General features: G+C 34.6%; 6 protein-coding genes across 8 annotated transcripts; 4 read left to right on the top strand and 2 right to left on the bottom strand.

Annotated features, from left to right (window-relative positions):
* Positions 1-202: 202 nt before the first annotated feature.
* Positions 203-4,460, top strand: LOC120075858 (monogalactosyldiacylglycerol synthase, chloroplastic). 2 transcript variants are annotated; one of them, XM_039029567.1, is made up of 8 exons: positions 203-1,140; positions 1,334-1,506; positions 1,637-1,798; positions 1,875-2,016; positions 2,389-2,613; positions 3,386-3,448; positions 3,524-3,598; positions 3,839-4,169. In XM_039029567.1, the coding sequence occupies exons 1-8, from the start codon at positions 634-636 to the stop codon at positions 4,019-4,021; spliced, it is 1,530 nt and encodes a 509-aa protein (XP_038885495.1). In that variant the 5' UTR covers positions 203-633; the 3' UTR covers positions 4,022-4,169. The 2 variants fall into 2 exon arrangements, with proteins under 2 accessions (XP_038885495.1, XP_038885494.1); XM_039029566.1 differs by having other exon boundaries at positions 207-1,140; positions 3,952-4,460.
* A 9,631-nt stretch (positions 4,461-14,091) lies between these two features.
* Positions 14,092-14,539, top strand: LOC120076508 (probable steroid-binding protein 3). The gene has a single exon (XM_039030356.1). It carries the CDS (start codon positions 14,156-14,158, stop codon positions 14,453-14,455), a length of 300 nt encoding a protein of 99 aa, XP_038886284.1. The 5' UTR covers positions 14,092-14,155; the 3' UTR covers positions 14,456-14,539.
* Positions 14,540-16,089: 1,550 nt separating this feature from the next.
* LOC120075577 (probable steroid-binding protein 3) lies at positions 16,090-16,810 on the top strand. Its single transcript, XM_039029105.1, has one exon. The coding sequence runs from the start codon at positions 16,207-16,209 to the stop codon at positions 16,507-16,509; it is 303 nt and encodes a 100-aa protein (XP_038885033.1). The 5' UTR covers positions 16,090-16,206; the 3' UTR covers positions 16,510-16,810.
* A 3,665-nt stretch (positions 16,811-20,475) lies between these two features.
* On the top strand, positions 20,476-24,280 carry LOC120075576 (probable folate-biopterin transporter 2). Its single transcript, XM_039029103.1, has 5 exons — positions 20,476-21,582; positions 22,435-22,694; positions 22,796-22,891; positions 22,974-23,144; positions 23,382-24,280. The coding sequence occupies exons 1-5, from the start codon at positions 21,219-21,221 to the stop codon at positions 24,000-24,002; spliced, it is 1,512 nt and encodes a 503-aa protein (XP_038885031.1). The 5' UTR covers positions 20,476-21,218; the 3' UTR covers positions 24,003-24,280.
* Positions 24,281-26,470: 2,190 nt separating this feature from the next.
* Positions 26,471-43,062, bottom strand: LOC120075348 (protein RRC1-like). 2 transcript variants are annotated; one of them, XM_039028651.1, is made up of 18 exons: positions 42,841-43,062; positions 42,168-42,256; positions 41,940-42,075; positions 41,729-41,774; positions 33,016-33,076; positions 32,773-32,922; positions 32,328-32,447; positions 32,080-32,245; positions 31,301-31,413; positions 31,147-31,218; positions 30,262-30,483; positions 30,106-30,164; positions 29,910-29,994; positions 29,641-29,778; positions 28,780-29,004; positions 27,889-28,685; positions 27,495-27,661; positions 26,471-27,053 (listed from the first exon to the last, which is right to left on the bottom strand). In XM_039028651.1, the coding sequence occupies exons 2-18, from the start codon at positions 42,240-42,242 to the stop codon at positions 26,809-26,811; spliced, it is 2,877 nt and encodes a 958-aa protein (XP_038884579.1). In that variant the 5' UTR covers positions 42,243-42,256; positions 42,841-43,062; the 3' UTR covers positions 26,471-26,808. The 2 variants fall into 2 exon arrangements, with proteins under 2 accessions (XP_038884579.1, XP_038884580.1); XM_039028652.1 differs by lacking the exons at positions 41,729-41,774; positions 42,168-42,256; positions 42,841-43,062 and having other exon boundaries at positions 41,940-42,072.
* Positions 43,063-45,313: 2,251 nt separating this feature from the next.
* LOC120074963 (enhancer of rudimentary homolog) lies at positions 45,314-50,547 on the bottom strand. Its single transcript, XM_039028075.1, has 4 exons — positions 50,367-50,547; positions 48,318-48,411; positions 46,325-46,445; positions 45,314-45,711 (listed from the first exon to the last, which is right to left on the bottom strand). The coding sequence occupies exons 1-4, from the start codon at positions 50,367-50,369 to the stop codon at positions 45,621-45,623; spliced, it is 309 nt and encodes a 102-aa protein (XP_038884003.1). The 5' UTR covers positions 50,370-50,547; the 3' UTR covers positions 45,314-45,620.
* Positions 50,548-72,089: the final 21,542 nt, after the last annotated feature.

Here is a 72,089-nt window from a genome sequence, read left to right as displayed (position 1 = left end):
CACTAAATTTGTAATTAGAAGGGGGAAAAAACTATTCTTTTACTCGTCAAATTCAAATGCTGTCCATATTCTTTATTAATGACTAGATTTTAGATGGAAAAAATAAAAATGAAAACTTGGATTAATTTGACTGTCGGGTAAAATGGGGTATTTGGAGAAATCATGAAAACCCCAAAGAAAGTTCTTTCATTTCGTTGATTTTCCAAAGAGAATTGCGATGGACGGTGGACTAGGAGACGACTAGTGTAAACCTATTACAGTTGGAGGGTCCTATCCGATAGTGTATAGGTATCAATTTCCATTGTCAATGGAATATGCGCTTCAATTCTGGGCTATGGAGCTGTGAAAACTAAGCGCGGAGAAAAAAAAAAGGCATAAAAGGACACATCCACAAGCGCCATATTTCACTAGATCCTCTCTTTGTGGCTGTGGAACAAGCAGTTCTCGAAAGCTGAAGGTCCCTCTCATTCAACTTCAACATCCCTCTTTTTTATTTCTTCATTCTAATTCTGAATCTTAATCTCCCGCAAAATCTCTCTCCCGCCTTCTTTTTTCTCCTGGAATCGTTCAATTTTTGGTTTTACAGAACACCCATTTCGTTGATCTCCATGTATCTTACTTAGCTGCAAAAACATGCGTAATCCGTCGGCTATTGTCCAAGAAAATGGTTCTGTTTTCGATTTCGTTTCTCAATTGGGTTATTTTGCGTTTAGTTCAAGGTTTCTTAACTTGAATTCTGATGGGTGTTCTGGGTCCTCGTCAAACTCTCTTTACTTGAACCGGTTTGAGGATTATCGTTGTGTCAAAAGGCCACCCAGGTCTGGTGTTTCGTTGAGTTTGAGTTCAAGAGGTAGCTCGAGCTTAAGGAGATTTGTGAACGAGTTCAATAGTGTGATAAAGTTCCATTGTAATAAACCCCCACTTGGGTTTGCTTCGTTAGGTGGTGTTTCAGATGAGACCAATGGGATTAGAGACGGTGGATTTGGTGTTTCGCAGGATGGGGCACTGCCATTGAATGGAGTTGAGGCTGAGAACCCCAAACGAGTTCTTATTTTGATGAGTGACACCGGTGGGGGTCATCGGGCTTCTGCTGAAGCGATCAAGGCAGCCTTTAATGAAGAATTTGGAAACGATTATCAGGTTAGTTTTGCTGGGTCGATGCTTAGGATTCTTTTATTGGACCCAAAATGCTGGTTTAGGATCTCATACATGTGACATTCAATTTCTCAATAATTCATTCGAGGTTTAAGGAAAGCATATTGTATCTTAGCTTTATGTGGTTCTGTGACAACGTTGACATTGCTTCATCTGGATCTAATGTGAATGATTGCAGGTGTTTATAACTGATTTGTGGACAGACCACACTCCTTGGCCGTTCAATCAATTACCAAGAAGCTACAACTTCTTGGTGAAACATGGCACATTGTGGAAGATGACTTACTATGTGACCGCTCCTAAAGTGATTCACCAGTCAAATTTTGCTGCAACTTCAACATTCATAGCTCGGTGAGTTTTTCCGCCCCTCCCACTAGAAGTTGCCTTAAGATTTTCAATGACTATTTTCCTTGATTGGCATTTTGGTTCTTTTGAGTTGTTCAATTTCATGAAAATTTTCTTATTCATCATCGTCTCCCAGAGAAGTGGCAAAAGGACTGATGAAATATCGGCCAGATATTATTATCAGTGTTCATCCTCTGATGCAGCATGTTCCCCTTCGTATCTTGAGGTCAAAGGGCCTCTTGAATAAGATTGTTTTCACCACGGTGGTCACAGATTTGAGCACCTGCCACCCTACATGGTTAGTCATTCTTTTTGTTATGTCTATTGACCCCTTATTCACTGCATAGTTTTCATCATATTAATATTCTGTTCAGGTTTCATAAGCTTGTAACGAGATGCTACTGCCCATCAAAGGAGGTAGCAAAGAGGGCTTTGAAAGCTGGACTCCAGCCTTCCAAACTAAAGGTTTATGGCCTTCCCGTGCGGCCTTCCTTTGTTAAGCCTATTCGTCCAAAGGTAGACTACTGATTTAAGAATTGTCTTTTTGCCTTCACTACCATGCAGTCTTACTTGTCTCGTCTATTCTTCCAGTTTTAGGACTTTAAGAATTGTTTTCGATTGACGATGCTTTTTTTCTCTCCACGATTTCCTAACTGTACACTTAAGTGTTTAACTCTTTAGATCCTCAAGTTATGTAGAATAGGAACCTTATATAATTTTTTTCTGAAAACACAAGTGGAATGGTCTCTGGGAATTTGCAATAACCTTTTTCCTTGAGAAATATTTCATTCACCATGACATAAAATCTTTGAAGTTGTTATTTAATATTGAATGGAATTCTGGTCTAATTTTTTGAATTAAAGCCTGCTTCTTCTATAATGATTACAGATTGAGTTAAGAAAAGACTTGGGCATGGATGAAAATCTTCCTGCTGTGTTACTCATGGGAGGGGGAGAAGGTATGGGTCCCATTGAGGCTACTGCAAAGGCACTAAGTAAGGCATTATTTGACGAAAATCATGGAGAGCCAATAGGCCAAGTTCTTGTGATTTGTGGCCACAACAAAAAGCTAGCTGGCAGGTTACGTTCAATTGATTGGAAGGTTCCTGTTCAGGTATTCAACTGTCTGAAATCCTCACTTATGCTTTGATAGCAGTTTGGACTATTGCCCGTTATCAAATTTTTTTAAATTCTCATATTGGTTTTATAGACAAACAGAATTTGTCAAAAAGTCAAAAATGCCGTCTTTTATCTTTACTGAAGATGTGTTTCCTGCAAATGGTTAAAATATGAAACTATGGAAGCTATGAAATTCTTCACTGATGGAATCCATAATACCTACTCAACTTCTATGTGAGTTTGACCCACTTTTTGACTTTGCTTGCTTTTGACTCCCTATAACCGGTTTGACGATCTTGCTTCCTCAAAGTATTGGTAGGACATGGGGACCTGAACTCATGCATTAATTTACCAATATCACCTATACTGCCCTGCTTGCAATGATAAAAAAGGCTAAGAGCTTTTACTTGAACAAAAGGCCCTTTGTATATTACTTGAAGCATCAAGTAGGTGACCCTGAAAAGAAAACTTAGCAACTTTATAGGAGCTGGTTTCGACCATCTCTTTCTATGTTTAGTGAACTGTTGATGAGCTAGGAAATTGACGTGCTAACGCCTTTGCACCTCGACTTTAGTGCTCCAATGAGGGCATATAGGCTTTGATTGGTCAAAGTCAGCTGCATGTTATATGCTTTATCATTTATGACGCATACCAAGTTTCAACAAGTTTGTCATTGGCTAGCTATAGTTACTACCTAGATGCTTGGTCGAAAAGACATCCATTCCTAAATTCATGGACATCCACCAAAAGTTTCTCTAATGTTGTAGGTGAAGGGGTTTGTCACAAAAATGGAGGAATGCATGGGAGCTTGTGATTGCATTATAACAAAGGTAATTTCTGAATGGATATTATGATTTGATTTTCACGGTGAATGTGGCTATCAACTAACGAGTTTACCTCTGCAGGCGGGCCCTGGAACGATCGCTGAAGCCATGATAAGAGGTCTTCCTATAATTCTGAATGACTACATTGCTGGACAGGTAATTTTCTTATTGAATTCTTCAAAGTTCTGTACATTGGCAGGTCATTCATAAATTTCTTTCATGTATAGGCAAAGTCGATACAGACATTTCTCGTGACCTTGAGGTTATCATACAATGAAAGAAACACTTCCCAAGCTAGTTTCTACGTATTAGGACCATCAAATCTATAGGACGCATGCAAATTGATATTCTACAAGTTTAAATTAATGAATTGTGATTTGGTTGCTCTATTCACAGATTGGTCACACATCATATATGTTTATAGAACTGGATGGAGCTGTCAAAAATTTCAGGTTACTTTTCCCATCACAGTCATATTCGTTACCAAAATACTTCTTTTTTGCTTTTAGGAAGCTGGGAATGTGCCATATGTCGTTGAAAACGGATGCGGGAAGTTTTCAAAATCTCCTAAAGAGATAGCCAACATTGTAGCAAAATGGTTTGGGCCAAAAGCAGATGAGTTGTTGATCATGTCACAGAATGCCTTGAGGCTTGCCAGACCCGATGCTGTATTTAAGATTGTTCATGATCTCCATGAGCTTGTTAGACAAAGAAGTCTTGTGCCACAGTATTCCTGCTGATGCATCATGCAACCTTAAAACTTTGGTGGGAGCCTTATACTTAGGATGCAATGTAGTGTCATTCAGAACAACAAAGGAATTCTTGTGCCTCCTGAATGAAATGCATATCATAAGTGTTGCTTTTGTTGCAATTGCTTGATTTTATGAGGGGAATATATTAGATTTAGCATTGCTTAGCAAGCATTTTGTTGACACCGATTCTTCAGAATTAATATTGAAAATTGAAGTTTGCCTGTCTATTCCTTACAAATGTTATGTGCAGATGATCTTTGCGTCTATCTGTTGGCTCTTTTCTTCGAGAGGAGGCTCCTATGATATATATATACACATATATATATTAGGACTTTATTATTATTTTTGTAAGGATGTTTCCGTTGCTTTTTACAATTGTTTTTATACCAGATCGGAGGTGGGAATTAAACCTTTACCTCTTTTATCTATTGAACTATACATGATTTGTTTGTGCTTTTAACTAATAAAAAAATTACATTATTATCTTTCTTGGTGTTGTTAATATATTTAAGCTGATTATTTTTGAATGAAAAAGTGTTTGTTTAATCCTTTAAGATATCACTCCAGTTTCTGGTAATTTTTTCAATGGGTGAATTTTTAAAAATAGAAAAATAAGATAAATTATTTACACTATATAACAAAATTTAATATTCTTTGATAGAAACTGATAGAGATTGATAAAAGTCTATCAGTGTCTATTAATGATAGAAATTGATAGAAATTTATCATTGATATTATGTGATAGATGTTGATAGAAGTTTTATTGAGGATATTTTTACTATTTTTATAAATAGTCTGACATTTTTTCTATCCATAAAAATTTCTCATTTTTTTTCTTCCTTTGGAAATATGAAGGGAGAAGATCTCTAGAATATTGGAAGATATGGGTCATATGGCATCACTTGAGACAGGATAGAAGTTTAAGATTCTGTTTTCCCCTTTTCTTTTCCGTCTAGATCACTTTCTTTTAATAAAAAAATCTCTAAACACAATTGTGACACTAAAGTTTCATTGGCTAACTATTTTATTTTTTATTTTTAGTTTTTTAAAATCAAGTTTATTTTCTACCAATTTCTTATAATGATTTGCATCTTTCTAAATTATTATGTTTGAATTGTTAGTCAAATTTCAAAAACAAAAACAAGTTTTTAAAAACTATTTTTTTTTTTAGTTTTCAAAATTTGGCTTCTTTTTTAAACCATATTGAAAAGTAGATAATAAATGAAGAAATTTGAAGGTAGAATTAATGTCTATAGGTTTAATTTTTTAAAAAAACCAAAACCCAAATAGTTTTCAAATTCAACTTATTTTTTTAGAAAATAAATGGTAGCTTGCGTATGAAATGCTATGGAAAGATGTGCAAGAAGATTCTATTGTAAGGATGAGGGGAGGGAGGGGAGGGAGGGGAGGGCTTTTCTAGAATTTGTATGGATGAATGGGTGTTTCTTTTAAATGGTTAAATTACTATTTTGGTACTTGTAGTTTGATGATTATTTTCTTATAGTCCATATTCTCTCTAAATTATTCTTATGCTTTCAATAAATATAGAAAACGAAAAAACTCACTCCTCTAGCTCTCTCAAACCTATATTTCTCCCTTACACGTTTCTTAAGAAAGTTCCTAACATACCAACATAAGTTCTTCCAATACGTTTTTTTTCTTACTTGCATGTTTATTAAGAAAATCACGAGGAGGTCACCAAACCTAAGATTACTCTAAGCCAAATACGCTTAAATTTTGAGTTCTTATGATTATCCATTGAAAAAGGTATCAATTCAAGTTTATTTTAACCATTCTTACATGACCTGATAAGTACCCCCTCTCATTCAGATGAATGTAGTTTTGGTTCATTCATATACTCTTCCTCTAATTGAGGCTTGAGCAACACATTCCACCAACTTCTATCTTGATTCATCTCGAACTGTATCGTACTAGGATAATTTCCTCCATTATACTAATCGTAATGCCCCAACCTAGAATTTAAACTAGGATATCGATTTTGGATTTTGAATCTTGGTCCATGGAGACTTTACCAACTAATGGTGGAAGATTATTTTTAAGATGCATTTAAAGTATATTGATCAAATTTTCACACTTTCAAATACAATCATATAGACCAAAACAGTATTTTTACCTATATTTTACTTAAATTTAAAGTTAAATTATAATTTTTATTATTTCCATATTTTGTTTTGAGTTTCAATTATTTAACTTCAAAAGTTTTATTTTAGTTGTAGAATGGTCAAAATTTCTCAAATCATTGTTGAAGTTACAAAATCGTCTCTAGTATTTGTGCTACATTTTTTTTTTGAATAATTCTTAGAAATAGCACTACTTAAAGTTTTAGAGGATTTTCAAAAATAGAAAAATAAGAGAAATTATTTACCTAAGATAACAAAATTTTAATCTTCTTTGATAGAGGCTAATAGATATAATAGAAGTCTATCAATGTCTATCAGTAAGAGAAACTGATTACAAAAAAAAAAAAAAAAAAACACTCGTATCAATGTCTACCAGTGTTTTTTTTTTCTTTTTGCTATTTCTATAAATAGCTTGGCATTTTTTCTATCTTTGAAAATTTTTCCAAAGTTTTCCACATTTCAACAATAACATCTTTCTTGGCCAATTATTCTAATGACTCATCCTTGGTGCATCTCGATCATGATCGACACATGAGACCAAAAAAAAACTAATGGCACATTTGAAACACAAATTTTTTAAATTTTCGTGATGGAATTCTAATCATACGAAAAATTGTAAATTTGACTATGCAGCCCAAGATGCACCGAAGTATAGATGTTTCCAGTGTGAATAATTACTTCCATTGGTATGAAGCTTTTGGGGTAAAACCAAAAACAAAACCATGAGGGTTTATACCCAAAATGGACAATATCGTGGAGATAGTTGGAGGGTCGTTGTCCTTAACAATTGATATCAAAGTATTGGTCTAGGTCCAACTGTGTGGGTTGAATCCTAAGATTCTGAACAAAGAAATTTGGTGAGCCTTGTCCGTGTTTTATCTAGATGATAAGAGTAAGTGTGATCCGTGCTCATGCTCGGATGAGCAAGTGATCCAAGATGAACGGGAGGTGCCTTGGGATTTAGAACAAGCTCTCATGGGTGGGAGTGAAACAGATTTGTTCGAGGGGAGGTTCAAAGTGTATTTTGTTTGAGGGGAGGTTTGTTAAGTGCAAACAAAATCCCACATTGGGTTAGAGAAATGAATGATCATGAGTATATAAGAAGAATTATCTCCGAAGCCTTTTGGGTGGTACCAAAAGTAAAGGCATGTGGTTTATGCCCAAAGTAGATAATATCATACCATTTTGTTTTAATTATATATATTATTTTATTATAAAATATAAAAAAAATATAATAATACTTTATAATGTGTACTAACGAGAACTTTTTGTAAGTCTGATGATTGGGGTTCGATACTACCAAAAGGTGGTTTTTTTTTCATCTTTATATTGACTAATTCTTATATAACTTTGTTTATATTATAAATATGTTAAATTATGTGTAATGTACCATTATTAGTATCCATTAGCCATGTGTCTCAAAATTATATATTATTAGTGTCCATGTGTTCCACCTCCTACTAGCCAAATTGTCTATAAATATTGGCATTTTGTAGATTTTGAAAGATACACATATTGGTGATTAATCTAAAAATATTAGAGAAAGTGGAGAAATCCATTTTTTGTTATTTTATTTATTTTATTATATATTATTATTATATTATATTTTCTCCATATCCGTGTTCTCGTTGCATGTAGTTGTGCTCCTCAAATTCACAACATATTACCAACACAAGCTTCTATCGTTTTCTTTGCTAAAGGTAGGTCCTAAAGGTATGTCGATTTTTTCCTCTTCGTTATAATTAATAAATTTAACGTTATTTTGCATATTTAATATCTATTAAATTTATGATATAAATACAATATTTTATGATAGTACTGCCATGATATAGCTCACAAAATTAGAATTTTTCACCCTTGATATTTACAACAGCAATTATTTGTCATGGGTACCTGATGCAGAAATCCACCTAGATGCTATGAATCTTGGAAAGAGGATAAAGAAAAAGCTATGATTTTTCTTCGGCATCATCTTCACGAGGGATTAAAAATGGAGTATCTTACAATAAAAAATCCTCATATATTGTGAAAAAATTTGAAAGAGATGTATGATCATAAAAAAAAAAAAAATTATTCTTCCTAAAGCTCGTTATTAGTGGATGCACTTAAGGCTACAAGATTTCAAATCAGTAAGTGATTACAACTCCGTATTATTTAAAATCAGTTCGAAACTATTGTTATGTGGAGAAAAAATTACTTAAGCTAATATGTTAGAGAAGATATTTTCTACATTTCATGTCATCTCGAAGATGCTCCTACAACAATGATATTGAGAGAAATGTTTTAAACAATATTGTGAACTAATTTCATGTCTTTTCTTGGTCGTACAAAATAATGAGTTATTAATGAAAAATCATGAATATCGACCAACTGAGATGACACCATTTCCTGAAGTGAATATTGTAAATTTTAATAATAATCATGGTCAAGGTCGTAGTTGTGGCCGAGGTCGTGACTATGGTAGAGGAAGAAATAATTATTATTTTCATGGTGGTCATTCTTATCATTCAAATTTCAAAAGAATCATATAAAATGATGATCACAAAGGAAAAGCTCTACAAGATAAGAGTTCAAAGAGTGTTAAAAATACATGTTCCGATGTGAAATGATTGGGCATCGGTCACGTACCTGTCATACGTCAAAACACATAGTTGATCTCTCTCAAGCATCCCGGAAAGAAAAAAAGAAAAATGTGAAAACAAATTTTGCATATCAGGATAATGACATATTTGACCCATCCCATATAACAAATTTGGATGGGGCAAACTTTTTTGAATCTTCTAAGAGAAAATTAGCAGTATTGATGGAGCATCAAGTGTTTCCTTTGACTTTGAAAAATCTACACTTAATGTTGGTTTTTATTGATCTCCATGTTTTTTTTTCTCTTAGTAGATTTTAATATTTGTATATTCCAAATGTCGTTTTTCTTATTGTAATTATTTTCTTTTGATGAAGAAACCTAGATCATTTTCATATGTTGGGTGACTAAAAAATGAGTAAAAAAGATCTATATCTGGCGAACAATGCAACTACATATATAATACTTACAAGTAAAAAATATCTTTCCAAACAGACAATATTGGAAGCAAAAGTCAATATAATATCAGGTTCTACAAACCTAATTGAAGGTTTGGAGAAACGAATCTTATTTTGCCTAGAGGATAAAATTTATAATTAACAATACATTGTTCTCTAGTCAATAAAAAAGAAATCTACTTAATTTTAAAGATATACATTGCAACGGTTACATACTGAGACTGATAGAAAGAATAATATGAAACATCTTTATATCATACCTACTGTGTCATAAGAAAAACGTATATTGGAAGAATTGTCTACTTTATCTTCTAGATTATATTACTCATATAGGAACAATTGAAACATATGCAACAATGAACCTGAAGTTCATGAATCCATACACATTTACAATTTGGCATGACAGATTAGGTCATCCAGAGATTATAATGATGAGAATAATGATTAAGAATTCAAATGGATATCCATTGAAAAGCCAGAAGATTCTTCAATCTAAGGAATTATCATGTGATGCTTGCTTTCAAGGCAAATTAATCATTAGACCATCACCAGTTAAAGTGGGGACTGAATCACCTACATTTTTAGAATGAATTCATGGTGATATATGTGAACCTATTAACCCCCAAGTGGACCATTTAAATATTTTATGGTATTAATAGATGCATTCACCGGATGGTCATATGTATGCTTATCAAGTCGAAATCTTGCATTTGCAAGATTACTTGCTCAAATAATTAAGTTAAGGGCACAATTTTCTGATTATACAATTAAGATCATTCGTCTTGATGAAGCTTGTGAATTTAAATCCAAAGCTTTTGATAATTATTGTATGTCAATTGGGATAAGTGTTGAGCATCCTGTAGCTCATGTTCATACATAAAAATGGTTTAGCAAAATCATTCATAAAACGTTTGTAGTTAATTGCTAGGCAATTTCTTATGAGAGTTAAGCTTCCTATACTGTATGGGGACATGCTATTTTGTATGCAACATCACTTGTATGCATTAGGCCAGTAGCTTATCATAAGTACTCGCCATTACAATTAGCTTATGGTCATGAGCCAAATATTTCTCATCTAAGAATTTTTGGATGTGTAGTATATGTTCCAATTGCTCCACCACAACGTACTAAGATGAGTTCTCAAAGGAGGTCAGGAATATATATTTGATATGAAAATTTGTTGATTGTCATTTTAATGAGACAAATTTTCCAACATTAGGGGGAGGAATTAAGAACTTGGAAAAAGAAATTACATAGAATGTATCGTTATTCTCTCATTTAAATCCCCGTACAGATCAATGTGAACTTAAAGTTCATAAGATAATTTATTTGCAAAGTATAACAAATGAGTTACCAGATGCATTTATAGATGCAAAGAAAGTAACTAAATCTCGTATACCAATTGCAAATGTTCCATCGAAAATTAATATCCCAATACAGCAAGTTATCACTAATGAGTCTGGAATACGTTAGACCAGTGGGTTCCAAAGATAAAAATCTTTGAAAAAGAAAACTAATTAATAGTAAAAAAGACTTGGTTGAGGATGTAAATATCCATGAAGAAATCCTTGACATAACTAGTGAGGAAGGTGAAATACCGAAAGACAATAATGAGATTTCAATAAACTAAGTCATGACAGGAAAAAGATGAAATCGAACTCATGTAGTTATTGACAACATTTTTGCATATAATATTGCTCTTTATATTATATCTGAAAATGTGGATTTTGAACCAAAATCTATAAGAATGTTGATATAGAAAAACCAAAATCTATAAGAATGTTGATATAGAAAAGATTGGCTCCAGTGGAAAGAAGCAATCAAGGCAGAATTAAACTCACTTTCAAAATGTCAGGTTTTTGGACCAATAGTCTGAATACCAGAAGAAGTTAAACCTGTGGGATAAAATAAGTATTTGTGAGGAAAATAAATGAAAATAATGAGGTCACAAGATATAAAGCAATACCAGTTGCACAAGGTTTTTCACAAAGACCTGGTATTGATTATGAGGAGACGTATTCTTCGCTGGTGGATGCAATTACACTAAGATATTTAATTGGTCTGACTATGTATAAAAGTTTGGATATGCATTTTATGGATATAATCACAATATATTTTTATGGATCTCTTGATAATGATATTTATATGAGAATTCCAGAAGGATTTAAGGTGCCTAAAACATATAAATCAAATTCTTGAGAATTGTTTCAATAAAGTTACAAAGATCGCTATATAGATTGAAACAATCAGGACTAATGTAATACAATCGCCTGAGTGGATATTTGTTGAAAAAAGTGTATCAAAACAATCAAATATGTCCATGTGTTTTTATAAAGAAGTCACTGTCAGAATTTGCTATTATAACTGTATATGTTGATAGCTTAAATATAATTAGGACCCCTAATGAGCTTTCAAAGGTAATAGAATATCTTAAGAAAGAATTTGAGATGAAAGATCTCAGGAAAATAAATTTTTTCCTTGGCCTGCAAATTGAGTATTTAGAAGATGAGATATTTGTTCATTAGTCAACTTATATAGGAAAATTTTTGAAAAGATTTTATATGGACAAAGCACAGCTATTGAACATTCCAATGGAAGTTCGTTTCACTATGTGAAGAAAGATATATTTCGACCTCAAGATGATAATGAAGAAGTTCTTTGTCCTGAAGTACCATAACTTAGTGCAATTGGTGCATTTATGTATCTAGCTAATAACATAAGACCATATATTGCATTTTCAGTAAATTTATTAGCAAGATAGAAGCATATACTTTGTTATCTTCGAGGAATGATCGACATATATTTGTTGTAGTCAAATAAATAAAATTTTGATTTAGTTGGTTATGCAGATTCTGGATATTTATCCGATCCATACAATGCTAGATCTCAAATAAGTTATCTGTTCACATGTGGGAGAACTGCTATATCATGGCGATCGGTGAGAGAGACCATAACAACCACTTTCTCAAAATATGCTAAGATTCTTGCAATTCACGAAGCTATTCGAAAATGTGTATGGCTAAAATCAATGACTCAACACATTCATGGAACATGTGGTTTGTCTTCTGGTAAAAATCTTCTAACAATATTATACGAAGACAATACAATATGCATATCCCAAATCAAAGGAGGATATATTAAAGGGAAATATATTTCACCGAAGCTTTTCTACACTCATGATCTTGAAGAAAATGACGACGTCATTGTACAACAAATTTATTTGAAAGATAACCTAGCAGACTTATTTACAAAGACATTACCTACTGCAACCTTTGAAAAACTGGTGCACAACATTGGAATGCGGCGACTCAGAGATTTCAAGTAATATTTCCATGAGGAAGAGTAAATATACATTTTAAGAGTATCAGATTATATGAATATGTACTCATTTTCCTTCACTAGGATTTTTTTCCCAGTGAGTTTTTTCCTAGTAAGATATTTTAACGAGACATATTTCATATATAATGAGCATTTAAGGGAGAGTATTATAAATATGTTAAATTAGGTGTAATGTAAATGTCCATTATTAGTGTCCATCGGCCATATGTCACCTATCCATTCCCCGATGTATTGTCTATGTGTCTCAAGATTACACACTATTAGTGTCCATAGCCAAATTTCCTATAAATAGTGTCATTTAGTGGGTTTTTAAAGATATAAACATATTGTTGATCAATCCAAAAAGATGGGAGAAAGTGGATAAATCCATTCTTTGTTATTTTATTTACTTTTTATTAGTTATTTATTTTATTATGTATTATTATTATATTATGTTTTCTCCATAACCATGTTTTCATTGTACATTGTTATGCTTCTCAAATTCACAACAATTTAAGATTAATTATATGCATATAATATTAATACTAGAATAACTTAATTTCATTTTTATTTTTTCTCGCATATGTATAGAAATATTAGGCCCCTTTGGTAATTATTTGGTTATTGGTTTTTAGTTTTTGAAAATTAAAGTATATATACCATTTGCACAAATAATTTTTTTTGCTTGGTTATTTACTTTACCATTATTTTAAAATTAAAATCAAGTTAGTATAATTTTAATCCTTAGTTTTTAAAATTACAACCAATAAATATCTAAACTTTCAAACTCTAATATGTTTCTAAAAAATGTAAAGATATGTAAACTTTTAATTTAATATCTAAAAATCTCATAAACTATTAAAAGTGCTTAAAAATTAATCGTTGTATTAGACAAAAAAAAATTGTTTTTAATTAAACCTCAAATTTTCAATTTTGTAGTCAATAGTTACATTGTTTTGTTTTTTTTTTAATTTTATTTTCAAAGTATGGTATTACGAATTAGACACAAAAATCAAGATGTCAATGATCTAATGATATATTTCAAAGTCCAAGCATTATAAATTATTACAAATTTAGAAATTAATGGGCTAAGACTTTATAAAGTTTGTGCTCGTCTAACATGAAATTTTGGATCTACAACTATTTGTATGCTAGTTAATTATACTAGATGTGACGATATTATATGATTTGAATATTTATTTCGGTGCATCTAAAATTATATTTATATAAAGTTGTACCCTCTTATATAAAATTCTGGATTCGTTATTGGTGAGGTCTGGTTATCCTTATCAAGTTGCATATTAATGGTGGTTAGTGAGTCAAATTATTCCAAATGGGACATGTCCAAAATCTTTTACTTTTTTTTTCTCTTCACTTTCGATTGAAGATGAATATAAAAAGTGGTTGAATTCACCACTTCAACTGAAGCTACGGTTCTTCATTCTGATAAAATTTCCCCTGAGCTAATGGAGCTTACACCTCGGCAACTGATGGCATACAATGGCACCGACCGATCAAAGCCCATCTATGTGGCTTTGAAGGGCTGCATCTACGACGTCACAGCAGGCGCTTCCTTCTACGGTCCCGGTGGCCCCTACGCCATGTTCGCCGGGAAGGACGCGAGCAGAGCTCTGGCCAAGATGAGCAAGAACGAGGCGGACATCAGCTTTTCGCTTGAAGGACTCTCTGAGAAAGAAATGGGTGTTCTCAATGACTGGGAGAAGAAATTTCAAGCCAAGTACCCTATTGTTGGCCGTGTTGTTTAATTATTTGTTTCGCTTTGTGGTCTCTGTTGTAATTTCGTATTGCTCAGAAGTCTTAACGTAATGAATAACCTAGCTCAATTGCTACACTGTTTCTTTGTATTGGAGAAGTTGAATACTTACCCATATTTGTAAAAAAGGACCAAATAGGTTCCTTTTGACGTGTTATTTACCATCGATATTTTCAAAACCAACCCATGTTTTTTAAAACTAAAAAAGAACTCGTTTGATAATTTTGTAGGTTACATTTAGTATTTATTTCATTTATTGTTTTGCTTTTTTTTTTTTTTTTTCTAAATTAAGTTATTTCTTTCAAATTTTTTATTGAATTCTTAATTAAATTTTTAAAATAAAAATAAAATTTTAAAAACTTTCAAATTTTGGCTTGATATTTTAACCTATTGATAAAAGGTAGATAACAAAAAAAAGAAATAGATGAGAGAGTAGTGCCTATAGACTTAATTTTAAAAAATAAAAAATATTACAAAATAAGATTTAGTTTTTTATTTTTTAAAATGAAATTTATTTCCTCTTTATTTCTTATAATGATTTGCAATGGTTGAATTTTTAGCCAAATTCTAATATATATATATAGTTTTCAAATTTTTTTTAATATTAATGAAAATTCAAAAATAAAACAAGAAATTTAAAGGTGAAATTTGTGGTTGTAAGCTTAAATTTTAAAAATAAAAACTCAAATAGTTACCAAGACAATGGTTTTTAAAAGACGTTTTTGTTTTGGGGATTTGAAATTTAGATTCAACTTCAATAGTTTTAGTTAGGAAAAATGAAAACCTTAGTAATAAATTGAGAGATAAAAAATACAATTTTAAAAAACGAAAATTTTAAAACCAAATGGTTCCAAACATATGAATGAATTAATAATGAGGAAATGTTATAGTATAAACACAACAACTGAGTTTTAGTTTAAGAATAGTCCAATTGATAAACACCAATTAACTTTCTAAAGATTGATGAATTTTATAAATATTGAATATTGTACCTAAGTTTAAAGTTTCAAAGTTGGATAAAATATTAAATATTACATGAAAATTTAAAGTCTCATAGTTTTACAATTGAACTTGAATTGATGCTCGAATAAAAATACGACTTTTAGCAAATATTGTGCTATAGTTAAAATTCTACGTAGAATTCATAAAATTTAAAATTGTAGATAGATAGAGGACAAAAAAGAAAAAACAAATTGATATTGACCTAACACAATCACCAACACCGAAATTTATGATTTAAAAATTGAAGAGATAAATTTTAAAGAAAATACAATAGAGTCGTGATGTTATTCATATTTCCAAAACTTATAAAAACGACCATGCTTGTATATTTGATCAAATCCTTTAACATTGAGATACTATAACACCATTTCAACGTTGTCACCTCAAATTTTTTAAAACTTTAATTTTCGTGACTTGATTGCAATTTAGGTTCGATTAACTTCAATTCGATCATGATTCTTGTAAAGCACTCCAAAACGAACTCAAATTACTCGATCTAAAAAAAATAATAATAAATATAATCTAGCCTAAATAAGTAACATGAAATAGCACATTCAAGTTGCTATCAGATCCCTATTAATTTTGGGTCAGTCACTGGAATTATTTGGACTGGGACCTTTCCAAAATCTTTTGTTATTCGTTCTCTTTTCTTCGATTGAAGATAAAATAAAAAGTGGTTGAAGAATTCTCCACTTCAATTGAAGCTACCGTTCCTCATTCTGATCAAATCCCCCCAAGCTAATGGAGCTAACACCTGGGCAACTGTTGGCCTACAATGGCACCAACCCATCAAAGCCCATCTATGTTGCTTTGAAGGGCCAAATCTACGACGTCGCAGCAGGCGTTTCTTTCTACGGCCCCGGTGGCCCCTACGCCATGTTCGCCGGCAAGGACGCCAGCAGAGCTCTGGCCAAGATGACCAAGAACGAGGAGGATATCACCTCTTCGCTCGAAGGCCTCTCTGAGAAAGAGATCGGTGTTCTCAACGACTGGGAGAAAAAATTTCAAGCTAAGTACCCTATTGTTGGCCGTGTTGTTTCTTAAACATGTAAGATTATGTGGGACAAGTTTATGTGTTTCGCTGCGTGGTGTTTGTTGTAATTTTGGGTTATTTCCGAGCATCCTGAGGCATCGTAGTGCTCAGAACTATTAAATGAATAATTGTTCAACTCTGAAGATGGGATTTGTTAAAATGACTGTAAGTTTGTTGTGCTTGGTCGAATAAGGGTCTTAATGGCGGATTGGTGCCAGTCTGAACGGCTAGGTGAAATAAGAACTTATTTCAGCTTTGTTTATTATCAATTATCATGTGATTTCTTATGGTTTGGAGTCGTTGATTCTTGAATTTACCCACTTCTTCGTTTTTATTAACAGAATATACTGGTGATGGGATGGATTTCTGTGCATGCTCTTACTGTTCTTGATTGTTTCTGATTATTTGTCTGGTTTCCTTTTGTTTCAAAATTCAAAACTATGTTTGTCTGCCTATACCCAGGGCTTTAGTTCGTATCCAATTTTATTTTTTAAAGGAAAAAAAAAAAAATTAAAACCTGGGTTTGGTTTTTGGGAAGGTATAAGATTCAATCTAAACTCTGAAGTGACAGTTTCTTCAAAGTCTATATGTACCTTACAAAGTCATGGATTCCACAGCGTTTTTCGCCCCTCTTTTCTTTTGATGAGAAACAAAAATTCAATTTCATTAGCCTTTGCCCAGGGAGCGAGATTGAGGAAGAAGACTAGGGAAAACTTTAGGAAGTGCACTCCAATTATTCAAGAACTGAAGAAAACAGATTCTTTGCCAATCTTCCTATTCCTACCATGTCAAATATATAAGAGGACAGCCAAGAAAGCAGAAATCTAGAAAACCTGGGTTTGATTTCGAAGGGGTGTTCACATAACATTCATAGAATGAAGTCTTTAAGATACTTGGGGAAAACCACCAAGCTTCTTCCAACATGGAAATAGGTCCCAGTGGATAAATTATGGGCATCCTCCAGGGTATAAATTTACAACTATGTCCACTACCCCACCCAGAGTCAAGTAGATATGTAGATTCCTGTAATAGGGTTATATGATTTGGATTTTAGGATTAGTCATAAAAGGGAGTTCCATTTCCATAGGGAACAAATGTACTTCATTGTGGGTCATGGGAAAGGTCTGGAGGATAGGTAAATGCACAGGCTAATATTGAGATTTTTCAGTATGGTTATTTTTTTTATATGTTGCTACATGATCATAGATTCTTTTTGTGTTTATTGGGGATAAGAAACAAAATTCATTAAAAAAAAAGGACATTCAGCCTAGGGCAGGGGGAAAAGAACCTACCCACCAATCAAACAACATAAATTACAAAAAAAATATGGTGTAGAGTTCTCCAAATCACCCCTAAAAAAAGGGAAAATTTGTTCGTTGCTGTTCATCAATGAAGCCTTTAGTTTCTTTTTATTCTTATAGACTATAAAAGGAATCTAGTAGCACATCTTCATGAGCATAACACACACTTTTCAAGGAGCTCTGAAAGGCAATTTGTAATATTATTTACAGAGCACCATGACAAGCCAACCCTTAGACGCAAAATCAAATTGGATAAATTAGTGGTATGAAACATACATAACAAACTTGAGGAGAGATGATCAAATGAGGATTCCTTCCTTGTTCCCACAGGTCTTGGGCATTTAAACTTCAATATCTAAGAGACCAAAGGAAAAACTTCAGTTTCCGTAGCTCTTGTCCTTCTCAAACCAGCTTAATCATTGGCAAAGATGATCTTGGGGCTCTATTATTCAGCTTGAGGTAGGTGGACTTGTTTGAAAGGAACCCAGAAGCTTCCACATTTCAAGGTCTTACTATATCAATTTTATTCTTCAGGCGAATCCAACTTTCAACCTCTCTAACAAACAAGTTTCTTCTGTCCTAAATCCCACCTTTGACTGCCAGAGTTCCAGCAAGTCTTAATCAAAGAAGCTTTTTTAGTAGACCAATAAGAGGGGAAGGAAGGGAAGGGAAGCCCACTCCCAACTAGCTAGAGATGGGTTGTAACTTGAAAACCGAAGTCTATGTTTCTTCTCTTCTTCATTTTTGTTTAGTAGTAGCCATTACTCTGTCAACATAGCTCCAAAGATTGTGTTGGGGTTACCTCAAAGAAGAATGCCAAGAAACGAAATAGGCTGGGAATTGTTTTATTTAATGTAGTTGCCACCGTGAGTGATTGGATTGAATTAATACTTCTTATCTTGAATCTGCACCTATATGGTCATATCCCTAAACATATGAGAATTCACCTTCCTACTGTAGAATGCATTTAAAGAGAAAAGTGAACAAAGAAAATGGTTATTGAACAAGCTTGGATCCCTCTCTATCTTCAATTAGCAGCCAATGTTGTTTTCTAGTTGCTCTTTTTATGACCTTTAAAATGGAAGGGCCCGAAGTGTATGTTGTTTTTGATAGCCAAAAAAACACTCATTTTCGTGGTCATTTAAAATATTGATTGAGTTGCAGATTCTTTTCTCCCCCTTTTGTTGTAGAGTATCACTTCACACAGATAAGAACGGGAGAATTCAAACTTCTTTGATGAAGTAAAGTTTTTTTATTCTTTATGTTGGTCAAATTGGTTGTTAAATGTCTTTAAAGATCATCAGATATAGTTATTGTCCATAAACCAGCCTGCACCAAGGGCTAGTTTCCTCCATCAATCTTTTGAGCCAGTGTTGATGTCCAATAAAGAGCAATTCGTTTAAGTGGACTGCTCTCTAATAGCATATTTGGAATGATTCTAAAATAGTTAAAATCGTTTTTGTCATTTTAAAAAAATTTAATAATTCAAAATCCATTTTAACAATTAACAGTATGAAAATTGCTTTTAGAAGTGTAATAATTAAACGTTGAATTAATTTTGAGTGATTAAAAGGTAGGTTTTGAAGGAAATTTAAATATGACAAGAGTGATTTTAACAATTTCAAAATCAATTCCAAACATACACTAAATTTGTTCATATAGTTAAGAATTGTTGATAATATTCTCCGATTTACCACAGAGCTCCAAATTTAAGACCATAGCTACCGGAAGGAACAACATTCACCAATACATGCGACCATCCAGATTTAATGTTCAGATTTTTTTTTTCTTTTTTGTAAGGATACTTCTGGATTTTTTTAAAAGGTAACCTTTTCAAAATAGAGTTATTTTTTAAATGAAAGTATAATTTAGCCTTGCCAGTATGAAATCTAATTATTACCTACCCAATCAAAGACATTATGTCAATTTTTTTGTTGAATGATTAATGCTTAAATAATAGCAATAAACACTCTTTTATATTATATAACCATCGTTGAGGATAGAAGATCTTGTATGTTAATTACCATTAAATTATATTCATTTTGACATGATAGATTTTATTTTCATTGGAACAACAATTCAATGATTGAGCTTTATTATGCAATGCATATATATATAATAAAAACTTTATTATTTAACAATTTAATCTTTATAGTTTAAAATTTGTAATAAGGAATAAATTTTAGAATTCAAAGTAAAAATGAAGACCTAGTTGGTAATTATTTGATTTTTTATTTTTGAAAATTGTGTGTTTTTTTACAACTTCTTTATCAGGATTTTCATATTATTTAACTAAACATATGAATTCTTAGTGAAATGCAAAAATAATAATAATAATAATAACTATTATTTTTAAGGTAGTGAATTTAAACTTAATTTTTAAAAATAAAATAAATATTTTCAAATTCTAAAAACATCATCGAAACTTATTCAAAGCTTGAGGTATTTTGTAGAATTTAATTGAACTATATAACCATTGGTTTGGTGGGCGGAAAAAGATTAGTTTGAGACACGTGGCATATATTATTATTAAACAATTGGGCGTGAGATTTGCTTGGGACAAAGAGCCAACTAATCTTTAAACACTGCATTTAGATACACACAAAAAAAAAAAAAAAAAAAAACAAAACAAAACAAAAAAAACAAAACCAAATACTATCTCCCCGCCATTAAAAAAGTATCATTGCCTTGTCCCCACTTCCACGGAGCCATTAAGATCCTGCCACCTGTCCCTTTTTCCAAAACCCCTCCATCTTTGAGGTCTATTGTATTCTATTCTTTGAGCTCATATTCAATCTCTGGCCCCAAAGAGCCCTCGATGCTTCAATTGACTAAAGTTCTGTTTTTTTAAGTTATTTGACAGCTTCCTTGTGATTCTTGTCTTGTAATGTAGTTACCCTTTCTTTTTTTTCTTTATTTGAATAGGAAAATTTATAGCAGTAAAAAAGCTAGATCTGAAAATGGGGTTTTCCCCCTTTTATTCAAGTTTTGGTTGGTCAAACCACCTCTAGGAAGAAGATGTCTCAGCTTCTTCAATTTGAAGTTTGAACACATTTTTCCTCATCTAGTTTGAAGTTGTATATTGTTTCTTCTTTTACCCAGATCGGATTCTTGAGATTGATTGAGTATGCTAACTGTTGATTGAAGCAACTCGTTGGTTTTTGTGTTAATTTTTGGAGCTACTGAGTTTTCATCAATGGTGGATAATTTTGAGATGAGCCCAGTTGGGGCATTTCGAATTTGGTAGAAGGGTTTCTTCATCTGTTTGATTTTGAAGCCGTAGAAGGGTTTTCCCCCCTTTCTTTCTAGGAACTGGGTGCTGAAATCATTTGTTGTCTCAGAACTGTTTCGTTAGTTTGATTTTAATAGTTCAGGAAAGTCTGATTATACGTTTGCCTGTTCAACTCTAGCCTAGACTGATGGTGGAGGAAGAGAAGCTTAAAGTCTCTGTTGAAGATTTGGAAGAAGATGATCCCCAGAAAGAGTCTGGTGTCTCTATTGGGAGGGCCCTTTATTGGTTCAAATTACTTGTTTCTGAAATGCATTGGAGTTTTGTGTTTGGAGTAGTGATTGTTTATGGAATTAGTCAAGGCTTGGGTGGAGCGCTTAACCGTGTCTCCACTAAGTACTATATGAAGGATGTTCAGAAAGTGCAGCCATCTGAAGCACAGGTTTATTCAGGCATTACCTCAATTCCATGGATGGTTAAGCCTGTCTGGGGTCTTTTAACTGATTTAGTCCCCATTCTTGGATACCATAGACGGCCTTACTTTGTTTTTGCAGGTAAAGTCATCTGCCGTGTCTTGTTGCTGCCCCTCGAATTTCTATCTGGTTCAATAAAATGCTAAATGTGAAGCTAAGAATAAACAAAGTGGAATTTGTCGTTTGGAAGAGTGTTTTGAATTTTTGCAACTTTTGGATCATTAAACCTCTTAACATTGAGAATTTTTCATGATAGTATGCTTAGTTTCTATGTTATTATAGGTTCTTCACTATGGTATAAATTGTTTCATATCAAATCTCTGAGATTAATTGCTAACATAAATGGTCTGCAGGGGTTTCCATGCTTAGCCTTAGAGTAGTTTCTTTGAACGCTTTGAATAGGCATAAACAAAGTGGGATTTTTCGTTTGGAAGAGTGTTTTGAATTTTTGCAATAAACCTCTTAACATTGAGAACTTTTCATGATAGTATGCTTAGTTTCTATGTTATCATAGGTTCTTCACTATGGTATAAATTGTTTCACATCAAATCTCTGAGATTAATTGCTAACATAAATGGTCTGCAGAGGTTTCCATGCTTAGCCTTAGAGTAGTTTCTTTGAATGCTTTGAATAGGCTGCTCGTTCTTACAAACTCTTATTCTATTTTTAATCTGCTCATTTGGAATAAAATTTTTCTTCTATAAGAAATCCTGTAACTACAGCCATTAGTTATTCCTTGTCTGCAATGGAGCTGCATATGAAGTTGCAGATATGATGAACATCAGTGAAACCTTTTCTCCTCATGGTCATAAAAGTCTGCTCAGTTCCCATTTTCTCCCACTTTAATAGTTTCCATCACTTGTTATATCATTTCTAAGTCGATCAAATGGTGAAATGTCTGTAATTTCCCTACATGTTTCTTCTCTGTTCCAGGTCTTCTTGGTGTGATCTCCTTGCTTTCATTAGCCTTGCACGAGAAACTGCATCTTCTACTCGCAATTTTGTTGTTAACAGCAGGAAGTGCCAGTGTAGCCATAGCAGATGTCACCATAGATGCATGTGTAGCACAGAACAGTAACATTCATCCAACCCTTGCAGCTGATTTGCAAAGCTTATGCGCCTTGAGTTCTTCGGTCGGAGCATTACTTGGATTCTCTATTAGCGGTATCCTTGTTCATCTGATAGGCTCTAAGGTTCTCTGTTATTTAAAATTTTTGCTGCTTCATGCTTTTAATATCAAGGCTTGATTCTTTCATTGCTTGGGAGATCTACTTACTTTTCCTTTCTCTGTTAGGGAGTGTATGGTTTGTTAGCAATACCTGGAGGGCTTGTATTTTTGGTTGGAATTCTACTTAATGAACCCCATATGCCAGACTTCAATTACAGACAGGTATTCTATAGCATCTGTTATGTGAAATGTCTTCCCTTGCTCTGGTTCTTAACTTCCTACTTCGTCTTCCGGAATCAATCAGGTAAACGAAAAGTTTGTCGGCGCTGGGAAGGCTATGTGGACCACGTTAAAGATCCCGAATGTCTGGAGGCCATGCCTATATATGTATCTATCTCTTGCATTGTGCCTCGACATAAATGAAGGCCTGTTTTATTGGTACACAGACTCAAAAAATGGTCCAAAGTTCTCTCAGGTAGTTTTCCATGATTGAACTTCTTTGGACATTGTCAAAACTCTTTGTATTTCGAATCCCTAACATCTAGGATATTAACACCTTGAATCTTGGTTATGCAAATCAACTTGTGATCAAATATTAAGTCTGAGAAACTTTAACCTGGCTGAAGTGAAGTTAATAATCAAGATGTGAAGTATGCATATATGCTTCATGTCTTTTCAGCCATATTCACTTCATCTTTTGACTTTAATGCAGGAAAATGTTGGTTTCATATTCTCAATTGGTTCAGTTGGGTCCCTTTTAGGAGCTTTACTGTATCAGTATGTCTTCAAGGACCATCAGTTCCGAGACTTGCTTTTCTGGACTCAATTGATATTCAGTTTATCTGGGATGCTAGATTTCTTGCTGGTTTTGCGTTTGAACTTGAAATTTGGAATACCAGATTACTTCTTCATTGTGATTGATGAGAGTGTACATCAGCTTGTTAACAGGCTAAAATGGATGCCTCTTCTAGTCCTCAGCTCCAAGCTTTGCCCAAGAGGCATTGAGGGCACTTTCTTTGCTCTGCTTATGTCGATAGATAACGTTGGACTTCTCTCAGCATCATGGGGAGGCGGTTTCCTTCTCCATATCCTTAAAGTTACTCGAACAAAGTTCGCTAATTTATGGCTAGCCATTTTGATTAGGAACTTACTGAGACTCATTCCTCTCTTCATGTTGTTTTTGGTGCCCAGAGGTGATCCGAATTCTTCAATTCTTCTAACCGAGCTGCCAAGCTCAGAAGTCGATAACGAGACTTCTGAAGAAGCCGACAACATTGAACTGGTTTCCCTTGTGAATGGCATGAACATAGATAACCAGAAAGAAGTTTTCTGATACTGAGGCTAAAATGGGGTGAAGCTGTTTGTAGATATGATATGAAGCAAGCAGGCAAGCAAACAGGAGGTAGATTTAAAGTAAGAATATCTATTTATATGCTGAATGCCCCTTGCATTTTCCCACTTCTGTTGCATCAAAATTTTGTAAACTTTTAAATTACAGAATGTATTAATGCTTCACAAGTAAGATTCAAAGATGAGAAAGTACTCAAATTCTTGGATTATTTTCTTACATAACAATGAAATATCAACTTATTCTTCTTCTTCTCCTTCTCAGTTTGGTTCAGCACAAAATATCTTTTTCGAGGTTGGAAATGTGCAAAATTTTGTTGGTGTCATTTTATGGATGAAGTTGCAAATGTCAACTTTGAGCACTCCATATATATATATACACTTTGAATTCTAGACCTAGAGGTTCCATTTTTCTCATTTGACTTCTTATATTTTGTGTAATTGTTTCCACTTTATTACTGAAATGTTGTTTCCTAACCATAAAAAAATAATTAGGCTATATCATACTTGGGAAATGTTAGTCTAAAAATGCCATGGTAAAAGATGTTTGCCAATAATGGTTTCATATGAAGGACAAATGAAAATGGCAGTTTATACCTGATAATTGATACATGAGGAACCATTTGATAACATTTTAATATTTGTTTTTCGTTTTTTGAAAAACTTAAATATATTATTTCACAATTTTTATAGGGCTATTTTTAAATATAGAAAAATAAATCAAAATATTTACAAATATATCAAAATTTCATTGTGCATCTACGATAAACCGTGATAGACTACTATTTGTGACATGATAGACATAAATAGAAGTTTATTGCGGTCTATCGCAGATAGGCTGCGATACTTTACTATTATTTCTAAATATTTTCAACAATTTTATCACTTAAAATAATTTTTCATTTTTTTATAATATTATTTTCCAGCTATTTGTTATTAACTTAAAATATCCATATTAGAAAATTTTAGAAACTACATAATAGAACCACTATCCTTAAACTTGAAGAGTATTTTCATGTATAGAATTGTTTCAAATTTTCTGTATCTTCTCCTTCAAGGTTAGGAGATTTGCCATTTTCTTTAGGCCGAACATAAATGTCTTTTCTTTCACCAAAGAAAAAAAAAAAAGAAAGAAAGGAAAAGGAAAAGGAAAACAAAAAAGAATGTCTTTAAGATTCTTAATTATCATATCCTAAAGGATCGTTTGGATTAAGAAAATGGAGATATGAATTGAATAGAGGAATACAAGGATTGAAAGATGAGACATAAAAATAAGTCATTTATATGCCTTTCTTTATATTTGATGTATAACAATATTTGATATCCATCCAAAAGACTTCAATACATCTATTTTTACTTTACTCTCTCTTTTAGGGGGTGTTTATTTCAAGGTCAGGATTGAATGGGTTAGGCATCCTAAGCCCAATCCTTATTTGGAACATAGATTTAGGAAACATCCTTTTTCCATGGGTTTGAATAGTAAACACTATTTAAACTCACGAGTTGCCCTTTTTTTTTCCTAATTTAATCTGGAAAGTACGTCGACCAACCTCTAGATACCATCGTCGATCCACTCCGGCCGCTACCTCTGGCGACCGCCCTCTGCCAACTCTGACCACCAATTCAGCCAACTCCAGCCACCACCTCGGCGACCACTGTCGGCCCAACTTCAATCGCCACCTCAATGACCGTCGCCGGCCAACCTCCGGCTGCCATCGACCAACTTCTGACAACTCTTCTTTCAAAAACCTACACTTCAAACACAGCTTTCTTAAACTCATGTTACCTAAACTAAGCTAATCCTCTAGACTTAACATTTCCAGGTTTAAGATTCCAAATCCAAACGTCCCCTTAAGTGCAACAAATGTGAGAGTATAGAGATCTAAACCTTTGACTTCGAGGAAATGAGTGTATGGTCAATTAATGATAATTTATACTTCTGTTAGCTTTGTTCTACCCCCACTTGATTATTTCCCTAAATTTTATGTATTTAACTCATCAAACAAATAGAAAACACCATTTATTCCATAGAAATATAGTAACATTTTCATATAAAATCAAACATATTTCTCTATGATTCACAACAATATTATTTTTAAACATCTTATTCTCACGAGCGTCCAAGAAACATTGACAAATGACCTTAGTTTGTAGTAATGTAATGAAATGCCAACATCAAATATACTAGACAAGTTTTTTGGACGACCACAATAAAATCTTTACACAACCATATGACAGATTTTTATTATTTTTCAAAGTCGTAAGGACTGATTACAACTTGAGGATAGTTCAAGTAAACAGCAGATATATTATTAGAATAAAATAGAGATGAATAATCTTTTCGAGTTAGCCATCAGCATCGCAGTTGAAGCAAGCATAGGCTGGGGAAGATGCGAAGAAAAATTGTAGGGGATAAAGAATATTTTAAACTCTTGGAAATTAGAAGCGTACAGGTGAAGGAAATTTAGAACTTTTATACCAAACGGCTCTTCAAGTGGGGATATGGGGGAATGGTAAAGAAAATGTTCTGATATAAATGTAACATATTTAGTACAAACATGATCATGGGAATTTTCATTTCAATGGGGAACACATTAACTTCCTATCAATTAACATCTTTACCATACACAACATTTCCCTTTCTCTCCACAACATTCATACCTTGTTTTTCTTAAAACATCAACTGGCAACAAAATTAGATACGTTTTTCTCTGACACTCGACCTGGCTAAAACTCTCACATCCCTTCATTGCGAGAACACTTTGCTTGGCAGAATCTGATCGAAAGAATTCTTATTTTCCTCGTTTTCTCCTATCCCTATCTCTTTCTTTACCTCTATCTCGTTCGTGATCATCCCTTTCTCTGCTACCACTCTTTTCGCGGTCTCTGTCTCGTGATCTGTCTCGCTCCCTGTCCATGTCATTTTCCCTGTCTCTGTCTCGATTCAATAACTTTCGTACTGGGCTATCACTATGGCTCTGGCTACGGTGCAGCTTCCTTGATGAATCATGGCTATCATCGGGTCTATCCCTCCTCTCTGAACAGGTACACAGAGGAAAGGGATTTTTGAGTATACATGCCAACAAGAAACTCAAACTATAGTAATTAATCTATTGCAACTTCAAGAGAGAACATTGGACAAGTATTTACTATAAAATCATATTATGTAATCCCATAAAATTTCCCAAATGCATCATTTCAGGAGCGGAAAAACATGAATATAATCACAGGCACAAAAATGACAGATCTTATCCTGACTCTAGGACCAACTGATTCCAGAGAGAGTAAAAAGGAGCAGTTTTTCCACACTATGACAATGGCTACCGATAAGAAACTTAAGTAGATGAACATGTAATAAACTAAATACTAGAAGGTAACTAATTTTACTTAACAATAAAGTAACCAAAAGATCAGATCATAAATAAACTTCAAACAAATCTGGAATCATCTGTCTAAAAGGTGATGAAGTGACACTTACTCTTCCTTGATGCAGTCTCATTGGAATCTGTCAGTCCGTATTCAGATTCTAGTTGTTTCCGATATATCAAAACTTTTCTCTCAATTTCCTCTGCACTTTTGATGCCCCGTTCTTCCAAGGACTCACGATATTCAATCAAAGCCACTTCTACACGTCTTAACTTTTGTCTGTCATAATAAATTCATTTGAACATGCAGCAAAATCCAATAAGATTTGTTAGATCTATTTTAGATGTGCTTAAAATTAAAAAGTTTCAATATAATGACACACACTTATCAGAACGCATGCATGGATCAATAACCAGCAGGGCCAATAAGCCACCAGTTTTGAATCTAAAAAAAAAATAAAAAATAAAAAAAGAAGAAATTGTAAGTTTTAGAAGTTGACTATGTACCTCTGCTCTTCATTCAACCCACTATCAGGTTGCATGAGGACACTTGCCTCCGTAGTAATCTCCATCTCATCAGCTTTACTAGGACCATCACCTGCATTTTCACTTCCAGAAGATGAATAACTCAAACCGAGACCCCTAGCACCTCCTTTTTGCTCATTGTCACTTTCATCATCCTCCCTAGCCCATTTAGAGGCAGGCAAAACAGGATCATTCTTCCCAGACTTAGTGAAGCCTTTTAGTTCAGGTTGTGGAATGGAAAGAGTTTGAGCCATAGGCACAGAACCCATTCTTTGGAAATCTGCCTCGTTATCCCCAAAACGGTTCCAACCAGAAATTTCTGCTGGATCTCGTTCAGCTTTAGTCTCTCTTGAGCTACTTGAATATCTTCCAGAATGAGAATTACTATATTTTAAGTCTTCATCAAGTTCATATCCACTCTGTTTTTCTGCCTCTTCAAGACTTAGCAAACGAGCAACCATCATTTCTCTACCACCAACAAGAGACAACCCATTATGCCTGCATCTTCTTTCCAATTCTCCAAAGGGAAGATTCATCAACTCCTTCATGGCTCCTCCTTTGCCCATTGCCAATTCAGCATCTTGATTGATTTTACTCCCATCTCCTAAATCATCACAATTGGCCTTCCGTTCAATCTCAGGGGCATCACCACATAATGAATGAAAAGGGATCACACCAGAGTTTCCCAACCGAAGGAACGTGGCTCGCAATCCATTCACATAAGCATCTGAGAATAGAAACCAATCGGACCAAACTTGCAATAATTTCAGTACTCGTTCCTACATAATCAGAGACATGTATAATCTTAGCACATACAGCAAAAGTAATAAGTTGGTCTCCAACGGCTATAGGTGAAATACTAAATGATCCTACCTTGAGGGCCTCTGCCGTAATTCTCCCTGTTATGCTGCGATATAGATCATTGAAGCTCTCAATGATGTCAGGTAATGTTGCTTCAAATTTCGTGCGGTATGCAGATGCATTCTTTACAGGAGCACTACTGTTATGAAGGATATCAGACACAAGCATCAACCTTGCAACCTTGGTTGGAATAGGAGTTTCTCTAAGCGTTAAAGATTCTGTTAGAACTTCAACTATCTGCAATTTAAAAAATTAAATAGATCAACGAAGTGAACAACTTCCTATCAAACTTAATACAGAAAAAATGCAGACATTCCACGGATCATGAAAAAGTGGAATGAGCTTTTTTTTTCTCAAGAAAACACAATTTTTTCAGGGATGAAATAACATAATAGCATGCTTTTCAAGGGGACAAATATGTATATATATATATATATATATATATATATCTTTTTTTGACAAACATAGAAGCATTGCTTTCAAAAGGCAATCATTCTCACCCAGAAAAAAAACAAATGGATCTTATGTTGGGTACATCAGTTAGAGAGTGTAAACTGTACAAGATCACAAAAATATAGGCTATGGGAAGTATTCTTATATGATAAAACTCTAGAATTATACAGAAAGAGGAATAATGAAAATGATAAAACTGAGAACCATAAATAAATGACCCTTAACAAACAGATGAAACGGTTGTAAATAACGATCTAAGAAGCAGAAGAAAAAGCATACGCATATAAACAAGCTGGTATGCTTTAACATCTTTAGTGTAGTATTAGTAATATTAGTTTCAAAAAGGATAAAAAAAAGCCTATCCATATTTGTTCACAAACAGACTACACAGTTCGACAATTGCCTTAATATCATATCTACCTCTCCAGCTGCATCAGCATTATCCAATGCAAACCCCATTGCTTCCTTTATCTGACTCCTTTCTAGTGTCAATGCCCGAAGCATGTCCTCAAACTCATCCCTTTGCGAATCAGTTAATGTTCTTTCAAGCTCCACGCGCTATAGATGAACCCCCAAAAAAGAGAAATAACGATAGAAAGAGAACAAAGGAAAAAAAGAACAGTCAGTTCAGTAAAATGCAAAATGCAGTAATGATAGAAATAGGATAAAAAAATTAAAGTGACAATTACTCTGCTTCTTCCAGCAGCATAAGTGGGACCAGACTCCTTTTCAAGCTCTGGGCTTTTAGCAGTTGGAAGAGGCGGTGGAACCCATCTGCAGATTCAACATAATTAACATTTATGGCATTGATCGAGGGTCTGACTCATGTTGCCACTATAAATTAGAACCGAAACCACCCCTGCAAATAGTTTCAAACTAACATACCTCCCACTACCAGTTATCATGATAAAAGGTTCAGTTCTCCACCTTTGAAGAGTATCCCCCTAAATTCAAGTAGAAATAGAAGGCACATGTAGACTATAAAGCAGATATACTTGATCTCTGAATGATCATTTGGATAAGTACATATAAGTTATTTACCTGAGCAAATGAATAAAGTCGCCAAACATAATAAGTATGTTCTTTTGAACCAAGCTCAAACAAGAAGTTGAAGAGAGGATTTCCCCGACCCCTCTCCATAATAGCTTGTTCAAAGACACAACCTCCATCCAGAACATAAAGAGCCATAGTGTCAATGACATGGTGGAGATGATCATCCTCAGGTGGTTCAACGGTAATATCAGGAATGTTGGGTGTCAGAACCTAGCAATGCCAGTTAAAACATCAGTAAGAAAAATAGAATAATTGAATCTATTTCCAGATGGAGAAAATAAAGGGATAGACTAAGATCCAAATACGACGAGCAGGGAAGGGACCATATTCAATCGAGACAATGCAAGCCTCAAAAGTTAAGGCACCATGAGCTAAAATATCTCGAGATAAACAAGTAAATAATATTGCTCCCCACGGTAACTCCTTAAACATGGAAACAGTACTATTATGCTTTCTAATCTCAAATCTATTTCAAAGAGACTTAAATATGCAAAATGAGTAAGTCTAAAACAACACAAGCAGCATAAATTATACTTTAGCTATGGCAAGCCATTACTTAGACATACAAGAATTGCATTAACGCTCAACTCCTAATTACACCCAATTCAATAATAAATAGCCACCCAAAACATGACAGATGAAGAGGTCCTGACAGTAAAAATTAAAGATAAACTTCAATGATTTATGATTAATGATAAGGTTGTACAACTTAGCTACTAAAAAGGTCCATAGATTGACGAGGACCTCATAATAATTAAAATAAGAACAGATAGTTTATGCAATAATATTATGCAAACATAACATTTTGATAACAAATCGCAATAATAAAGCATAGAAAATAATGAGTTAAGGAAGAAACTAAAGGTATCCAACCAGTTCAGAATTTTGATTTGGGACAGAAGTGACTGGCGGTCCTGATGAGCCAGATAAGATAACAGTCCCACCCTGTCAATCAGAGAAGGCGAAATCAAAAGATGTTGAATTGCTCTAATTTACTTCAAATGTAAATCCAGTAGAAACAACGAACCTCCTTACTTCTAATGGCCATATGACCTGGAGGAGGTGCAGGTAATGCTTGGGATGGAAGAGCAACAGACTTTCCCCATCCAATTTTCAGTTCATATCCATAAACAACAACTCCTGCACATAAATACTTTAACCAATTTATACTTTTCTTCTCCAGATACGTTTAAAGGTATTACACAAATTCTTCATGATTAAAGTCGATTCCCTAAACAGCAATGATCTTACGAAAACATAATACTCAAGAATAAAAATTGGGAATCTTGAGTCATTTTCTGATTTAATAATTCAATTATCTATATATAGAATCATATTGCAGGAATGAAATGAGTCAATTTATTATTGAATTGCTGGGTAAGCTCATCAAAGGTATTTCTTTTGCAGCAAGATTCAGAGCACTCTTCCCCGACACTGCTGAACTGTTGGTTAGAGGTATTCTATTCCAGGTTTTGGGTTCAAACTTCTAGAGGAATGCTTAATTAGAGAAAATACTTTATGTCATTAAAATAGGATTAAGGCATAAAGATTTCTCAATGGAGTAGGACGTGTGTGGAGCCCAAGCCAGAACTAGGATATAGAAACGTGAGTGAAGTATCTAAAGAATCAAAGCTATTGCATAAGACGATGAAACTACGAAAACAATTGATAACGTAAAAGCAAATTTCATTAGATAATTATTGATAATTAAAAGAAATACCATAGTAAAACATAAATATTCACAATAGTTAACAAGAATTATGAGGCAGTAACTCTAGAATATAAACAAAAGAAAACAGAACAAACCCTGCATTTCATCCTTTGCAGCTTGGCCATCAGCTCTATTCATGAAAGCTACAAATCCACAATTTCTTTGTCGTCTTCGTTCCTCCTCTGTCCTTGGCCACATTATCTTTACACTAGCAATTGGTCCAAATCTTCCAAAAGTTCGAAGAAGAAAATTCTCATCAACCTAAAAAGGTTAAGATAAAAATGAGATGGGATATTTTTCTGTACTAAGACACAAGATACAGAAGAGTAGAGAAAAAATGTACCTGTGGAGATAAATTTCCTACATAAAGGTTAGTCGTTTGAGGATCTCCATCATCAAATGATCCAGGGAACTTTCCACTAGGATCAAAGTCATCAGGCAGTTCATCAAATCGACTAGATGGCTAGATATTGAAAAACAGAAATCAGTGCATTGCATGTGTAAGAAAATTGACGATGAAAAACAAGTTAAACCTAACATAAGATAGTATAATAAAATAATAATAAATATACGACCCAGACAAACAAATATGAGAGCATGCATGTATTACCTAATGGAATACACAAAAGAGAAACATTATAGTGCACAAGTTGTTATATTAACATAGTTAAAATAGAAGAAAACACCTCAAGAAACGTATTATCTGATTTAGAATTAAAAGACAACAGCTATAAGAAGAGGAAAAAAGAAAAATGAACTAGCAGAAACTTTGGTCTCTTGGCACTTACTGTTGAGATTTCTCCATGGCGTCCCTCCCGCCAATGTTCACGATCTTGATTTCGTCTTTCCCTCAGCTCTTGCTCATGCTTCAGCTCCTCCATAAAATGATCGATGTTCCTAGACTTCCCCTTTTCTTTCTCCTTTGGCTTTTCCAGCTCCTACACAATGTAAAATATTTCAGTCTTCAAAACAAAATATTATTCCTACGGACTTCATCTAAAATCATCCAGACACATGAAAAGTAGAGTTACCTTCTTGTCAGATTCTTTTCCCTTGGATGCCAATGGAGGTGGAATGAAAGATGGCACATATCTGCAAACAAGTATCAAAGAAGAACCTCCAACTCAGTATAGATTGCTCCAGGGAAGGGAGGGAGTAAAGGCAGCAAACAATTTTGGCCATTCTGTTCCAGCACAGTTCTCGAAAGTAGCTCATGTTAGACCTTCTTTAGGCAATCCCACACCCACTTAAAGCAAAATAAACACTAAAGGCTATCTTATAAATGACCTAATAGAATGAACTAAATTGATTTGGCTTAAGCACAAGTTAACGTAAGTGCAAAAACCATCTATGATCAAATTTCCCTTCGAACATAACATCAATTCAAGGATACAGTACCAATTTCCACCTTTGATCAATAAAAGCTATCTTGTACATTTAGCACACAAAAACCCTGATAAAAATACATTGAAAGAATCACAGCCAACCCTATACTTTTTTTTTAATAAGAAACCAAACTTTATGGAAACAGAGAGACAACCTATGGATGGGGGAAGTGAAATCCCCTCCCAAAACTTGTCATTAGAGACTCCTAATCATTAATAATCGTTGTAAAGCTAAAATTACAAAGAAATCCTTTTTATTGGAACACCACCAGGAAGCTAAATGTTGCACACTATAACAAAAATAATCCACAATATTTTTCTAGTATTAAAAAATTTTATAGTTTCTCTCCTTCTAAATTAACTACAAAATTATAATAAATCATCATAGGATTTGTTTATTATTAATACAGCTCAACCTACACGCCCACTAATTCCACAGGTACAAATCATTATAGGATTATCAACTAAATATATAAACAAAGAATGGAACTTGGAATATTTACCAAATATGTTTTAGAATGGAGTTTGGTTTTTTATATAAATTAATCTTTCTAAAATAATTTACCAAAGTTTAAAAAATACTGTGTGTGTGTGTACATGCAAGATTATAATATAACTGTTTTCATTTTTAGAATAGAAACAGATTTCATTGATGAATGAAATAGGGAGCAGCCCCAAAGCACCTATAGGTAGATTACATGATTGTTCATCAATTTGAAATCAAAGAAGACAGGCTGCAATTGTTAAAAAGGTGTTTATATTTAAACCAATATAAAGCATGGAAAAGAATTAAATCCAAAATAAGATGAAAGGTGGGGAAGTGTCCCTGAAGATTCAACCATCCCTTTTGCCCCATTGAAGAAGAAAAGGAGGGAAAAAAACTCTAGTGAAAGCGAGCCACCATAACAACTCCAATAGATCTTTGCCCTTCTCTAGAGGCTTTGGTTTGAACGAAACTCTGAAGATCTTTCATGGTCATGAACTAGATAGGGATGTTTTTTGGGATCTTGTCACTCTTTTAGCTTCTACTTGGTCTTCTACCTTTAAATTATTTTGTAATTATAGCCAAACTCATATTTACACCAGTTAGGCTTCTTTTTTGTAACATGGTGGTGTGTGGGGATATCTCATCTCCCCCTCGTTGGTATTCTCCTTTTAATAATGAAAGTTATGTTTCTTAAAAAAAAAATGAAACAACAACAGCAACAACAACAGAAAACAAACAAACTTTGAGGCACCATGAAATAGGGTGCCCCTACCAAAACAAATGCCAGAAGATCAAAATTGCAGTTTGGCAAGGCCAAAGACCAACCAAAGGCATCCAGAAATTAGTTGCAAAAATAGGAAGCGAAATTAATTGCAAAATTTCAAAGTGAATTTTTTTGGATAAAAAAGTCAGGAAGTGAAATTTAAATTGATGTAAACCAATTCTTGGAAGAAACTCAATATAATTCAATGTGTCAAATACATGGGAGAGGCCTCTATTTATAATGGATAGTAAAAGATGATAAATTAAGGAATTACCCTAATTAACCTTATTCTCCCTACATCATAAATGTAGATTGGGTTGCAATGATGGGTTTCAAACCTTAGCCCCAATAAAAATTTGAAGCACCGCTTATGCCCTCCATGTCAACAAACCAATGGTTGGTTACCCTTCTTTCTATCACTTTTTATCGGTTGGTTCATCCGAGAAGGGATTTTTGGGTTTAGGTCACTACCATCCAAGAGTTTCTCTTGTAGATCTCGTTTCCATATCCTTTGCTCTTGTCCTCCATCTCAGGGTGCCTCAACTTTCTTCTCTCTATAAAGTGAAAATCCAAGTTAACTTCTTTGCTTAGCAAGTTTTGTACGAAAGTAAACACCCAGGACTGTCCCAAAGACATTCTTCTTTTAAATTGTGCCCACAATCGTATGCAGTCGAAGGAGGATCTTGACCATTTATTGTGGGGTTGCTAGTTTATTTATTTCGTTTGGAAGCTGTGCTTTAAGTCATCTCAGATTGCTCCGTCTCCTAACCAAACTTTGTTCAATGATCAAAAAAGGTGCTCCTGAACTCTCCCATTCGAGATAAGGGAGGAATTTTGTGGCTTTTTTTTAAGGACTAATCAAGGAATTATCCTAACGAACCTTATTCTCCCTACATAAGGAATAGAATATCTGGAGGGGCTAATAAACCTTCTAAAGCAGTTTGGAAAGTTGTTAGGTTTAACACTTCTTTTTTGGGTGTTTGTTAATCAAGCTTTTTCTAATTAGCAGTTTAATCTCATTCGAGTCTATTCTTGTAGGTAATGTTGGGACTCCTTTTCTAGCGGGTTTTTTTTTTTTCTTTTTGTATGTTCATGTACATCGTTTCATTTTTCTCAATGACAGTGTGGTTTCTTATTATTATTATTTTATTAAAAAAATGCACCATCCCCCAATGAAGATAAAGAATCTACTCGATTTCAACTTGAGAACTGAATACAAGAAACATCTACCATTGGGTTTGCTCTTACCTAGTGTATATATGGATATACACTTTATCAACTCATGCCAAAGTCGGTCTATTTCCAAAAGGAAAAACCCAAAGTCATATAGCCAATAAGGCATCGTGAGCTACCAAATTGCAGCAGCTCCAAACAAATGCCCCTTTTAGCATAAAAAAGCCTATTCTTCCGTTAATCAAACCTCCCTAAACTTCTATCCATAATCAGATCCCAAAATGACATACATCAAGGATTTTTTTTTTTAATCAAACAAGCCCCCAAAATACAACAATAGCCGATTTATCTTTTAAGTCCTTTACCCCATATTAAGTTTCTCATATCTACCAACCTGAGCATAGTTGAATTAGTTAAGGTATTACATTCCCAACTACAAGGTTAGAGGTCTGAATCCTCATTCTCACATCTTGTTGAACTCAAAAGACGACTCTCTTATCTAGAAATAAATAAACAAAATCCTCATGCAAGCACAAACTTATGGTCCCCTTCTGAAACAAATAAATCTAGGAATCTTTTCTTCCAAATATTTTGAAGAAATCACATGAACCCCTTGGGCTAAGACATTGTGAGCCTCCCAAATCATTAATTGCCTCGAAGACTTCCAACTCTTCAAAGGGTCTCCCAACCATCATTAGCTGTTCTTCAAAAGAAATAACTTTTCAATCAATCCCCTCAAAGATGAACCTCACGTTCTTGTGTTCTCCATCTCACCTTATCAAATCAAGATTTCACCAACTTCTAGTTATAAAAACAATTCCACCACTAGGGTTAACCTTAGAGGCTTCTCTGCCTGGAATTAGACCATTTAACATGCCCGAGTTCTCTTGTTACTGGAGCTTGTTTGGAGATAGTTTAGTTCTCATATTTTGAAAAAAGTACGTTAAACCATTATATTAGTTTCTTCATATGTTGATCTATACTGAAATGACAGCCCTTTTTGGTGGAAACAGGAAAGACTTTCATTTCTTTCCCTTCAAATATTGTGTTCCTTCTGAACCACAACCTATGCACTTTTTTGTTTCCTTTTAAGTGTTACACAATCACTACTGACATAAACCATAAGTCCTAACCAACAAAATAAGAATAAGAATAAGCCAATTTTACAACCCCCGAGGTCTCTCAGAGCCTAGATTTCCCTCACTCTCCCCTTTGCCACCGTGCCACAACTGAGCCCCATTGACTATTTTGCACTGTCATAAAGAAGTCTAATAAATTGGCACAGTGCACACTTCAGTAAACCCCCTAACATGGGGTATTTTTCTCCTTTGTATAAGATATCGAGATTTCATTGGTTAGATGAAATTTACAAAATGAGTGGGGAAAGAGGCCCAAGCTATTGAAAGTTACATAAACCAGTCCAACATACTCCTTAAAACTAATAGATAAAATGCAACAAACCGTGTGATCGCCAATTCCTGTTACGATCAATCTGACTACTTAAGTACTCAACTGGTGATTGCCATCAACCTGCAGAAACCATCAAATGTTTCATTCTCAAGCCCTCTATGTAATTTTAATGTTGTTTCTGTAGAATACTACATCGTCCCCCACCAATTGCATCCCTTATAGATAATAATAATTGTTCAAAAACTTTTTATGATCGATCCATCAAAACACTGAAACGCTAAAGCATCTTAAAAACAGCGTGCAGGTAGTTGTGGTTGAAAAGGCATTGGAAAAACAGATGAAGCCACCTCTCCACACTACTACACACAGTAGTTTGTATCACGAGGGATTTTAGGGCACCTTTCTTGCATGTGTTTGTTGTATTTAATCCTCCATGGCTTAAAGAGTCCAGAACAAGAAATTGACTTTTTATGAGCTCCTTATATCCCACAAATTACCTTTGTCAAATTCACCTGTAAAGCTTCTCTCATAGCAAAGGTTGTGCTCTGCCTCTTTCTATATTTCATTGCTTTAGTGACATTGTCTTGCTTTGTATACCAAAAAAAGGGCATAAATGATGCCAAGATGTCGGAACAATTTGGTCAGGTTTATACCTAGTCCAAAGGCACATTTGAATATCCTATAGATAAGAGGTGCAATAATCATAGCTGGAGTAGTAGGGGAAGAATATGCCAGGATAACACTAGATGTGGCACAGGCACTATGCCTATGGGTTCATCTTCCCTTCAGTCATTATCCCGAGTTATCATTAAAGCATGATTGACGAATTAAGCTGGTTGGTGAGCTCAAACTAACCACTTGACAGTTCTGCTTCACTTAATTTTGTCCCTGAACGTCATTGGGCCCTGAGCATAACATTGCTTGCTTGACAGCTTGGCTATGTGAGCTAGCTAGGAAGGTGGTATGGAGTTTGGCTTAGCTGAGTAGTGGTGAGTAGCTAGAAAAGCTTGCCTTGGTTGTTGCTTGGTTTAGCTAGCTCGTGTCTAACCAAGGCTTGAAAGCTTGAATATTAAGCTCAGCTGGTGCCTAGAGAAGGTAACAAAGATCCTGGGTTTTGTAGCTTGCTACCTATCGAAGACAAGATAAGCTATATGGCAACTCATTTTGGCTTATATTTTAATTTTTACTTTCTCACCCCCAAGAGCCATATTGTTATTCCAACTTTTTAGTTCATAAGATCTTGAAAATTGGATTGATCAGATAAATTTCAAGTGGTCTTCAATCTTCAAGTTAAATGACAACAAAAAGTTTCTAGGAGCTTATGATCAACAATAGGACAAGCTAAATTCATAAAGAATAAAAGCGTTTGTGTGACTTATAAGAATATTGAGAAGCTTATGCACAATTTCCTTTGGGAAAGGGTGGATGAAGGAAAAAGGTCTCACTTGGTCAGATGGGAGATCATTGAGAGGTCAGTAGGAATGCCTATCAGGTGAGATTAAAGACACTTACTGAAATTTATAGAAAGATATTTCTAGAAGTTCCCTTCTTTCTCTCACTTAGTTCATTGTATGGTGGGAGAGGAGAACGAAAAGTATTTCTGGGAGGATCATTGGTAGGACCTTGTCCTCTTACCTTCGCATTTCTTCGTCTCTATCATTTTGCCTTCCTTTTAAAATAGGGTGGCTTATAATTTTTTTTATTTGGTCAAGGTGCTCAGTTCCTATTTTGTTTGGGTTTCATTACTCATTGACCCATAGAGAAGCGACGGATATTGCATCTCTCTTGGCCTTACGAGGGGAAATTTTTTTGATATTTGGGAGAAAGGAATTTCATGTCTGGAGTGCCATCCTTTCAAAGGACTTCCCTTGCAAATCATTTTTTTTTCTTTTGTTATCCATTGGACCCTCCTCCCATTCATGGGTCAATTTTTTCTATTAGTTGGAAGTTTAAGATTCCAAGGAAAGTGAACTTCTTCATCTAGTAAGTGTTACATGGTCAAGCTAACACTATGGAATGACTTGCAAGAAAGTTGTATGCGTTAGTTGACCCATTCTGTTGTACTCTACGTTGGAAGGCAGAAGAAGACTAGGATCACATTCTTTGGATATGCGCATTTGCAAATGTCATCTAGATTTTGTTCTTTATGACTTTTGACTTTTTGCTTGATCAACATAGGGCCATCAGGGATTTGATCGGGGAGTGCTCTATATGCCTTTTCGTGAAAAAATATTGGTCATATGGTTTATTGGGGTGTGCTCTATTTTGTGGGACCTATGGTGTGTGCAAAATACATAAGGTTTAGAAGGTTAGAGAGGGATCCAAGTTAGATTTGGTCCCTTGTTAAATTTCAGGTCTCTTTTTAGACTTCAATTTTGAAGAGCTTTCTTTTGTAATTACTCTTTAAACCCTGTTTTGTATAGTTGGAGTGCTTTCCTTTAATGGAGCATCCGCTTGGCTTTTTGTATGTCCTTGTATTCTTTCATTTTCTTTCTTTTAATGGGGCTTTTATTTGTGAGGCACATTATATATAAGGCGCACACCTAATGTGTGCCTCAACTTGATACACGTGCCTAGCGCCTAGGCACGTGCCTAGGAAGGCTTTTTAAAACACTAGTAATGCATAAAGAATTCAACCAAGAAGTCCATCAATGGTATTGAAGGTTAACATTGATTTCAATTTTCTAGACTTGACTATCAAAAATTTAACCTTCATTTCATATCAAATGATCCTCAAAGAAGAAACTTCCTTAATTACATAAAATGATTTTTTTTCTTTGATAATTAATTACATAAAATGATTTTAAATCTCTCTATCTTTATAACAATTTTAAAATTTTCCTTTTAAATAAGCACGGGGTGCAGTGGAAAAAACTTGCAATGAAATTTTAATTTCCCTTGAGAAAAAGCAGATTTCTAAAACCTTTTAATAAGATAGTAATTTCCAACTTTTGGAATAAATCATTCCGCACATGTATACTTCCCCTAAAAGAATCTAATTTCACAATATTAAATTCTACTTCATAACTAATGCAAGTTGCAGCAAAAAATTTAGCCTTATATTGCAAGAAACGGCTAAGTACCAGGGTAAAATTTTCAGAAAAATACATATGCATTTATTATCCAAATAAAAAAATAAAAATAAAACATATGCATGAAACTTAACCTACAAAACAGAGTGCAACTTATCTTCGTTTTCTTCTTTTCCTTTTTTATATCCGTGTGAGTGAGAGTGTGTGTGTGGGGCGAGAAGCAAAATACCAGGATTGCAATGCTAGACCAACCGACTGTTGCACTCAGAAATAAGAATAACTGTAATATGAAAGGGAAATTGTGAAAAATAGCACGTTTAGGTTTTCACCTTATAAAACTAGCACATTTTTTGAAAACTCGTAAAAATAGTTTTTCTCGGTCCATCTTGGGCGAGATCAACCACTGAGAATTAGTTAAAAATCAACTTTTTTCAACTTATCGATTGTTTTGGGCCTTCTCAATACATCTCGTCTGATTACACACCGAGTTTTGCTAATTTTTTTTTTTTTTTTTGTATTTTCCCAAATCTTATACTATTTTCAAATTTTCTCCAAATTTGATTATGTTTACTAAATATTATATCAAATTATTACGTAATTTTTCAAAATTTTAGCATAATTTATGTTTTCAAAATTTTATGAATTTCCAAAATTCCGAATGCGTTTTCCAAATTGATTCAACATTTTTAAATTTTGGGAAAGATCAAATTTTTCGAAAATTTGAATAAGATTTTGGATATATATAGAATCTCAGTGTTAATCTTGCCCAAGATTCCACAAAGAAAGTTCAAATATATGAATTTCGGTGTTAACTATGCCCGGTATTTCACCGAGAAAGCTCAATAAATAGAATTTCGGTGTTATTTTGCCCGAGATTAGCACCGAGATGCACATAATCTCGATGTATAATCTGGCGAGATGTACCGAGAAAGCCTCAAACAGTCGATAAGTTAGAAAAAGTTGATTTTTTAACTAAAATCTTGTGGCCAATCTAGCCCGAGATGAACCAAGAAAAACTATTTTTACAAGTTTTTAAAAGATATGCTAGTTTTGTAAGGTAAAAACTTAAACGTGCTATTTTTGACAATTTTCCAATATGAAAATAGGCGGTCATTTGTAAATCAAAAACTAATATCTATCACAGTAGAAGTAGATAGTGAATTTAAGAATCTGAATTCACCACTGACTAGCAAGCTTTGTGTAATTCACTGCATTGTACAAGATTATATTATGAAAAAGGGAAAAAGGAACTTTCAGCACAATGACATGTCATGATGACTCTCTAGTTCTTCCACGTAGTTGAAACAGTAAAGACATTGAAAATGTGCTTAGCTGCTTAACTGAACAACATCAGGGCAGTGCCTTCTAGTTAAATCTATAATTCTCTATTTTGTGCAACCTTATCATCATTGTTGCATTAAAGATTAGAAATTTCAAACAAATCTTGCCTCGTCAAAATAGCATGAATATGGTCAATCAAAAGCATTTCTTTACCTACTTCCCTTCTTTGGAACAGATACCCCATCTTTGGACTTTTCACCTGCCATCCGGGAACGAATAAAAAGGCCCATACTTTTATTAATGTGTCCCCAAAATAATAGAAAACTAGCTATTTATCCACATTGCTGATATAAACAAAAATATGAATTTAAAAGCTTTGTCAGTAATTAACAAGTGCGTTGAAAAGACTTGTAGTGGCACTGACCCTCAGATTCACTCTTCAACTTCTCGTTGGGGTTGATAGTTCCTCCACGAACAAAAGTCTTAGACCCAGGTGCATTATCTCCTTGAAATGACTCCACAAATTCCGCATACAATCGAGCAGTTTCATCCTCCTCTCTCTACAAAATGTAATGAAATGAAATTAATGTGACCAATCAAGATCACTTAGTGACTCAGATGGTGGATTCACTAAGCAATTTAGACCCAATACCTTCTTCTTTGCCTCTTCCTCCTCCCTGTGTTTCTGGAAAGGAGTCTTCTTCCGAGTGATGGAAAATGAACTCATGTTTGCATCAATTTCTAGACAGCATTAATAAACGTTAAGTCCAGGCACAATCGGAAAAACCCACGTCAAAACTCAATTCATAAATCACTAAGCACGGCTGCCTAGATGACTAATAAACCGGGATTGCTTACTGATAAAGCTCAGAACAACCCAACACGCTTGGATTAATACTCTTGCGATTTACCCACTAGCATTAATACAAAGTGGCCACGAATTTTTTTCACGAACGAAGCACAAATTAAGAAGACCAAAGCCAAACAAATTTAATCCCTTTCGAATTCAGCTTTCCAAGAAAGACTTAGTCTAGGTGTTCAGTCAGTGAACCATAAACAAGCAACAGCAACGCGCGTTTCACCTCAAAAATCCCACTAATCGAAAACCGATGCATCAAAATACACGACCTAAAATTGATAAATTGAAAACCGAACATAAACCAATAGTCTAACCATAAAGCCAGAGAAAAAATAATCCAATAAAACTAAACATTGATACGAAAGCCAGCTCGCTTGGAAGAATAATATAAACCAAAAATGAATGGTGATTCCGCATCGAAGCACACAGTACAATTGGTACAAAAGGCTGAATGGATACAACTTACAATGGAACTGGAAACGTGAAAATCAGTGCTAGGGTTCCGGCAGAGTGGAAGGATAATCTATGAAGGTTTAAAGTGGTTTCTTCCAGAGGGCACGGTGGCGCGATAACAAGACGACGGGCGGAGATTAAAGAAGAAAAGGTCAGATTTGAGTTTCAGTGCAGAAGAGCAGAAGCAGGAGCAACCCGGGAAAATTAATAAATTATGTTACCCTTACCGCTGGTTACAAATTGTAGAGTCGCGGTACTCGTCGGTCACCCAGGTTTTTTACATTTTATACGGTCCCAAAATTACCTCACTCTGCATTTTAGTCGTAATATTAAATTTTCTATTATATCGTAGAAAAATATATAAAATATAAATAACAAATTACTGCTAAGGTAAATATAATATAGAAAATAAACTTGTTAACTTATTTAAATATTATTTACTAATTTATTTTTTTTTAATTTTTAAAAATATTCATCGACATTGACATTTTAACAAAATTAAGACCTAAACATTTATGTTAACATCGATATTTTAAACATATTTGTACATTATTTTCTTTCTTTTTTATTTCCTTCTTTATTTTTCTCTTTCGAGTAAAACAAAGTAGATTAATGGAAATTTGAATCACGGGCCTAAAAGAATAGTATGTATCAATTATTGTTGAGTTGTGCTCAATCTCTCTACTTGTTAGGCTCTTTTCATTCTCAAGATAATGTAAAGCTTACTTTTTTAATTGAGTTTTCTTTATTTTCTTTTCTTTCTTCTTTATTTAATTAAACCATTGGTGATTAGATTTTTTTTAGTTAAACCATTGGTGTTTAGATTTTTTTTCCTTTTTACGTACATCTTTGATAAATGATACATGTTTCAATTCAACTAACTGAGTGATCGGTATTTGATAGACAACCTTAATTATTTTTGATACATGTTTCAATTCAACTAATTGAGTGATCGGTATTTGATAGACAACCTTAATTATTTTTGTTGTAAGCTAATATATAATTCAAATGATAAGTTAATTTCAATTTAAGTTGGATTGTTTCATTCTAGTCTATCTATTATTAGCTTACTTGTTTTAAATTTATGTATATTTGAATTCATTTAATTTTGATTTTAAACTTTTAAAATATCTATTTTTTTATCATGTGTCGACGAGGTGTGTATTAGAGACAAAGTTAACTGAGGTGAGTATTGAGTAGGCTATTTGATATTGTAGATGGTTGAGTAATTGTCATGACTATTTTTTTTTCTATAAATCAAACATTTGTTCCGTTAAAAATTAAATAAAATAAAAATTTTCGACATTTTAAGCCTCGTTTGGAAATTATTTCATCTTTTTATTTTTTATTTTTGAAAATTAAGTCTATTTCATCACAATTTCTTATAATAATTTGCATACTTCTAAAGTACTATGGTTGAATTCTTAGCCTAATTAAAAAAAAATAAGTTTTTAAAAGCTACTTTATTTAGTTTTCAAAAACTAAACATGGATTTTTAAACCATTGGTAAAAGTAAATAACAAATAAAGAAATCTCAAAGTAAAATTAGTATCTATATGCTTAATTTTCCAAAAAAAAAAAAAAAATCTATTTGATAACCATTTCAATTTTGATTTTTTCTTTTTAGAAACTAAGCATATTTTCTCTATATTTTTTATAATGATTTATATATTTCTCAAATACAATAGTTGAAATTTTAGCCAAATTTCGACAACAAGAACTTTTTAAAAGTTTTTTTTTTCTCCTCAAAATTTGACTTGATTTTTTAAATCATTGGTGAAAAGTAGATAAATTTGGAGGTGTGGAAATAATATTTATAACCTTAATTTTCAAAAATAAAAAAAATAATAAAATGATTACTAAACGAAACCCAAATAATTATCAAACATGACTTTAGATACCAATATATACTAAATCTAAATAGGGAAGAATCAAGATAAAATTTAAACCTAATTTATAAAATGTCGATACAATATAACCTACGAGGTTGTTGTGGATTGACTATCACATCAATGTTGACTTCAACCAAAAATTCAATGAACCAACTTGTTTCCCCTTCCAGTGTTTTCATTTAAAAATAAATTGAAAACAATTCTCAAACTGACGAAATAAATCTTTTACTTCATTTCTTGATATTCATAAAATACAGATCAAAAAGCTACTTGTTTACACTGAAAACAACACATGACATGAATATGCAATTAATACAATTAACTCGTTAACTTTAATTCAATTATACGTACTTTTTCACTTCTAAAATTTAGTTGATTAAGTTGAAGTATGATGAAAATATGTAATAGCAATCAACAGAATTCAATTTGTCATTTTTTTTTTTTTCCTATTTAGTGTTTGTATAGAATAATTTTGAAAAGGAAAAAAGGGTATAACATTCAAGTATGACTTTCCTAAACTTCAGGCCATGCATGCCCATGAAATAACTAGACTGCGAGGAGGATCGATCAAGATTCTACATAACGCCAAAACAATGGAGCCCAAGCCCATCAAAGATGGGGGGAAAAAACTTGCCATCTGCAACAGCCAACAGGCAATAACCTTGTAGATCATAACAGATACTTTCTGTAACAGATAGGAAAAACACAATCAAATACTCTTTAGACACAGATGCACACATGGGAAGTACAGATTCATGTATAACAGAAACCCCGGGACCGTAAGTGGGGCAGATAAGACTGGATAAATTTCTACACTTCATACAAGAGCATTTTTAGCTTGATAGTATGATGCAGAAGTTTAGAATGTTACTGACAACAGATGTAGCGCTTCATAATTGTCTCAATTTGCCAGTTTCTTCAGATGTTGAAATATCCTTTGTTTAATCCACTGCCGATCATAAGGCAAAAAAGCCTGAATTGAATGTTCGAACCTGTGAAGGGGGGTGAAAATCAGATAACTTACTGTAACATCAAAACCAAGATAGATGGATGGATATGCTTTTAAAAAATTTGATTCATAACTTATACAAATCTGTAACGCATACCGATGCATATCTAAATAAAACATGACTCCTATTTAAGGCCATTCGACTGCCTTTTACGTTGTAATTGTCAGAGAATTCCTAAAAGATTGACATCAGTCTAATGACTAAAATCATAAAACTTTGCAATACAAGTTCTTTTGTTCTACCAAATATCTTTCAGCATTCTTGTTTAAGCTATTTCTATGGCAATATAAGTGTGAATCTAAGTGATGAACATATTAAATCAGTATGGACAAGTATCGATTGTTCCTGATAGTTAATTATGTTGTAATTACAGTTTAATTAAGTTGAATGAAGAACAAGCAAGACACCAATATCAAAGAGAGAATAAAAAAAACTGATTCTGGTCAACCTAAACACCTGAAAACCCATATAAAGAAATTAAAATTAAAAAAAAAAAATGAAGATTCTAAGGAAACACTTGTTCTATTCCAACAACTCTAACAGTTCATACGTGTTGAGTGAAAGGGAAAAAAGTGAGCAAGAGAAGGCAGCATACACTAGTGCACTCATATCAGCGAGGCCATCAATGAAATTGTAGAGATCTGCAATATCATAAGTGATATTTCTGTTGGCTGGATTTAAGTCCTTAAGCTTCCTTTCATATAGCCCACATATACCTGTACCAGCAATTCAAAGGTAAAACAAAAAATTCAGTAAGCTAAAATTTCGAAGTAAATACATTTTTGTCTCTATTTCTAATATTTGCTCTCTTTTCCCAGCATCCATCTTTCTAGTTTTTTGGTATCCATAAGCGTCCAGACCTATTTACTTTGCATCTCAACTGAGATCACCCAACAACTATATAACGAATCATCTTACCCTATATAGCATTTAAAGGATTGCGAAATATTAAAATTTTAAATCCAAGTCCACAAAACTATGGACTCACAACTTGTCCCTTTGATCATTAGATCACCCCATGGTCATAAAAATGCATTCCATTCAAGCCCCAACTAAACGATGTTGAATTTTGCATAAACATGGAGGGAAGGTCCTAATCTGCACGTCCCTGTGTTTTTAGAAGAGCAACTAATCAACAACAAAAGCTATTAGATGCTCTATCCCCAGTGCAAAGGTTCCGGTGGTGCGATCGCTAAGAATGTGAACTTATTTTAAAGGGCTGACCGGCTAGAATTTTTGTTGAGTAATAATTTTAAACAACTTTCTACAATAAATTCCATGCTCCTTGCTCAACCATTAGAAGGTTTACCATAGTGGACTGGACTCTTAATAAGACACCCATGTCTACTCTAGTAGATATTAGATTCTGTTCTGACTTTTTGCTTTCTGTTTGCTTTTTAATGATGGGGTCTAAATTAAGATTAATTTTTAAATCCTTTAATGATCAATAGTCGACTTGTCTGGATAAATAAGTTGCACAAAATGGAGAGTCAATTGTGAGACAATTAGAAGCATACCAAGTTTAACTGATAATCATTGAAGAAATTGAAATATATACATAATAATGCATTAGAAAGAAAAAACGAAGGTTACACCACTTAGATTGTGAGCAGACAATATAGCAGCCATGATACCAACAATTAAGAAAATGATGAGTTTGAGTTATTAGCGATAAATGGAAAAAAAAAAAAAAAAAAAAAAAAGAAGAAGAAGAAGACACACCCAGACTTGTGATGATGCTCTGAAGGTACAATTTTGACTTCTATATTATTTTGCATAACTCATCAGTAGAGATATGTGTATGAATTTAATATTACCTTTGAAGTCAAAATTCCTAACTCCAAAAATAAAGTGAATATGGATTAGAATGGTGTATAATTTAAGCATGCAGGAAAAGGTCCTAACCATCACAAGATACCAAAGCAAACAAGACCAAGGCCTCTTATGTAATAAGTTCTTATCCTTCAGATGCTGTCATACAAAACTACATTGGCTCTTATTAAGGCCCCGTTTAGTAACCATTTAGTTTTTTGTTTATGAAAATTAAGTCTATTTTCTCCCCATTTCTTACAATGATTTGCATCTTTATCAATTATAATAGTTGAATTCTTAGCCAAATTCCAAAAACAAAAACAAGTTTTTAAAAATTGATTTTTTTAGTTTTCAAATTTTGGCTCGGTTTTTCAAACCATTGGTAAAATGTAGATAACTAAGGAAGAAACTTGGAGTTGAAAGTAATGTCTATATGCTTCATTTTCAAAAATAAAAACAAAAAACCAAATGGTTACCAAACGGAGCCTAAATGAATAGACTAGCAAAGTTTTTTACATTATAAACATTTTAGTGAAACTAACCAACCATTCAACGAAAGGTATCGAAAACTTCAAAATTAGATGATGATATTTTAATTTTACTTTTACATAAGCTTTTGAGAAGCTAAAACCCTTGATCATTCCCCCGCCCAGCATCTTCTTTACCCTAACGGTATTAAAAATAAAATGTTTATATAAGTTCGAGAGGTGATTAAACTTGCTAGCCACAACAAAAGTAGGTGAAAGAATAAATTTTAATATAATGATAAATCATACCATCCATAGCTTGACTTATTGAATCATAATCCATGAAAGTCCTAGTTGCCCTGTTGTGTGATGTTTGCATAAGAAGGATGGTGTGCCTGTAAGCCTGAAGGAGACGGAGATAAAGAATATGATTGATTAAAAAGCACAACGAGATGTGGGTGTAACTCACCAGAAAATCACCTATTTTTGATGTAATATGATTGGGATAATTTGATAAATTCTAATTAATCTTGATTAATCTTTGATAAATCACATTTTAGTTACCTAATTAATTTTTAGTTTCTTTTTAATTATCCTTTTAGGATTCTTCTAATTCTCTATAAACAGAGAGTCCCCTCTTGTATTAGACAACTTTTGATTAATAATAAAGATTTTGATTTGATTCTTGGAGTTTTCTCTCCGTTTAGCATTTAGGCTACATCAACTTTTGTAACATAAAAGGAAAGGGAAAAAAGGGAAAATTAAACCTTAAACTACAACTTAAGAAAGGAAAAGTTAAGTCCCTCTCGCAGCATTTAACCTCAAAAGGCAATTTACACAATGTGGATTTATACAGGAACATTTGGAGGGGCCCCATTCCTAAAAAGATCAAATTCTACCTATGGAAGTCAGCCATGGCAGCATAAATACAGCCGAAAAAAACCCCATGGATTATTTTGTCCACTAGCCGGTGTATCCTTTGTCACAAGAATCGTGAGACACTCGTGCACTTTTTTTGGGGGGACAATATGTGGGGTGGAAGAATCGAACCTCGGACTTGGAGATTGATAATATAAACACTTTGGCAGTTGATCTATATTCATTTTGAAACTCTCATGGACATTATGATGACTTGTGAATTTGCTCAGTCCCTTTGGTCTAGGATTTTGACAGTTTTTAACTACTCCATGGTTTCCCAAACAATCCACACACCCTCCTTCAGACGCTACTCATTGGCCACCATTTCAAAAAGGAGAAGGAGATTTTGTAGACTTTCAATGTCAAAGCTTTCCTTTGGCTTATCTGGATTGAACACGGTCAACGCATTTTTAAGGACAAAGCTACAGACTTCCGATCTTTTTTTTAACACCTATTTTATACTTCTTTATCCTGGTGTAAATTCCTTTCCGTAATCTATACGACCTCATCGACCCTTTTGTAATTTCATACGACTGATGAAATTTAGATTGACTATTTCTCATAAAAACAATAATTATAAATTTTAGAGGGAAAAAAGAAACAAACAAACAAAAATACAACCAAGAGTCTAAGACTAAAGAATATGGTCTTTCAGCAGAAGTTTTCCAGGACCAACATTAGTTTCACGTTCTCTTGTCTTTACTAACAAAATCATAGCTTAAGGTTCATATTATGTAATGAAAATACCTCGTTGTCAAGATAATCAGAGAACAGATCCAAAATAAGATAAGAATAGCCATAATATTGAATTTGAAACGTAAGCAAGAATGAAATCTTATTATCAGGGAATTAACAACTATCCTCTCTATGGAGAGTAATCCTTAGCAACTAAGGAAAAGTTTAATCAAAGAGACAGCTCAAACAGTGCAATCATCGTCTACGTCTTGACAACACAACGTGACAGCGTTTACATTAATCACATGTAAAGCACCATTGTTACAAAGATATTAAGCACATTTACAAGCTTTGTTTGCACGGCACTATCAAAACTATTCCCGATCGAAATGTATCGGTTTCAGTGCAACATATGCAAATTACTTTTGAAAAATCCCCAACCCTTCAATCTGAGGGTAGAAGGAAAATAGGGGAAAAGAAGCAAACAAACTAATTTAGCCCGGAGGCAGAGGAATGACATATAAAGACTTACAATTACTATTTGATAAGTTCATTGAGTAGATAAGACATAGTGAAATGATGAATACTTTAAAATCGCATATATTGGGACGCATTTCAGATCGGTAAGGAAACCCTAACAAGATTCAAATTAGTGGAGACGGCAAATTCGTCTTAGAGACGTGAAATTGAAGCTTAATCAATTGAAAGAAGTTGAGAGAAACAGTAAAGAAGAATGAAAAACGTCGAGAAAAGGCTGTAAATTACCATGGAGAAACGGTAGTGAACCTCGGCTCAGAGCAAGCTCACAGGGTGTGTTGCAGCAAAACGATGGTCGGTGTGTGAGAGCGAGCGAGCGAGCGAGCGCAGGCAATAACGACCGATAATGAATCGCGCGTAGAATTGACCATCGAACCAAAGTCAATCGAGGGCTTTCTTTTTCTTTTTTTTAGTTCAACAAAATATTTGGGATTGGATAGAAATCGATTTTGGTTGCCTCTCATAATTGAGTCAATAAAGTCTAGAGATTTTATTTTCTTTTAGGAATGTTGATGTAAAATTTTGGCCAATGAGAATACATCTAATCTCTATGTGATGGTCCAATTTATAATTTTGGAGAAGTGAGAACTTGATGTCTAAGTTACCGAAAGAATTATAAAATATAGAAGAAGTTAAAAGTTCAACTTAGCTTACATACCATGATGATCTATTTATAGGGGATTTGATCTAGGGTTCTATCTTAATCCTACTGAGGTTAGGATATGAGTTTCTAATTTTTAGCAAGCTAGGATCAAATTTCATATTATCTTTTATTTTTTTTATATTATCTCATCTTATTTTGATTTATTTGCTTTATTCCGTTGAGCCAAACTTCACTCCTTAACATTAGCCCCCACTAAGTTTGGTTTTGAGGACCAACTACTTGTTAGTCGTGTACGTTGACATAATCTTAGGAGTATTGCCTTCACCTTTTGTTACTTTCTAACTTGATCCCTGCTTTAAATTTTATGACATACCTTCCTTTAACAAGCTTGATTTCGTCACAATGAACTTGGCCTTCCAAGATTAACTTGGACTTTCTGGCCTTGCCCGGAGTGTCCAATTGAAACCTTTTTTCCCCAAAAAAGTACAATTGAGTTCCTGGCGCACATCCACCACAATTAAGTATCGTTAAGTGACATATTCATATTGTGCTTGCCCTTTTTTCCGATGAGCATAGGTGTACAAACTTGGATTTTTGTCAATTAGGGATCATTCCCCTCCTCTTATGACATGCCTAATCAAGAGTGTTGATTAGATCATCATTGTATCTAACAAATTCCTTGGTTTCATCCTCCTGCATTTAAGCGAAGTTAACTTGCCTGTCTTTTGCGACGAGCTTCGACAAATGTCTTTAGTACGACCTGAGGTGGTCTCCATAATTTGGACTTTGACTTTGATTAGTTAACTGTGGGATAGCCAACCCTCAGTTTTTCACCAAATATCTTTACTCATACAATTGTTTGAGTCCCAATTAGGTTTCTCATGACAATTTTCTCTTTAGTGAATAATCAAATCTCTAGTTCCTAGTTATTGTATAATATTTCATAATCTTCTACATCTAAATACTTTACTATATAAGAAGTTGCATTGATTCACGTTTCTCATATTCCTTTGTGCATTATTTATGTAATTCAATTAATCGATAATCCATGATTAGTGCAAATTGACTATTGAATTTAAATGTAGTATTAAAGTAAAACTTATCTTGTTATTTTTGTAATTTTGTAGAGATCTCTACAGATTGATGCTTCAAAATTCAAGAGAGAATCTTCGTAAATAGATCAGCAATGGATACTGCCCCACTGTTGTCACAGTATAAGGTGACGAGCAAGTCCATATTCGGAACTATTTCCAAATCGCTTAAGAACCTCCTTAGTCAAACTGTTTCCTTTGCTAATTTCCAAGCAGCTACATACTCAGCTTCCATAGTGGAATCTGCAATACATCCTTGTTTGATGCTAATCTCCTATTTATTATTTTCCTAAAATTCATTTTCCATTCGTTACTCCATCACTAGAACAAAAATATAACAAGCTGAAAGTACCATAAATCTAGGGTAATAGATGATAATGTATATAGAAGTACCCCAAAACCATGTTTTAGCTAATCTCTTATTTCATAGACTTCATTTTCCATTTGTTACTTCATCACTGTAATAACAATATTATTGGGTTGATGCCATAAATCTCGTAAGATCTTGTAGTTTGTAATTGGATTGTACAAACAATTTATTTATTTAATAAAATATGAGATGTTTTATTTGATATTTAGTAACATTAAACCTACAAACTAATAAACGAACATCCAAGGTTATCATATATAGCATAAACATGTATGCAGAGACATACAAGTAGATCATGTTAAAGTGATAACTCAAATGGTCTATAGTAGATGGATAAGGCTTGGTACCTATCTTGGTGACACTACTAATATGGCCCACTTTATAGATATTACAATTGTTGTAAAGTGCTACAAATAATCTGATCCTGATCATTCATGTAGAGACATGTGAGCTGGGGTATTTTATACAAAGGAGTTTGTATAAGACTAGACCACGAAATGGCTAGTCTCACTATATAACGTTGTACATAATAGAGACTTACATTTTACTAGGATGACTATAAATGACATAACCTGAATCTTGAGTGAGTTATGAACTCCTGCCATGAAGGTAGTCCTTTGATCTGTATAGGTGAGAGTGGCCAGATCGCCGACTCAATAGACCTACCATTTTGGAGACTCGTCTGATTGGGGAGCTGGAAACACAACTACACATGATGGAATTCACTCATTCCCCAATGTCGAGGCAGGTGGATAAATTACTCCCTTAAGGGTTGATCCTGAGGTTTAAACAATGTAGTGCCACACCCTCTCTTGGTTAGAGAGGGGTTTGGCCATAGTTAAACTATGACTTATTGTTCATTAGAGGGATCAGTGGTACTTAAGGAGTTAGATCTAACTATAGGGGAAAATCGGTATTTTTGGCCAAACTCTACTTACAAGCAATTTGTGAAGGGTCATTGCTGAAGGAACTCTTTTCAAAGAGAACCTATGAGCAGAAGCAAGATCGTTCCAAATTCATTGTGACAGAATTACAAGCATTCACAAGCATACATAGAAGTTATGTATTTCAGAACAAATTACGGCATGCTTTCATAAACTAAAAACAAAGGAATAAGAGACTCACCTTTGAAGAACTTTTCTTCTGTTTATCTCTCGCTCTCGCTTGGATCAACACCTCTTGTTGTCGCTGCAACGCCAGGCCAATCGTTTACTCAAATCTCTCACAGTCGCTCAACACCGAACAGTCTTCTCCACGAACAAGCAGCCTCTCGGACACCACCACTTAGTGACCTTGGTATTCTCGGAGTGAGAATCCAGGAGGTGTGAGCTCTGTTAAATTTGGTAGAGGGAAGGAGGAAACAATGATCGTATTCAACGACCAAGCAAGTGGGAGAGGTTTGTGTCTATCGTATAGACTTGTGCTTAGTCGTTTAGAAAAGGTGCACGATCGTTTAGGAAAACTGACTTGATCATTTACACGATCGTTTAGTGAATCTCGCTCAGGCGCACGATTGCTTAGTAAAAGTTATACGATCGTTTAGACAAATGCGCGTGTACACAATCATTTAGTCAACACTTGAAGCTATCGTGTAGGCTCTCGTGAGCTAAACGATAGATAGTGTACAACCAATGAAGTGATACTACGATTCTTTTCCAAAATGAAAACATTTTTCATTTTATCCTCTCAGTTATGAAAACTGAATACAACCTCCCACTTTCACGCACGGTTATGGAGAAACCACCAACAATTATCTCATGAGTGTTTTAATTATAAAGAAATATAATAACTAACTTATCATATTATATTTATAACCTATAGTTTTTATATCACATCATATGCAACATTTAAACCATAGTCTTTTTTCTCCTTTACTTGATATACATATTTACATCCATTTCCTCCAATTAATGTATCTCATACACCATGTCAACTATATCATATATAATTGAACCAATTTAATCATATTATATATAACAAACTCCCTCTCGTCAATTTAAACACTTCACACTGACCCAAAAATTGATTCTCAACTTGCATCCATTGAGCTACCCAAGGGGACCTTATGAACCTGTAGCTTGAAGCTCCAACGGTAAGTGAATAGCTGACTAAACTCTTTAGCTATGAAATCTACCATCTATTAACTGTCAGGCACTCCATTAAAGACCGACAACTACACTCTTCTCATCAAAGATATATTTTTGTGTCCATCGGATATAATCAGTCATCAGTATGATAACCCTTCATAGATGCTAGTAAGTACAGCTGGGCCAATTTATCGTTTTGCCCCAATAGTGACATTTAATTCCTTAAGTAGCACTGATCCCTCTAATAAACAATATTTCATAGTCCTACTAGAGTGGACACCTCTTGGGCCATGAAAAGGTGTGTGGCGTCACATCGTTCAAGCCCCGAAATCAGCCCTTGAGGAAGCAATCTATCTACTTACCCCTGCTTCAGGGAAGGAGTGAATTCCATGTTGTGTAGCTGAGTTCCCAGCTCCACAATCAGACGAATCCCCAAAGTAGTAGGTTTGAGTCAGCCATCTGGCCACTCGCACCCATGCAAATCAAAGAACCGCCTTCAAAGACAGAAGTTCCCAACTCACTTAGGATTAAAGTCATGTTACCTATAGTCATCCTAGTGAAGTGAAGTCTCTGTCATGAATGGTGTTATATAACGAGACTAAACACTTCGTGGTCCGGTTTTCTATAAACTCCTTTGTATAGGATGCCCCCGCTCGTATGTCTCCACATGAATGATTAGGATCAGACCATTTGTAGCACATCACAACATTTGTTACTATCTACAAAGCGGGCCGCATCCGTAGTATTACCAGGATAAAGTTTCCCGCCTATATCCATATACTATAGACCATTTTGGTTATCACTTAAGGCATAATCCACTTGTAACTCTCCACATACATGCTTAAGTTACAACGACAACCAGGGATCTTAGATTATTGGTTTGTGGTAAAGCAAATAAAACATCTCATGTTTCATAGACAACAGTGAAGAAAATATCACATATTATTACATCACAAGCGTCTGTTCAATACAGGTGTTTACAAACTACAAAACCCAACAAGAGTTTAGGGCATCATCCCCAACAATCTTCCACTTGTCCTAAAGTGAGTGTGGTGTACATTATAACAAGTACAAAACAATAAACTAGGGCACTAAGTGTTGGATGGACACCATCACACAATGGAAGAAATCAAGATCCATAAGCACTCTAGTTCATTAATTTTGGTTGAAAAGAAACATGCTAAGAACAGAGTTTAATGGATTTCATGAACATACCTTGGCCGAACCAACGAAAACTCCATTTTTAGCTGCAAAATCCTCCGAATCCTTGTGTAGACCACCACAAGATCTTCCCTACTATCTTATTGGTGCTCTAGATTGAGTTGTGGGACTCAAAATAAGCTGAAATCAAAGAGAATATGGAGAAAACTCACTGAACAGAACCCATTGAAGAACACCTTCTTCATCCGAATTTTCCAGCAAAAATTCAGTCGGTTCTCATGCCTTTCTTCACTCTAATCTCTTCAATATATTGCAGACTATCATGCAAAGATGTACTGCATGGAATGCAGCTCATGCTTGGAGTAAAGCAAAGGAAAATGTGGGTTCCAAGTAAGTTACTTTGAAGATGAACTTGAAAACCCATGTTCAAGTTTTGTGTGATTTTTTCATTTTCCAAAAATCCAAAATTGATTTAAAAATAATATTTTATTTCTAAAATCAAAATTTATTAATTTTAAAAATTAATTTTCTAATAAAATTAATAAATAATTATTTAAACAATTTAAATAATTCTAATTAATTTAATATCCAATATTAAATTAATTTTTACACAAATTCATCTTCATATATTTAAATCATATTTAAATATATATTTCTCCAATTCCATTTGATTCTAATTTAAACATTTCAAATTAACTTATCACACTAGTTTTACAAGTTTAACGACCTATTTTAACTAATTAAAACAAATGGTTAACCTACATGAGCATGCAGCTGTTCTTTGTTATGGATTTTAAATATCTAACCCAATTTTATAACAGCTTATAAAACTTTAGACATGCTAAACATCCACAATATACAGATATTCAATATCTAATATAACACTTATATTAAATACAAGAAACCTTAGCATGCATACTATATATTATAATGAATTATAACATACATTCAATGCATGTTGCATGCTTCCTATGGTGGGATTTTAAATCTAAATGGCATACTATATGCACATACAAGATTTATTTAATTATAACATACATCCAATGCATAAATAATTAAACACGTAATGATATGGTTTTAGTTTTGGCAAAAACAAGCCCTAACTATTACAAAAACAACTTTAACACTGCTCGAACAGCTCCAAAACCGCTTGAACCGGACCCAAACTGTCTGAACCGGACCGACAGAGACTAAACCAAACCAACCACAAACCATTTGAAGCTGAACCGGACCAAACCTCAAGAGAACCGGTCGAACCGGCTTCTTTTGCTCTCGTTCAAAATCTCGCTAAGTCAGATCTTTTAGCAATGACAGCCATCGTCATGCATTTGGCTTGATCGTTTAGTGTTTGCTTGATCGTTAAGCAACCAACGCCTATCGTTTAACAAAGCTACATGATCATATAGTGTTCGCCTTCTATCGTATAGTGTCATCGTCTAGCGTAGAAGGAAGCTACACGATCGCTTAGTGTCAAACACTATCGCATAGCTCCATCGTTTAGCACCGCGTCTTGATCCTTTAGCGCGCGCCCGAGGTAAGTAATCGCCTAGTGCTATCGCATAGCAATCGACGCATCGCTCAGCTGCCGCTCATTGGTAAACGATCGTGTAAGTGATCGCTCAACACCATCGAATAGCTCTTCACCGCATCGCTTAGCTCCGGATCAAAGGTAAATGATCGTCTAAGCGATCGCTCAGCGCCATCGCATAGCTCTTCGCCTCATCGCTTAGCTCTCACCTGAAGCTACACGATCGTGTAGTGTCATCGCATAGAAAAACAAAGCATCGGTTAGCTCCAGAGGTAGACGATCATCTAGCGCACAATACCTAAACGATTAACGCTCGTAACTATACGATCGTTTAACTTTTCCTTCATATCGTCTAACGTATGAAGCTAAACGATTGTTTAGCTACTAAATCTTAACGAAGATATGAACAGAGGCTGATCGTGTGGAATTTGTAACTCGGCCCATTCGCTTGTTTCTTCGAATTACAGTTTAATTTCAACTCTAATGACTCCAAATAAATTATAGACTCTTGGGAAGATATTAATGCTCATCAAACAAGAGTCAATTACAAATTTAAACGGGAAATCAAAGAGAAATTAAAGGCCAAAACTAAGAAAACCATATCGTTACAGTAGTTTCATATCTTCATACAAAACACCCACCAAACTATAATTAATTTGAACTGAATGCTCATAAGATGCTCTGATACCAATTGTTGGATGGACACCATCACGCAACGGAAGAAATCATGATCCATAAACACTCTAGTACATTAATTTTGGTTGAAGAGAAACGTGCTAAAAACAGAGTTTAATGGGTTTCATGAACATACCTTGGCCGAACCAACGAAATCTCCATTTCCACCTGCAAAATCCTCCGAATCCTTGTGTAGACCATCACAAGATCTTCGCTACTATCCTTTTGGTGCTCTAGATTGAGTTGTGGGACTCAAAACAAGTTGGAATCAAAGGGAATATGGAGAAAACTCACTGAACAGAACCCATTGAAGAACACCTTCTTCATCCGAATTTTCCAGCAAAAATTCAATCGGTTCTTATGTCTTTCTTCACTCCAATCTCTTCAATATATTGCAGACTATCATGCAAAGAGATTTGCTGCATGGAATGCAGCTCATGCTTGGAGTAAAGCAAAGGAAAAGGTAGGTTTCAAGTAAGCTACTTTGAAGATGAACTTGAAAACTCATTTTCAAGTTTTGTGTGATTTTTTCATTTTCCAAAAATCCAAAATTGATTTTAAAATAATATTTCATTTCTAAAATTAAAATTTATTAATTTCAAAAATTAATTTTCTAATAAAATTAATAAATAATTATTTAAACAATTTAAATAATTCTAATTAATTTAATATCCAATATTAAATTAATTTTTACACAAATTCATCTTCATATATTTAAATCATATTTAAAATAATTTCTCTAATTTTGTTTGATTCTAATTTGAACATTTCAAATTAACTTATCACATTACTCTAGAGCTAATCCATTTCTGAGCTAGTAGGAGACCTCATGGACCTACAGATCATGGGCTCTAACGATCCGAGATTAATCGGCTAAACTCATTAGACCGATCTAGCCCCCATTCGTTAACTAATGGATCACTCCATTAAATCCCATAGTTGAACTCCCCTCACCGTAGATATATTATGTCCACTCGATATAACCATGATTAGTAAGTTAACCCTTCATAGGTTGTTCGTTAACGGCTGGGTCAAATCTCTCTTTTACCCCCGAAATTACCTCTTATTCCTTAAGCCTCCACTGATCCCCTGATGAACAATTGTTTTGTGATCCAATCACAAAACCGAGTCCCTCTCATTCTAAATGAGAGGGCGGGATCCCTTGTTCAAGCCTCAGAATTAGCACTTAAGGGAACAACCTCTCTACTATCTCTAAAGCGGGTAGGAGTGAATTCTCTCTTGCACCTTATGTCCCCAGCTATCTATCTAGTTTTACCCCTGAAATGGCAGTCATATTGGGCCGGCGCTATTGAGTCAACCCTCACCTATGCAAATCTAAAGGCAATCTCAGATAAACAGGAGTTTATAGTTAGCTCAGGATTAAGGTCAAGTTACCTAGGTCATCGCTTTGAAATAGTCAGTCTTAAATAGTAAACAGTGATATAAAGTAAGAGTGACTCATTTCGTGGTCCAATCTTGTACAAACTCTTTTGCACAAGGACACTTCGTTTGTAACATTTTACAACTCCTTGTAACAACTACAGAGCAGGTCGTATCCAATAGTGTTACCAGAATAAGGTACCCAACCTTATCCATGTACTATAGATCATTTTGACTATTTACTCGAACATAATCCACCTTTATGTCTCTACATAAAGTAAAGTACTCATCCAATAGTCAAGGGACTTTTAGGTTTATTGGATTTCTATTTAAGTAATAGATCTATTCAATAACACATTTATTGAATTTTTAGAATATGCTCCATTGTTTACATACCACGAATTTTAGGACATAAAACCCAATACTAAGGCCTAATACAAAATCTTCCACTTGCCCTAGTCCAGCAGCAGGCAGTCTCATAGATCCATGCTCTGAAGGTGACCCTAAAAAAATGTAACCATGAGAACCTTCGTAAAAGGCTCAACAACGTTGTGCTTCGAAGCGATCTTTGCGACTATCACGTCCCCTCGATGCACTATCTCGCGGATGAGATGATACTTCTACTCTATATGTTTGTCGCGCTTATGAATCCTAGGCTCCCTAGAGTTAACCACAACACCACTATTATCACAATAGAGAGTGATGGGCTTAGACATGTCTGGAATAACTTCCGGATTAGTCAGGAACTTTCTAAGCCAAACGACCTTCTTAGCAGTTTCCCAAGCCGCTATATACTTGGCCCCCATCGCGGAGTCGGTGATGCACTCTTGCTTAGTGCTTTGCCATATTATAGCTCATATTTTAAGAGTGAACACTAAACTTGAAGTGGATTTCTGAGAATCCGTATCAGTCTGAAAGCCAGAGTCCCTGTATTCAGTAAGGATCAAATCCTTATATCCATACTCGAGCATGTAGTCCCTCGTTCTTCAAAGATACTCGAGGATGTTCTTGACTGCGGTTCAGTGACTCTGTCTTGGATTAGACTGATACCAACTGACAATCCCCACAACGTATCAAATGTCTAGTCTAGTACACAATATCACATACATCAAACTACCAATGGCAGATGTATAGTGGACCCGTCTCATCTCCTCAACTTCCTGAGGTGTCACAGGACACATTTCCCTAGACAATGTAATTCTATGCCTGAAAGGCAATATGCCTCTTTTGGAGTTTTGCATCGAGTACTTGAGTAACATCTTGTCAATGTACGATGTTTGAGACAATGCTAGCACTTTGTTCTTCTGATCCTAAAAGATCTGAATACCAAGAACAAACTAAGCCTCTCCCAAATCTTTCATTTGGAATTGGGTCGCTGGCCAATTCTTAACTGATGTCAGTAGACCTACATCATTCCCAATGAGTAGGATATCGTCTACATACAACCTTAGAAAAACTACTGAACTCTTGATGATTTTCTTGTAGACACAAGGCTCATCAATGTTTTGGTCAAAGCCGTACGATTTGTTTGCAGTATCAAACCGAATGTTCTAAGATCAAAATTCCTGTTTCATCCTATAAATGGACCAATTCAGTTTGCAAACTTCTTGCTCTTAATCTTGGGCTATGAATCCCTCGGGTTGCACCATATAAATGGCTTCCTCAAGATTACCATTTAGAAAGACGTCCATTTGCCATATCTTATAGTCATAATATGAGGCAATGGACAGAAGGATGCAGATATACTTCAACATGGCAACAGGAGAGAAAGTCTTCTCATAGTCGACTCCCTCCACCTAGGTATAACCTTTTGCCACAAGTTTAACCTTGAAGGTTTGCACCTTCCCATCGGTACCCCGTTTCCTCTTATAGATCCATTTGCAAACTATAGGTTTTACTCTATCAGGTTGATTTACAAGATCCCATACTGAGTTGAAGTACATCAACTCCATCTCGAGATCCATGGCTTTGACCCATACATTTCGGTCAATATCCACCATTGCCTTCTGATAAGACAACGGATCCTCAACCTCGCCATCGGCTACCATAGTCGGGATTTTCGTGAAACTCATATAGCGAACAGGTGGACTCGCAACCTTCCCACTACGTCGAGGTTCCCTCAACTCTGGAGGTGGAACTGACCTACCAAATGAACTACCATCAACATCTCTTGCTGATGGAATAGGCCCTTCAACAACTCTTATTAATGTTTTAGTAGTTTCGTTGGAAAGTTCATGCAACACGATCTTACTATATAGACTGTGCTCCCTAATATGATCCTCCTCCATGAAGGTAGCGTTCGTAGAAACAAACACTCTGTTTTCTATAGGATCATAAAAGTAACCCCCCCGTGTACCTTTGGGGTAGCCTACAAAGAGGTACAACCTCGAACGTGGTTCTAATTTCTTTAGATTAGCCTCAAGCACATGTGTTAGGCAACCCTATATGCGGAAATGATGCAAACTAGTTTTATGCTCGTTCCACAACTCCAAAGGTGTTCTCACAATACTCTTGGAAGGAACACAGTTGAGGATATACACTGTAATCTCCACTGCAAAACCCCAAAATGAATCTAGTAAGGAAGCGTAACTCATCATCTATCAAACCATGTCCAACAAGGTTCTATTTCTCCTTTCCGCTACACCATTTTGCTAAGGTGTACCCGTCTCTGAGAGTTGGGAAACGATTCCATGTTCTATTAAATAGTTCTAGAACCCAGAATCCAAAAATTCTCCACCTCGATCCGATCGAAGTGTTTTAATCCGTCTATCTAATGTGTTTTCAACTTCAGCCTTGAATTCTCTGAACTTTTCGAAGGATTCAGACGTCCGTTGCATCAAATAAACATACGCATACCGAGAGTAATCATCAGTAAAAGTGATGAAATACTCGTAGCCTCCCTTGGCTCACACATTCATCGGACCACAAAGGTCAGAATGCACTAACTCTAGAGGCTCTTTGGCTCGATAACCTTTTCCAGTAAAAAGTATTTTACTCATCTTACCTTCAAGGCAAGATGCGCATACCGGTAAAGAATTTTCCTCTAACTCACTTAGAAGTCCATTCTTCACCAACCTGTCAATCCTATTGAGATTGATGTGCACTAATCGAAGGTGCCAAAGTTGGGCATGTTCCTTAGGAGAAACCTTTTGTTGTTTATTTTAAGTTAGGACAGTTTTTAATATCTTTATGTTATGGAGGGAACTCATTGCTAATGGCCTTAACACATACAGGTTGTTTTCCAATTTTGCTGAACATATTTCAACTCCATCTTTATGAATAAATACTTTATTCAAATCAAAATTTAGAGTATATTTACACTGAATCAGACACTTTACAGAAATCAAGTTCTACTTTAACTCAGGAACTACATAAACATCATTCAAACTGATAAACTTCTTCTGTAAAGTCAACTGGAGCCCTCTTACTGCCACAGCTGAGACGACATGCCCGATGCCTACTCGCATCGTCATCTCTCCAGCCTCAAGCTACCGCCAGGATCTAATCTCTTGAAAAGAATTACAAACATGATTAGTGGCCCCAGAGTCAATAATCCAATTAGAATCATCATTCTCCACTAGACAGGTTTCCAAAACTAGTAAATCATATTTACCTTGTTTTGCCTAGGCCTTAGCCTTCTTTTTCTCCTTGATCCAGCAAGGACAGTTCCGCTTCCAGTGTCCATCTTGGTTGTAATGGAGACATTTTGCTTTGTCAACGGGCACTGGTCACCTTCCCCGCTGGGCGATAAGCTATGGGTTAGCAGGTGCCTTCCCCTTCTTCTTACCACCCTTCTTCTTCTTCCACTTGGAGTGTTAGAAGTAGAAGGTCCATACTTCGTTCCTAAGGTTGAACCTTTATGGAAATTTTTTTATGACGAGGCAACATTTGCCTCACCAACCTTCTTCTCCTTACTTTTCAGCAATGATTGGAATGTCTGCAACTCGTTGAGGAGAGTTGTAAGGGTATAATCCACTTTGTTCAGTGTAGTGTTACTAACAAAGTGCATGAAGCTATCTGACAACGAGTGCAGGATGATGCTAACCTGGTTGTCCTCATCGATGTGTAACCTATTCATCTCCACCATATTAAAGTGGACCATCATGTTCAACACATGTTCACGAATAGAGGTGCCTTCCTCCATTTTGAGTTGAAGATACATTCGAGAGCTTTTTGCTTGAGCTATCCATACGGTTGTTTGAACATTCCCTACAAGGACTCCATGATCTCATGCGCTGAGAGGCATAGACTCATGATTCTTGGCCAAAACGTCATTTAGACTGGCCAAGATGTAAGCTCGGGCCTTCTCATTCGCTTGTGTCCAACGTTAATAGGCCTCCTAAACATTTCGAGTGGTGTTCTGAGGTGGAATATGAGGACACTCCTCGTAAGGACGAGCCTCAGGTCATCAACGATTAAAATTGTTGTGATCGTGTGTTTCCAACTAGCATAGTTCATGCTAGTCAATTATCGGATACTTAAAAGAGCTAATGTGGCTATTTTCATTCTAACGTTGTTGAAAAATGAACAAACTTATAGTCCAATGCAATACCACATTTTAACACCAATTTTAGTTTTAGCAAAATAGTTTCCATGTACCCTAATTGAAAAGACATCTATTTCGCAATAATATCCTCAGCGAGGCAGGAAAAACGTCACTGGTGGGGTAATCAGATGCCCTTTCACTGGGAGGAGACACGCTCAACCATCAGGCAGAAACAACTCTTGTAACTGACTCTAACAGGGTGCCTCGAGGCGATGCACAGAAACGTTATCCAACCTAACGAGAGAGACTGTGGGATATGTTGTCACACGTCCCGCTCCTACTTATGAACATTCTCTCCATTCAACTTGGTATTGACCTACCCAAACACCATTCTTTAGAGGGACACTTCTAGGGTGCCACGAGGTCGAGGATAGATCTCACGGTGTGAACATAAAGGGAGAAAATGAAGAGGTTGAAATGAAGTATCATATACCCCATGTACCTCCCACTGAATTTTCTACATAGGGGTTCATTAACTTAGACCATTCAGCTACTAATTTTATCTAAGTCGGTTTAATTTGCTAAAAAACAACTATTGTCTTTGAAATTAAACAAGTTCAAGTAGTCCCATTAAACTCTTTAACGGTCTGTTCTCAAATTTGCATGCATGCATCAAATCTATCTAATTCACCTTTCCAGGTAGGTTCTCAAGTAGGGGTGTTCCGTTTCCGTCAGCCTAGGTACCCCAGCCTAGACAGAACCCGCCTTAGACAAAAGGTCCCTTATAGATAGATTTGCTTATATTTAATCTTTTATTAGTTAATTTAATCCTATTAAATTGCTTAAGAAATTTAACCTTAGGTTACTAATCCCATTAAAACCGTGATCTTAGGTCTATCTCCACTAAGTTTAAAACTCTTCTAAAACCATGATTCAAACCTAAGTTCACATGCATGTCTTTCTTATTAATTTTAATTCTAATTTCCCTTATAACTCTTATAAAAGAAACAACTAAAACCCATTCACATTGCCATGCACAACTAGGTATTTATAACTCTTATAAATTTAACCTATGTGTCATGCTTCATGCAATGTCCTTTCATTACTATATATAATTTTTATATACTTGGTAATGAACTAAGCAAACATACTTCTATACACCCTTATACTATAACACTTATAATATAAAGACGATGCATGTATATGCCTAAAGCATGCATAAATATAACTCTTATATTATATGATGCATGAGCATACTTTTATGTAATTTAAGTCATACAAACTACTATATCATAACACTTACAATATAGATATGATGCATACCAATGCATAACCTAAGGTGTGATTTCAACTATATGGCATACCATATGACATATAATAAAATATACATCTTATGTACATTCACCAAAGACTAATGGACCAGGATGATTAGCCTAAAAAATCGAAAATTAAAATTATATCTATTACATAAATCCATCAAGCATACCAGTTCACAAGCGAACAGGGTCTTGAACCGCTCAGACAAAGCCTCCCTGATCTTTTAGTAAACTGGTCGAGTATCCACGATCGTTTAGCTACGACTGAGTACCATTTACAACGCGTAGAAGCATGAGGTACTCAATTGTTTACCACACTAACATTAAACGCGCAAGTGTAAACGATCGTTTAGACGACTACATTATTGTGAAGCACGATCATAGAGCAAGCATTTAATTAACTCTTACAACACGATCGTGTAGTCAGTGACTAAGCGATGAAGCTTGCTGAGCTACATGATCATTTAGTGCACGCACGTTCACCTTGCTGCCAAGTATCCCATACTCAATGATTGCTTACCCCATCGTTTACACGACCTGACCAATGCTTGGTCTACTTCTTCCTCGAAGTATATTGTAACTCCTTGCCTTAAAGCTTCATCATGAGCGACTCACACTAACTCAAACACTTTGAATTACAGACTCGATAGCAAGTTAATACGCCCAACAACACAGGGGCCCTTACAATTAACTTTGAATGTAAAAGAATTAAATAACCAAAGGAAACCATCCTAGAAACTCCACTAATCCAAATCCATAAAACTATTTAACACTTAAACAGAATGCAGATATGTTTTACCTACCAAGAATGTAAATGTTATTCTATACATCAATAGATTTGGAATATCAGAACCTGGCTCTGATACCAATTGAAAGAACTCGTTTCAAAGAGAACCTATGAGCAGAAGCAAGATCGTTCCAAATTCATTGTGATAGAATTACAAGTATTCACAAACATACACAGAAGTTATGCATTTCAAAAAAAATTGGGGCATGCTTTCATAAACTAAAAACAAAGGAATAAGAGACTCACATTTGAAGAAATTTTCTTCTGTTTATCTTTCGCTCTCGCTTGGATTAGCACCTCTCGTTGTCGCTGCAATGCCAAGCCAATCGTCTACTCAAGTCTCTTGCTGTCACTCAACACAAAACAATCTTCTCCATGAACAAGCAGCCTCTCGGACATCACCACTCAGAGACCATGGTATTCTCGGAGTGAGAATCCAGGAGGTGTGGGCTTTATTAGATTTGGTAGAGGGAAGGAGGAAACAACGATCGTATTCAACAACTAAGCAAGTGGGAGAGGTTTATGTCTATCGTATAGATTTGTGCTTGATTGTTTAGAAAAGATGCACGATCGTTTAGGAAAACTGACTCGATCATTTACACAATCATTTAGTGAATCTCGCTCAGGTGCGTGATCGCTTAGTAAAAGTTATACAATCATTTAGACAAATGCGCGTGTACACGATCGTTTAGTCAACACTTGAAGCTGTCGTATAGGCTCTCGTGAGCTAAAGGATAGGCAGTGTACAACCAATGAAGCGATACAATGATTCTTTTCCGAAATGAAAACATTTTTCATTTTATCTTTTCAGTTATTAAAACTAAATACAACCTCCCACTTTCACGCACGGTTATGGAGAAACCACCAACAATTATCTCATAATTGTTTTAATTATAAATAAATATAATAACTAACTTATCATATTATATTTATAACCTATAGTTTTAATATCACATCATATGCAACATTTAAACTATAGTTCTTTTCTCCTTTACTTGATATAAATCATATTTACATCCATTTCCTCCAATTAATATATCTCATACATCATGTCAACTATATCATGTATAATTGAACCAGTTTAATCATATCATATATAATTAAACTCCCTCTCGTCAATTTGAATACTTCAAACTGACCCAAAAACTTATTCTCAACTTGAATCCATTGAGCTACCAAGGGAACCTTATGAACCTGTAGCTTGAAGCTCCAACGGTACGTAAATAGCTGACTAAAATCTTTAGCCATGAGTTCCACTATCCGTTAACTGACGAGCACTCCACTAAAGACCGACAGCTGCACTCTTCTCACCACAGATATATTTTTGTGTACATCGAATATAACCAGTCAACAGTACAATAACCCTTCACATATGCTCATAAGTACAATTGGGCCAATTTACCATTTTGCCCCTATAGTTACATCTAACTCCTTAAGTACCACCGATCCCTCTAATGAATAATATCTCATAGTCCTACTATGAGTGGACACCTCTCGGGCCATGAGAAGATTTGTGGCGCCACATCATTCAAGCCCCGTAATCAGCCCTTAAGGGAGAAATCTATCTACTTACCCCTACTTCGGGGAAGAAGTAAATTCCATGTTGTGTAGCTGAGTTCCCAGCTCCCCAATCAGACGAATCCCCAAAATGGTAGGTTTTGAGTCGGCGATCTGGCCATTCGCACCCATGCAAATCAAGGAACCGCCCTCAAAGGCAGGAGTTCCCAACTCACTCAGCATTAAGGTCATGTTACCTATGGTCATCTTAGTAAAGTGAAGTCTCTGTCATGAACGACGTTATATAACGAGATTAAACACTTCGTGGTCTGATCTTATACAAACTTCTTTGTGTAGGACGCCCCTTCCAGGATTAAGGTCATGATACCTATGGTCATCTTAGTAAAGTGAAATCTCTGTTATAAATGACGTTATATATCGAGACTAAACATTTCGTGGTTCGGTGTTATACAAACTTCTTTATTAGGACGCTCCCGTTCGCATGTCTCCACATGAATGATCATGATCAAACCATCTGTAGCACGTCACAACACTTGTAACTATTTACAAAGCGGGTCGCATCCTTAGTGTCACCAGGATAAGGATTCTCCCTATATTCATATACTACAGATCATTTTGGTTATCACTTAAGGCATGATCCACTTGTATGTCTCCACATACATGCTTAAGTTACAATGACAACCAGGGATCTTAGTTTATTGGTTTGTGGTAAAGCAAATAAAACACCTCATGTTTCATAGACAACAGTGAAGAAAATATCACATATTATTACATCACAAACGTTTGTTCAAACTACAAGACCCAACAAGAGTTTAGGGCATCATCCCCAACAATTGTATTGTTGACTGGTTATATCCAATTGACTAAAAAATATATATGTAATGTGAAGAGTGCAGTTGACAGTCTTTGGTGGAGCGTCTGACAGTTAATGGATGTTGAATAATTTAATTAAAGGAGTTTAATTAATTATTTAAGTACCATTGGAGCTTCAATCTACAGGTCCATAAAGTCCCCTCTGTAGCTTAATAAGGATTTAATGAGAATCAATTTTGGAATAATTTGAATTTTTCAAATTAATTGAGAGATTAATTATATGTGATATAATTAATTCAACTTAATTATATATGATATAATTAATATAATGCATTTGATACATTATAATATAAAGTTTATTTGAGAGGAAATAAATATTTGAATGTGATTCAAATATTAATTATGTGAATTGGATTCATATCATTAATTTAATATAAATGAGATTTATATTAAATACCATGCATCAATGAGAGAATAAAAACTATTGGTTATATAGTATTTGATACAATATTAAACTATAGGTTATATGTTGTATTTGATATAACATATAGTTTAATATATATTATATGATAAGGTGGTTAGCATATAAATATATATTAAATGGTTTATTAAAATAAATTATTTTAATTTATTTTTGAAAATATTACTCCCTCCCCATTTTTCTCTCTATTCGTGCGTATGTGGAAAAGTGCATAGGAGTTTTTTTATTTTCTCTCTTCTTGGGTTTTTACAGAGGTTGCTCTCTGTCATTTTAAAAAGACCAAGGAGAACTCACAAGCCTCTCTTCCCCTCTCAATTATTTTCTCTCTTCCAAAACTAAGAGCTCACTCAACTTCATAGAGATTCTCATTCCATTAGAAAATACAAAAGGCTCCAAAATTGGTGGTGGCCATCGGAGATCGTTTTGTTCGTGACAATTTGGAGAAAGAATTTTTCATGAAGAAGATTGGATCTTCAAAGGTAAGAGGTTTCTCAAACCCTAATTCTCTTTTCCCTTTTTAATGGCATGCTGTAAATATTAAATTTGTGTTATTGCATAATTTTTCGTTATGTAGTTTTTCATTCTATGAAATATTAGAAATTGAGACGATTCATGTTTCCACTCAAGGCCTTCAAAAGTTCCTTCAATTGGTATCAAAGTATGGTTTTGGTCCCAATTTTCCTTATTTTTCATAATTGAATTACAGAAATGGTGGGTGTTCATTTTATAAAATTATTTCATGTGATGAATGTTTTGTTGAATGGTAATTTGCAATTATTGGATGTTTTCGAGATTGACCATTTAGATTTATCGCTTTCAATTTACAAATTGGCTTGTAAGGGCCCGTGTTTTGGAGACAAATTTGGCGATAGACTTGTAATTCACTATTTTTTAGTCGCTTGTGTTGTTCCTAGTGAGTTTCTGGAGAAAACATGACCTAAATTGGAGGTTTTTCAATAAAGATCGCGACTGTACATTGTCGACTGTACCGCAGCATTGCAACACTGCGATGAGAAAGAACAAGTTATACTTTTCTCTTGTTAATTAAATTAATTAGTTTTTCTCTTGTTAATTAAATTTAATTTTTCGAATTGGTTTGACAATTAATTTGCAATAGTTAGTTTTTCTCTTGTTAATTAAATTAATTAGTTTTTCTCTTGTTAATTAATTTAATATAAGTGTTATATTAATTTAATTATTGGGCTTAGAGTCCACTCCCGATCCAACAATTATTTTTTAAATTGTGCATTTGATGTATGATTTAATTTTATGTTTATCATTATATGTCATAATGTATGCCATACAGTAAAATCTCACTATAGGTTATGCATTTTATTCATGCATCATTTATAAATGTTATAATATATAGTTGCATGATTTTATATTTATAGTATGCTCATGCATCATATAATATAAATGTTATAATATATGCATGCATGCATTAATAACATATCCATGCATAATTTATATTATAAGAGTTATAATATACAGTATGTATATTATTAATTATTTTATTGCTTTATTATATAAGCATTATATAAGTTTAGTAATGAAATGGAGTTGCATGAAGCATGACACTGCTTTAGGTAATTTTATAAATGTTATATTTTTAATAAGTGTTTCGATGAATGCAATTGGATGGTTTTAATTTATTTCATTTATTTTATAAAAGTTATAGTTAAATGAAATTAGAAATTTAAATCAATAATCTAGAGTTGCATGCAAACCTTAGTTTAAAATCATTTTTTAAAATAGTTTTAAAATATGATTAAGATAGACCTAAGATCACAATTTCTAATGAGATTTGAAATTAAGTTTAATCTTTTAGTTAGTTTCATAGGATTAAATTGGTTTTAATTAAAAGATTAAATTTGTAGCAAATGTATCTATAAGGGATCTTTTGTTTAAGGCTAGTTCGGTCTAGGCTGGGGTATTTAAGTTAACGGAAACGTAACACCTTTACTGATGACATGCAAAAATGCATGTCATCTTAGGCCTTTTATTTAGAATTATGAGGGCTGTTAAGCAGAATATGCGGTAATTATGTTAGAAATTCATGAGAAAATGAGCTTGTGGCGTTCAACATTAAGAATCTCGGCTAACCCATTATTATGCATTCAATTGTCTATTTTTGTAGCTAACGCAAGAAGTGGACGCAAACGCGGAAGTCGGGTTACCACATAGACGATCACATGCAGAAAAACTCTCCATCGCAAAGGCGTCGATCAACACATGGGTGTTGCGGTAATCAGCCACATGCGTCCATCGCATAGGAGTTGCGATCGTCAAGCAATTGCGGTCATCGTGTAGAAGTTGCGATATTAAGCGAATGCGGTCACTGCACGATTGTGGCTACACGATAACGCATAATAGAGGGATCAACGCAAGGTTAGTAGAATGAACTTATCAACGTATATCTCGGGAAAACCAAAAGATGATGTTGACATTTCACCTACCACACCGTTAGCAGCAGAGATTCAGAAAAAGACTAACATATCATGAATATCAGAATCAGCGTAGTCCATAAATGTTGTTGGCGATCCAAGCTCAATAGATAGAGGCCGCTGAGCAGAATTTCAACTTATCTAGAGTTATCCTTGTGATCCAGACAAATGTATGAGAAGAAAGCTTGAGAGTTCTTCTTTCCCTTCTTCCATTCTGAGTGATGACCGGAGTCTTCGACCAGAGCTAGATTTTGAGAGAGACAGCTCCACCGCCCTTCCATGGCACCACCAGCAGCCTTGTGTTCAATGCATTTCTGTGTTTCCTTCGATTCCATCTCCATCTTTTTACTTAGCATCCTTAACTTTCATTGCATCACTTAGTGAGATTTCTAGAGTATCACATACTTAGTCATGTAGATTAGAGATATGAAGCATGTAGCAAACCATTGAAAGGTTTGCGTTGCGTGAGTGTGTGAAAAAACCTTATTTGCTTAGTATGAAGCTGTAGCATCGCCTATCCATAGGCGGACGCAAGCTTGTCTATGAGTAAAGTCAGCAACAACTAATTGCCTGGGAGGGCAAGTGGTTGGTCGCATTAAGTAATGTAAGCCATTGTTCACTAGAGATAGGAATAATCTTGCGTCAACTAAGTTCATACGGTTACCTTGTCGTATGAGCGCATAATTCATCATTTAGGCATACTTGAGAGAGAAGTATAAAACCCAAATCTAAGACTCGAGAGAGTGGATTGGAACGCATAAGCAAGAATGGGGAACTTAGAGATAAGCTCCGTCTGCTATTACACAGCGTATGCACCCTACGGATAGGATATTGCATGCATCTAGAATTAGGATACGGTGGTATGCGGCCATCACGCTCATGCGGTGAGAGCACGTGAGCGGGTTATGGAGGTTTAGGCAGGCATAGGCTTCTCGACATCATCGCATATACATTGCATGTGTCCTAGAATTAGGCTCAAGTGTGTGTAGCATGATCGCATAGCTTGCGTTGGCTGAGGTTGCCCTTGCGGTCAAGCTCAGTGTTGCAGTGAAGACATCCTCACATTTTATCTATTTTTCCATCCATTTACTTCACGTCAACAGTTGTCGTCTCTCTACCTCTCATCCATATTCTCATTGCGTTGTCTGTTAGTTAGAAGTAGGAGTAATGTTAGCTTAACAACCCCTCCATCATTCTTTTATTCAACCGC

This window comes from Benincasa hispida, chromosome 4 (genome assembly GCF_009727055.1).
Source record: "Benincasa hispida cultivar B227 chromosome 4, ASM972705v1, whole genome shotgun sequence".
Lineage (NCBI taxonomy): Eukaryota > Viridiplantae > Streptophyta > Magnoliopsida > Cucurbitales > Cucurbitaceae > Benincasa > Benincasa hispida.
The sequence above is the reverse complement of the archived record's forward strand: the minus strand, read 5'-3'. Positions and strand labels throughout refer to the sequence as shown.

Excerpts from the sequence above, each read along its gene's own strand:
- LOC120075858 (XM_039029566.1), top strand. The coding sequence starts at position 634 with ATGCGTAATCCGTCGGCTATTGTCCAAGAAAATGGTTCTGTTTTCGAT. Across the intron at positions 1,141-1,333 it reads AATTTGGAAACGATTATCAG|GTGTTTATAACTGATTTGTG; the intron begins GTTAGTTTTGCT and ends GAATGATTGCAG. Across the intron at positions 2,017-2,388 it reads TTAAGCCTATTCGTCCAAAG|ATTGAGTTAAGAAAAGACTT; the intron begins GTAGACTACTGA and ends TAATGATTACAG.
- LOC120075576 (XM_039029103.1), top strand. The coding sequence starts at position 21,219 with ATGGTGGAGGAAGAGAAGCTTAAAGTCTCTGTTGAAGATTTGGAAGAA. Across the intron at positions 22,695-22,795 it reads TTCATCTGATAGGCTCTAAG|GGAGTGTATGGTTTGTTAGC; the intron begins GTTCTCTGTTAT and ends TTTCTCTGTTAG. Across the intron at positions 23,145-23,381 it reads ATGGTCCAAAGTTCTCTCAG|GAAAATGTTGGTTTCATATT; the intron begins GTAGTTTTCCAT and ends ACTTTAATGCAG.
- LOC120075577 (XM_039029105.1), top strand. The coding sequence starts at position 16,207 with ATGGAGCTAACACCTGGGCAACTGTTGGCCTACAATGGCACCAACCCA.
- LOC120075348 (XM_039028651.1), bottom strand. The coding sequence starts at position 42,242 with ATGAGTTCATTTTCCATCACTCGGAAGAAGACTCCTTTCCAGAAACAC. Across the intron at positions 31,219-31,300 it reads TGGCCATTAGAAGTAAGGAG|GGTGGGACTGTTATCTTATC; the intron begins GTTCGTTGTTTC and ends TCTGATTGACAG. Across the intron at positions 29,995-30,105 it reads ATGATAACTGGTAGTGGGAG|ATGGGTTCCACCGCCTCTTC; the intron begins GTATGTTAGTTT and ends TTGAATCTGCAG.
- LOC120076508 (XM_039030356.1), top strand. The coding sequence starts at position 14,156 with ATGGAGCTTACACCTCGGCAACTGATGGCATACAATGGCACCGACCGA.
- LOC120074963 (XM_039028075.1), bottom strand. Across the intron at positions 46,446-48,317 it reads AATAAGTCAAGCTATGGATG|GTATATGTGGGCTATATGAA; the intron begins GTATGATTTATC and ends TTGCTGGTACAG. Across the intron at positions 45,712-46,324 it reads GCTGATATGAGTGCACTAGT|GTTCGAACATTCAATTCAGG; the intron begins GTATGCTGCCTT and ends CCCCCTTCACAG.